Source organism: Pieris napi, chromosome 1 (assembly GCF_905475465.1).
Source record: "Pieris napi chromosome 1, ilPieNapi1.2, whole genome shotgun sequence".
Classification (NCBI taxonomy): Eukaryota; Metazoa; Arthropoda; class Insecta; order Lepidoptera; family Pieridae; genus Pieris; species Pieris napi.
Genome location: NC_062234.1, coordinates 4,795,340 through 4,867,428, shown reverse-complemented (window position 1 = coordinate 4,867,428; position 72,089 = coordinate 4,795,340). Strand labels below are relative to the sequence as shown.

The window sequence follows — 72,089 nt, the reverse complement described above, 5'->3', positions numbered from 1 at the left end:
ATAATACTTACTTGTTTTCATTCCTTAATGTAGTGAATTTTTTTATATACTGAAACAAAATAAAATATTATATATATCGTTTTCTAATCTAACAAATGCTACTGCTGTTGCGACATGAATCATGTCAGTGGAAATATTATTATCTTTAGAAATAATGAGAGCACTATACAAATACCTTGGTACATTATCACAAAAATATTAGAAAATATTCAGAGTAAATTCGGAGTAAAATAAAAACGGCTCGAAATTGACCCAATTATGAAATCACGGCATCGAAGAGAAATTTGTTTCTATATACGTAATAGTACAGCAATAGCTTTTTATAAATGTTTTAGGTATATTGAATATAAGCTTCATAAAAACAGTGTCATAGATTTTGTGTTAAAGAATAGAGCAGTCAAAACACACAAAACCGAAATCATGGTAATAATTAGTTCATTCTATTGTTAGAAAGAATGTTGCTACTGAAATATTTTGATTACGCCAAAGACGCATGGGATTAAAATCTTGTACAAGTTTTCCAAATGTCATCTCTGTTGGTGTTAAGGCGATTATAGTCGTTTCAAAACTTAGTACTCAAACTTTTACAGTCTATGATAGTAATATACGTAGTAAGTTGATACACAATAAGTAATTTTAAGCCCACATTATATTCTATAAAGCGATATATTGTCATCGCTTATTGCCGAGATTAAATTATGGTTCATTTGGATTTCAGATAATTTATTTAATATTAACCGCTTACGTTGTTACTGTATTTTGTTAAGATTTAATGCTATAAATAGAATATTTAAAAAAACGTAATACAATTTGTGTTTGAAAAAAAATTCTTCACATTTTGAGATTTTTATTTATAACATAAGTAACGGCTTTTGAGTGCAAATTTATTCAGGACACGTAGGAAGCCTTGCAATGGTTTAAAATAAAAAGTGATTTAATTCTCGGAGCGTCTCATTTTAAGGTGGCGTCTGTAAGTAAAGATTTTTGGGGTTTACTCCTTGTTCTTAAGAATCCATAGTATTGTCTTTGATTAACATAACCCTTATTACACATTTAAAGAAAAACGCTTTTTACCGGATTAAAGTTATGTATTATTATAAATTTACAACTATTTGACATAATTTTAAATTTATCCGACGTTTCGCGTGCTTTACAGCGTGCGTGGTCACGGTGACTGAAGACAAAAGATGTTGAATGTCAAAAAGTATCACAGTTGCAGAGAAAGTTGCATTATCTGTATTTATTTCCCCGGAGTTGGTATCGACTAAAAGATGGAGGGTTTTGGCAAAAATGGCTCACGGTGTCCTCATCCTCACGGTCTTCAGTCACCGTGACCACGCACGCTGTAAAGCACGCGAAACGTCGGATAAATTTAAAATTATGTCAAGTAGTTGTAAATTTATAATAATACATAACTTTAATCCGGTAAAAAGCGTTTTTCTTTAAATCTTAAGAATCCATTTTCATATATAAGGCGCCCGGTATGAGAAAAATTTGAGGAGTAAAATCTACTGATGAATGACCTCGTTCCGATTTTGGTGCGCACCTATATTATAAAAACGAACAATTAGATTTCAAAAAAAAGACACATTTATAAATTTGTAACACGCGAATCTATATGAACGAACTTCACCCTTGCGCCTGTCAATTTGTAAGCTACACAGCTTACAAATTTTTGCTGATGTTTTGACAATCGTACTTAAGGAGTAAATTCCAGTCGTATAGTCCTTTTCATGAAAGAAGTCCCCCAGACGCGGCGCTGCAATCGCATAACGTAATGTTGCCAGTTATGAGTAAAAAAATTACCTATTTTATTTACATTTAGCAGATGTAATTTATCAAATAATATTATTTTCTGCATACTTCGATGAAACAATATTTCTGTTATGTAAAAAGTATATGTTTATTTACTTATATTAGCGGTGTTCTACCTACTTACAGGGAAAAGATAAGAAAATAGGGTAAAGAAAAGCAATACAATTTTTTATTCAGAGTGTTATTGCATAATTGTTGGGTTACAATTTTTTTCGAAGTACACGCCGCTGTTATACCTTCGTTTGTAATTCTTGTTACAGTTTTCTCTGACACACCTGCAATTAAATTATGAACAATTAAAAACTTTAAGTTTATAATGCTTATGTAATATGTAATTTATGTTTTAATTTCAGTTACCTAGTTTCATCACGTTAAGTATTTGTTCAATTTTGTCGCAAAAACGAATTTATATCATAAAAGTCCCATCAATACAGCAAAAAAAAATTAAATGGCAACTCTAAAAAGTACCTGTTATGGCGGCAACTCTCTTCCGAACATTGTTTAGTGGTATTAAAACACCTTGATTCTTATGTTCCGCTTCACAGAACTCTTTCACCTTTAATATGATTTCTCGAGCCGAACATTTTACAACTTTTGGCATTGTAATCAATCTTCAAAATGCTCTAAGCTAGTTAAAAATTCACAAAAATCTACCACAACAAACGAACTTGATAACATCGACTAATGACAACATTGCCGACCTGTCAAATTTAGTTCCAAAAATCGCCGCGGGACTTCTTTCATGAAAAGCACTATACGTCGGAGCTGACACACACACTTTTTTTTAAATGCCCATCATTTAAGTCGACAGCCTTTTAAACGAAATTATTTTCAATTGGCTAAAATTATTTTTATAGAGTAAAATGATAACAGCTTATTGCTCATTAAAGTTAAACAGGCGACCATAGGCGACGATGATCAGTTCTTAATGAAACTCAAGCGTTTTTTTATTGAAGGCAAAGCGTGCACCGCCTATCAGAATGACTATGTCGAAGCATTACTATACGCTGCTATTTTTATACTATGCCACAGAGCTTAAAAATTAACAAGGTGAATGTCAAAGACCTTTACAAACGTTAATACTTATGGTTTATTCGATATAATTAACGATCATTCAATAGCCGATATCATAAAATTAATTACTATGAAATATAAGTTATTATTTATTAGAATGAAATGATAAGAAGTTGACCTAATCTAATCAATCTTTTCAGTAAACAATAATTTTATCTCACAATTTATGTACACAAGTAGATACATAAAAAGCTTATTGTAAAGTGGGACTTGCTCTTATTTGTCACAAGTTTTAAAACTAAAGATCTTGAGAAACTTTTCTTTGAAATGTTATTGTAACTGTCTATTTTTTAAATCTTATTACAAATGTGTTTATTGTATAATGTGAATAATTGTGTTTATAAGTAAAATTATTCGTTACAATTGTCAGATCCATTCCATCTCTTCCATTACAAACTTAACACGTTACAAATGTTATCGAAAGACATTTTTTATTTTTCAATTGCATCACCAACATATTTTTCTATCCTACTCTCTATATTCGTTTTGCAAGGTAATCACTAAACACCTTTATAGGGGAATATAAATCTTCATCTCTTGTATATATTTGCTCCATTTTACGTAAGAGTCAAGAGATATAGACAGCGTCGACGGCCTTACTTAAAATTAGGAATTATTAAAAATTAATTCTATCCTACGTACAAAGAATATTGATGAGAATATAACAAAAAACAATTATAATTGGCTTAAAAGCTAAGCTAAGGTTAATAATTAGAGATCGCTGTCGAGATTGAAATATAATAAGATAACAAACATCGGGCAATAATTAGCAGCTATTCTACGTACAAGATCTTTGGGAAGAAATATACACCAGGACTGTATTACGGGTTGCAGACCAAGAGCTAAGCTAAGTTAGTTTAGCTTAGCTCGCATAGCTGACGCAGTTTTCCATACTTGTGTGCAGACCGCAAACTATGCGAACTAAACTATGTGAGCTAACTAAAATATGCGAAGCTAAGTTAGTTGTGTATGCCGATGCGCAGCTACACGAGCTAAGCTAAGCCCCTCCCGCTTCCCCGCACACCATTTGCACATCCTTCGCCACACTGACTGAGCTTTGGCTTAGCTGTTGGTGTGCACGCTATTTATTTCTAGCTGAGCTTAGCCTAGCTTGCTTGGCATAGCTTAGTTTAGCCTTGGCATAGCTTAGTTTTCGGTCTGCAACCGGCTTATAAGTTTTCGATCCTTATTTTTCGGCTGATGGTAAGTGATACCGCCGGCCATGAACACTCTCAATGCCAAAGGGCTCGTGTCGTGAGTGTCGTATTCTGCCTCGAAGTCCGATGATGAAACAGGTATTATCCGAAAAATTCCTCTGATCACTCTCGGTAGTAATCGCGGTAGAAGATGCAGAGTGACCCCACATCTCTACGCACCAAGGGATATATGTCTCATATAATTTCAATATTCAACTTTTAACTGAAGGCTTTTAATAAATCTCGAACCGCCTTGACGACTAGACTACAACGAGTATGCCTTGATGGTTATACAAGCAACCAGATTCATATAGTGTATACATGGATCCATGCTCCTATCCTCTTTTTGATATATTTGAACGACCTAAGCAATCTTCTACTAATGAATGGAATCATATTTAGTTTTGCTGACGACACCGCTATAGTGTGATGGCTTTGATGTAATCTCTCATCTAAATGTAACTTTAACAAAGTTTATGTGCTTTCGTATTTCATAACGTTCTAGGCCAAAGACGACTTATCTATTAAACTTTATTCTTTTTTTTTTTTTTTTTTTTTTCTTGGGGAAATGAATTGCGCATACCCCACCGCGGTGCGACTGCTTAGTGCGGGAAGGTTATGTGGGACTCGCGAATGTGCATACCCACTAAAACCCCAAGGCGCCACCAACAATCGCCTTAGGCGGGGTGCGGTAACAGCAGAGCCTTATCCGCTTCCCGACATGCGATGCGGCGGTTGTGTCCGCCTCTCCCCGCCCATTGTTGATTTGTGAAGATACTTGACACAGCAAGTATCCTTCACAGATCGGGCCATACGCTTTTAGGAATAGCTAGGGGAGATCGGGTCCAGTGCTTGCAGGGATGGATCACCATCCCTTCTTTTGAACGCATGGACCCCTGCTTCCCCGCTTGGGCACTCTTTAGGTGGCGAGGATTTGACGGGCCTGCGGTTTCTTTCGCCGCCGCGGACGGGTTCCGGGACAAAGCTCCCTGGTTCTTCCCGCTTCTTCTTTGACTTTCATGACCGACTCGCAGAAATTATAGAAGATTTTCCACGAGCCGTCATTTCCTGCGCTCAATATGGCTTTCACTACGTTTGGCAGTATTGCGTCCTCGCCCTGGAGGGCATCTAACAAAGGTCTCCTTTCCGCTTCCCATGCTGGGCAGTCCCTAAGTGTATGCAGGGCGTCGTCCCGGCTGTCTCCGACACAGTGGTGACAGGTTGGTGACTCCTCACACCCTACTACTTTGTGCAGATAGCTACCAAAACATCCGTGTCCGGACAGCATCTGCACAAGTCGATAGCTGAGGTGACCCCAGCGCCTCTTTATCCAAAGTTGAAGCAAAGGTCTGAGGGCTTCGGTAGTATATTTACCGGCACTCGCATCCGCCAGCTCTCTTTCCCACTCTACTAACAATTCCTGGTCTTCTAAGGCTCGCCACGCGTTTAATTGTTCCAGTGTGGGGTTATCCCCTTTTTCCCGAGCTTCGGCCCTCCTCCAATATACTTCGCTAAAAGCAGCCGCATCGAGATGCCATGGCGCGGTACCGGCTATAACACACACTGCGTCGTAAGATACAGTGCGGTACGCCCTCGCAACCCTGGCAGCGACCACTCGCTGTGACTGCCTGAGTATTGTGCGATTGTACCCGGTCAGTTTGTCGGCCCATATGGGACACCCGTACAATGCTTTTGCCCGGATCGCATTTGCGTATAAGAGGCGACACCCCCCTACTCGGCCCGCCGAGGTTTGGCATTATGCGCGAGAGCATGTTTGCGGTGGCGGTGAGCTTAGGGGCAAGTGCCACGAAGTGTGGTCTGAAAGTCCACCGTGGGTCAAGAATCAGCCCAAGGTATTTGAGCGTAGTACCGACCCGGATAGCTACTCCGCCGACGATGATGTCTACGTCTTGAGGTGGAGCTTTTCTGTGGCCGTAGAAGCCTATAGCTTCTGATTTCTGAAGGGCGACAACAAGGCCGAGCTTCTTGATTTCAGAAACCACGCGAGCTACTCCAGCTGTCGCTCGGAGGCGCGCTTCCTTAAAATCTTCTCCAATAGCGACCACGAGGGTGTCGTCTGCATAGCATATAGTTGACACTCCAGGGACTAGTTTCGCTCGCAGCACCCTATCGTAACCTATGTTCCAAAGAAGGGGGCCATGAACCGAGCCTTGTGGGACGCCGCACTTGATGAGGTGACTCCCTATGCCATTTTGTTTCGGGAAGATAACACGGCGGCCGTTGAGGTACGATGCTACACATTTTCTTATATAGGCCGGTAAGCCGTGGTGGCGTAGGCCGTCCGCGATACAGTCCCATGGCAAGGAATTGAAAGCGTTCGCGATGTCTAACGATACCGCGAAAACCACTCTGCCCCGTGACACCTGCTCCTCGCAGACGCTTCGCAGGCGCGCAATTGCGTCGATCGTTGACCTATGTTTCCGGAAGCCGAATTGAGCCTCATGTATGTTTGGTCCTATAGTTTCCAAATGATTGTAAATCCGACCGGCAATAATACGCTCGAAGAGCTTACCGGCTTCATCTAGGAGAACTATAGGTCGATACGCTGATGGTGACTCTGTAGGTTTTCCACCTTTTTTTAGAAGAACTAGCAACCCAGTCTTCCATGTCGACGGAAAGAGGCCATTTCTAAGACATTTCGTGAGTAGGCCTCGAAAGCGCATGTCAAGACCAGCGTCGAGGGCCAGAGCTAACACTCGTCCGTGCATGCCATCGGGACCAGGTGCAGTTTTTTTAGTGGTCATGCGTGTTATTGCTGTCTTCAGCTCCGAAGGAGATACTTCAGACACTGTGACACTGTGTTCCGTGGTCGTCTCATGTGGGGAGCTCAGGGCGTCGCGTTCAGGAAAAAGTTCCGCAACCACTGTGCTGAGCAGTTCCGGCTCCATGTTTTTCGTGAGTGGCGGGGCCCACGAGCGCAGCTTGTTTGTGACAATCTGATACGGGCGTCCCCAGGGATCCCGCTCCAGGGTGTCAAGCAGTTCTTGCCATGCTTTCTTTTTTGCTTCGGCGATACCTATTCGCAGCGCCAGTTTTGCATCTCGGTATACGCTATATGCTTGTTTTTCCTCTTCTATGCGAATTGGTCGCCTTCTGCGAGTCCTGGTGTAGCCTCGACGAGCTGCTACACAAGCAATCCGCAACTGGGCGAGTTCTGCCGACCACCAGAATACACTGGTCCGGTGAGCTCCAGGGCGTCTTCTTTGCATTGCAGCATCCGCGATGCAAGTCATTGCGCCACGAAACCACTCTGCCTCTTCCTCTGGATCTACGGAGGCTGGGATCGGGCACCAGGCCGATCCGATCTATCTTGTCGTATTCGGCTGATCCTTATTTGATCAGCCGGGCACTCTCCCTTCGCCGCAATCGCCTCGCGCAATTCATCCGCTGTAATAGAGTCGTCCAGGCCAGAGATGCGGACATCGGCGCATCGGACGGGCCGTGCAATCTTGATTCCGCTGTCACTCAGTACTGTTTTGAGTCGGTTGGCTAAGGTATCGGCTTTTTCCCCACTGCCGGCTCCGGGGATCTGAATTATCGTGGCTCCTGTTGCCGCTCGGCGAAACTTAACGCCCTCAATTCCAGCCTCCTTCAGATCTATTTTAGCCCGTGCTTCTTTTAGGGCAGCGGCGTAGGTAACACCCTTAGCTTCAGCGTCTTTAGACAAAGTGAGCACAATTGCAGCGGTACGAGGTGCCTTTAGCTTGGGCAGTGTCCTGGGTGGGGGTTTTTCAGCCTTCGATGTTGCCGACTTTGGAGCTCTCACATTTTTTTGCGTCGCCGTTGCCGCCTTTTGCCTTTTTTTAGTAACCATCGTCCAATTTTCTTCATTGGTGGTGGTCAGTGAGGGCCAGGAGTGTGGCAATACAATGGCACTAGCGGGAGAGGAGACAGGTGTATTTCTTTCAAACATTTCCATTCTCGGCGCGTTTGCCAAACGGTTTTGCTCATTCTTTCCAACGGCAAGCGTCTGCACGGTTGCCTTTCCCCGTTTTGTTTTCGAAGCTGCAGCTGACATCGGTGATTTGGAAGGTGGTTTCGCCTTACCTTTTTTGCTCTTTTTACTCTCAGTCGGAAGGGGAAGGGCTGGCGTCTCCAAGTTGGGCCTTGACCCGTGATCCTTAAATTGAGCATTGATATGCTCACCTACCTGTCGGAGGATCCGAGCCTCCAGTTCGTCTACATTGACAGCTGGGTGGTCCTTCGGAGCTTGCAAGATCGACCTCAGCTCGCGCATCTCGCCTTGTAGTAAATTAAGTTGTGCACGGAGGCGTTCATTTTCTAGCTGCAGAGCTCGAGTTTCATCCGACAGCGTTTGCACGGCCAGATTATCAGCATCCGTTCTGATTGCTACAACTGCCTTTTTAAGAGCGGCTACAAAGGTACCTTTTAGGTTCATAGAACACCTGGCCACTTTTTCTACGGCAGCCAGGTTTTCTTCGATGCGTCTTCTGGCGTTTCCAACCGTACCTGTCTCAGTGGGTTTCTCGTTAAGAGCCACGAGTTCCGCCTCGGCTTCACTTTCTCTCTCTACTCTCCGGGCTCTTTGGTATCCCGCTTTCGTGCGTTCGTGCGAAAGAATAGGGGTGTCGCTGCAGCTACTCTCCTCGTCATCCTGTCTCGTTCTCTTTCGGGGTCGCCAGAAGCGCGACTTCTCCCCTGGGGTGCAAGGAGCCTCACCTAGTCCTCGAGGACTCTGTTGATTGTGTGTCGAGCTTATGCTTAACATGGAGCTTGTTGAGTCTGAGCTCATATTGTCAGCCATCGCGAAGGTCCAGGTTGCACTTCGCACCGGTGATGGACATGAAGTGCGCTGGACGATCTCATTGCTTTCCCTTATTGCGATCTCTCCTTGTGTAGAAGGTGTTGCAAAAGCGCCTGAGCACTCATCCAACCACCCGCTACGATCCGTAAGCTTGTTCATTATTTCCGTATTATTGCCAGGTCGTGAGTTTTTGGGATCTATCGCATGGTCGTGGTCCGCCCCCAGAATACGATGCAGACCGGATGCCATGACCACTTGGTCATGGGAGGGACTTGACCCTCCTGGGGTAGTCTTTACTTTTCCGTTACTTTCCATGCTTTGAGGTGCTTTTAATTTTAAGGAGGGGTAGCTCCCCTCTTTGGTGCCCTAGTGACCGGGTTTAAACCCCCCGGTCATGCATCCCATCGCCGGGAACCAAAACTTGGGATTCAGGTGACCTGTATACGGACAAAGTATACATAGAGATACACGTTGTAGTAATAATAAAAGCGCGGGTACGGCAGACCAATGTAGGCCGTGGAAGGGTCAGCCACGCATAGGACGCACAGTATGAATAATCGTTTGTCCTCCACCTTGGCTTCGCATGCAACGAAGCAGCACAAGAACATTATACAGACGGACGTAAAACACCACTCTCCGCCAGCCCATTCAAGGGAGGAGGAAACACAGATACAAATAACACCAATACAAGTACACACCGTTGCCGGATAAAGGGAAGCGGGAAATACAAATAACGAGCACGCACACAACGCTCCACAAACCAGCCTGTTGAGGAGCAGGGAGCACATTGAGACACGAACAAGACAAAACACAAAGCGCCGAAAAACGCCCGGACAGCTAAAGCGCCCTCTACCCGGCCGCATCTCGCGTGGTTCTTCTAATGAGAACCTGTCGGGAGCGGCTAATAACGTCGTGGTGGTCCCATTTGCTTTCCAGCAGCACATTCAGGCGTACGCCCCGTGCCGCCGGTACTGAGCCCTCCCGCCACGACAAGGCTGGACCCCGCGGAACTACATAGTTCCGCGGTGGGAGGGAAAAAAAAAACTTTATTCTTAAATCAACCGACATCTATATCTATGCTCGTCAAACGAATATGCAGAAATTAAATATCTAGGAGTTATTATCGATCAACACATCACATGGCATTAATATTTTCTGAACTAAATTAAATAAGTACCTACGGTCGTTTCACTTTCGGTACTATGATAACAAACACGGTATTAACTTGAATCCATGTGTAAGGTTGTATAGACTTTGTTACCTGTGATAAATTAACTTTATCATTGAAAACTACATTTACCGTAACATACTGTATTATGAATTCAAAGAATTTATTTTTAAGACAATAGATCAGTCTGAAGCAGAACACTTGCAATGAGATAATAAATCATTTTATGATTGCAATTCAAGGGTTGAATTGTCTCTGGGGAAGGTAGGTCACATGTAACGTCTTCTGTCATTTTAATGAGGTGGGGATCATTACCAATACAATTTTGCAGAATGACGCAACGAATTATATTGTGATAGGCGGCTAGGGTTACATTATTACGTTTAGCGCCGATTGTCAGTGTTATTGTCCTTAATTCTCCGAAAAATTTAACAAAAGGAAAAAAAGTAAACATCTTTATGAAAATTAAGAAACAGAAAAATGAATAAACAGAATGAGAAAATAAGAGAATAATTCTAATTGAATTTAAAACTATAAAGTTTTGTATACCAACTTCGTGGAATACGTAATATCTGCACGATCAGTGGAAATATTTCTTTGATTTCAAAATAAACCTTTTATTTCAATGCACTCGCTAAATATTTTAAAAGTTTTCAATAAAAATTCAAGAAAGCATTGCTATGTGTTCAATTGTTTAACAACAAACCGCAACTCAAAAGTAGTTGTTGATCTGCCCTGCGATTCTGTAACTCACTTTTCGAACTCACACAGCGGTTTTCGCATCGGCAGTCACTCTGAAATCAGTCATGAAGCAGTCATTTAATGATTTGGCATTCTAATAAACAATAAACTACATGATCCCACCTTTTCATGCGAAAACTGCTGTGTGAGTTCGAAAAGTGAGTTACAGAATGGCAGGGCTGATATCTAATTCACAACTTTTATGCAACGCCAATGAACGGCATTTCCACTTTATTACCATTTTCTGAGTCGTGTCGCCACCTCTCTGTTAGTCCGTATCAGACTTAATGAGCTAATGGCCCAGTAGGACAAGCTTTAGTTTTAATAATTATACAGACGCAATTTTAAGAGATCTTGATAAAGAATTCTGAAGAATTGTGATACTGCTTACAATATCATTGTATGTTATACTTTTTGCGACATTTGTACCTAAGCCAATTAAAAAAAATATGTTGCTTTTTTATCTTTCGATAAATCTTCTTTGATCTTATCGTTTTTGGTTAACTGTGAGCTGTGAAATAGTTTTGTAATATTAAAATATGTGTCACTATCAAATGAGTTTCAGGAACAAAAACATATACATACCATTAGAGAACGTATTATTAATTTTGTTTTCTATCTATTCCACTCATGTATTTACTCTTTTAATTCAGTTACATTATCGCTAAGTTGGTAACTAATTGAATACCTGTAATTCCATAGTTCAGTTCGCGGTGAGATAAAAACTAAGAGAAAATTTATAACATGGAATTGATCATGTTTGCCTTTAAAATTATTATGATAAATTACAATGCAGTGGTGCTACAACCCTATGTGGGTTCTGACCTTAGATTGCATCTGTTTCTTCAATGATTTTTAATTCATAGACAAGTAGGTAATTAGCCTTTTGTCTGATAGAAAGAACAGACAGAAAGTCCATTGGTGCACAGCACGGGTATCGAACCTACGACTTCAGGGATGAGAGACGCATGCTGAAGGCAATTGGCTTGGCAATACTACTTTAAAAGTAAAAAAAGTATTAATTAAATTTAGGTCCTCTTTAATTTTTGTACAAAATAAGGTCAATGCCTCATTATATGTAATTTATGACCCACATGGTCGTAAATTAAAGGAATTATTCAAAGTACGTAAAATATTTATATAGGCTTTTCTATTCGGTTTAAATAGCTTGACGTACAATGATTTTACGAGAGAAGACTTTTTCATAAATCAACGGACTTTTTCCGATTCAATTTTTCATTGAAATGGGTTTACGTTGGGGTTAGTTCACGTTGTGTGATGATTTTGAAAATATTTAATATAATTTTTATATTATTTATTTAAACTTGTTTAATTGTATTGTAAAAAAGAATTATACTTGAAGTTACACACTGTTTATCCAAAATTAGCAATTGCCCGTGCAACTACATTTTCTTAGACATCACAACAGCAAAGCCTTTCTTCATTTAAAGATCTTTGGGTATGATTGAAAGTAATTAATTGCTTCCGCATGTCGAAGTCAAATACGTTTTCTTTATATTAGGTCCTTACATATGAAATTGGCGTTTTGTATGGGAGGAACAAAAAGTCGAATATTTTTAAATATAATGTATTTAATTAATCAAAGTATGAACCATTGTTTTCTATGCACTTTTGCCATCTCATAGGTAGTTCATTGATCCCTTTACTAAAAAAAAACCAGTCGGACGGGAATCAATAAAATCTGTGAAGGCGATTTGGACTGCCTCATCAGAGTTAAATTTTTTCCCTTGCAAGAAGTTGTCCAAATTTCGAAAAAAATGGTAATCTGTTGGAGCAAGGTCCGGGGAGTACGGAGGATGTCTTAGACATTCCAATTGAAGCTCTTCTAATTTGGTAGCCGTCTGTTGTGCAGTGTGTGGTCTAGCGTTGTCGTGAAGTAGCAGTGGCGTGGAGCGATTGACCAGCCTAGGTTGTTTAGCCGCTAGCTTTTCCATCATGGTTTGCAATTGCTGACAATAGACATCAGCCGTAATAGTCTGGCCAGATTTGAGAAAACTGCAATACCGGCACTAGTCCACCAAACGCTTACAAGTAACTTTTTTGGGGTTAATTTTCGCTTGGGGCAGGATTTGGCTGGCTGGCCAGGATCCAACCATTGCGCTGAGCGCTTCCGATTATCGTAAAGAATCCATTTTTCATCACAGGTAATGATTCGGTTTAAAATACCTTCATTATTGTGCCGGTTCAGTAATGTAACGCAGCAGTCGACGCGCGTTTGCCGGTTTGCTTCAGTCAATTCGTGAGGTACCCATCTTTCAAGCTTTTTGATCTTCCCAATTTGCTTCAAGTGAATTAAAACAGTTTTATCACTAACACCGCAGCCTGCAGCTAACTCGGACGTGGTTTACGATGGATCCGCTTCCACAATAGCCTTCAATACTTCATTATCAACTTGGGTCTTAGGCCGTCCACGGGGCTTGTTCTGCAGGTCGAAATTTCCAGAACGAAAACGTTGGAACCAAAAACGAACTGTGTTTTCTTTTGCAACATGACCGCCATACACATCATTCACCCTTCGAGTCATTTCGCAGCACTAGTGCCACGGCGGAACTCGTAGTCGTAAATAATGCGATACTTTAAGTTTTCCATTTTGTAAAATGAGTGACGCAAACAGAAAAAAAACAGAAGAAAGAAACAAATGAATGACGGTCATCGAAGCACAAATACATGATTAAATAGCTGTACAAATTTTAATTTGGAATTCTTAACCAAAGAGGAGATATTTGAGGTCAAAGTGGCCAAAACGTAAAACGCCAATTTCATATGTAAGGACCTAATATAAAAAAATATCAGTGGCGCTACAACCTCTTTAGGTCTGGACCTCAGATTCCTGAATCTGTTTCATGATCATTTTTCAATCTAATAGGCAAGTAGGTGATCAGCCACCAGTGCCTGACACACGCCGTCGACTTTTTGGGCCTAAGACATGTCGGTTTCCTCACGATGTTTTCCTTCACTGTTTGAGAGAATGTTAAATGCGCACTTAGAAAAAAAGTTTATTGGTGCACGGCCGGGAATCGAACCTATGACCTCAGGAATGAGAGTCGCACGCTGAAACCACTAGGCCAACACTGCTTTCGTTTTCTATATACGGTCATATTTAGCTTTGTCTTGATGCTGAATCTTAGGGTAAGCAGTAAGATGGCGGAAAAGGACTTTGTTTTTACAGCGAAGAGATGGGAATAAGAACTACGTTCGACCTGTTTCTGCGAAGCAAACTCGAGCGTTTTCAATTATTCATTATTACTTCAATCAATTACCTTGAAGTAATAAAAACAGGAACAATCAATACACAAGAAGTTTTCTTAGCTTGGTGTAACAATTAGGTTATGTTTAAATTTAATACTTATAAAATGATTAACAAAATTACTGAACTGTGATAAAAATGGTGCTTGTACATTCCGGGAATACCATACAATTTTTAAATTTAAATAGGTGACCATAAACATGGGTGACCCGATAGAAACGTATATAGCGGGATTTTTGGCTACACTATGATTATAAAACTAAACATTTTTTTTATAAACTTCACATCATTCACTAAATGCAGTCTTCGGATACCTGTAAGTCATCTAATTTCTTCCTAAGTGGGTTACTAAAGTCGAGGAGATTAAAATCTCTATTAACTAGGATTAAAATATTTCATCTGCGAAACTCAGCGCTCGTAGCAATTTGTATTAAGCGGGGTGTATATAATTGTCGGTGAATTAATTTAATTCAAATACATAAGCTATTTTATTAAACTCGCCTCAAACTTTTGTTACAAATTACATTCGTAAGGTCAGCTCTGTATACAGAATCATATACTCCTAAACTATTTATAATTATTATATTTTCATTACTAATTAACTTAATACCAACACGTCGATAATATTTTAAAGAAGTAAAAATAACCACCCATTTTTTTGATAAGACCCAGTTGGCTATTTTAGAAAATATTACCATATTTATGGTGGTATGTCTACGAGTATATACATAACAAGAACTAATTTTAGTTCTGGTTTTTAATTAGCCTTAGTATCATTCATTAATATAGAAAGACTGGCAAAATTGAATTGTGGGAATTGGGCAGCTTAATTACTCAATAATTAATTTACAAAGATGTTTCACATGTGTACTTTTTACGCACGCACTTTTTTTTAAAACTATGCTTTGATATTCTGCAGCGTTTGTTGTGGTTAATTGTCAGGGCGGCATGAAACCCCCTTCACATCCGAATTAGTTGCTGCTTTTTGTGTAATAAATTTTTTCACGTTAAACTATAATACATTATTAAAATTTTCCATTTTCCTTTAAACGTTTATTCCCGGTGACTTTTTCTAGATTTAGATCAGTCTGCCGCGAGCTTTCCTGAAGGATGCACGTTTCGCGCCTCTCCATTTATTTATATGTGAACGTTTATAGTGAAAAATTAAATTTACAATATGCCCGTGAAATGACATAGACACTTAATTTATTTGAATAATTAATAAAGTCAAAATAAGTTTTTGAGTAAATAGTAAAGTTGGACGTAAACGAAGAAAATACCGAGGCGTGCAAGAAGCCATGCATATGCGCGTCTTTATTGTGCTGGTTGCTATGACAACCATGATTCTGGGTCTTATGAATAATAAAAAATACACAAGTGGACTAAATAGATCATGTAAGTTCTGTATTTTAGTATAAAAAAATAACAATATTTTTATCGTGTTTATGTTCTTATTTACTTGATTTACTAAGAATATTGGAGTCTTTGTAAATATTAAACATATTTTTATTATTAACTGCCGCTTTATAATATATCTACTATTGTTTATTCGCCAGTGTTAATAAAACATTTAACGGAAAAGTAAACGTTTTTTACATCAATTTACAGAGAAGTAAAACAAAAAGACAATTTTTCACATCGTACTCTATAAACTTGGGGTTGGTTCATTGTTAGGTTTTCGAAAATATAAAACCAACTTACACAAATGTAACAGCTTTTTGAAAGAAATAATGTTTTGATTTAATAATTAATTCGTTAAATGTTAAATAATAAATAAATAAATAGTTTATTTGCCAAGATAGTGGTACAATTAGATCGAAAAATCCGCACAATCAGCCATATATAAATAGGCATGCAAATGTCATATACATTTTTTGCACTGTCATATAATAATAACATTAACATAATGTCATAATATGAAGTTAAGTTATTTTATATTTGTTAAATTTATGGTCTAAATACTCGCTCACGCTATAAAAGCACCTTGACTTTAAAAACCTAATCACCTTCTCCTTGAAAACATTACATGGGAGCGATCAACAGTGCAAAATGTTCTAGTTTTCGAATCTGTTTTTGTATAAATGTAGTATAAAAGTTTATATTTAGAAACATTTTCTGAAATCTTTTCAAGGTTATAAAACTCTTGGGGCCGTAAATAAGCGTTAACAAGTATTGGAAATATACACGCAATTGCATTATTATAATGAACAAAAGTTAATGCTAATCAATCCTTAATTGTATGGACTCCTTTATACGAGGAGTCTTTCAGCCCACTCTATTTTTTATTATACCTGGCCAAGTCTATATAAGATTTTCCAGTTTTAAATTATTATATATTAATTTTAAGAAAATCATTACAAGAAATTCTCGACTCTCTCGATAGCTATTTTTGATTCATATGTTTAAACACCATTAGCAGGTACTAAGATTAAAGTCTTGGAGTTTATCCTTAGTTAGTAGGTTCTACTATGTATAATTATATTATTTTGATTTAATTATGATATTACGTGCTCTCATAACACTTATACATTATAACATCTGGTTTTGAAATGTAAACATATATAAAGCTTTATAACTAAATATAATGTAATTGGCATTAGGCTCACTTTACATAGTTAAATTCTTATATGAGTAGTACAAGATTTGTTAAATCAAGTTAACAATAAGAGGCGCCAGAAAATTTTATAAATATGTTGGTAAGTAAATATGAGTTGATTATACTGATCAACTCTTTCTTTTTTTCGTTTCAAGTTCTAATATATCTTATAGCAGGGAAAAAATAATAAAGTCTCTTAACATTTATAAGTCAATAAAAATATGTTTGTCACATTATATCTAAGCATTAAATAAGTTCTGAATGCTATGTATGCTATCTATGTCTCTGAAAGCTATGTATATATATTCATTAAATATATAATTTTCATATTTCGGTATACAAATTATGAAATCTTCAGGAGGTATCATTAGTTAGCATTAAAACAAATTAGGCATCAATAATAAAAACACACACTCCAATTAGATACTGGTATATTTAAATGTATTGAAACAAATTATTAAATGAGAGGGAATGGGAAAGGGGAGTTAGCCGTTACCATAGTAACGTGTGCGTCGCGTCGATCTGAGTAGCACCTTCTTACGTCTACTTGAACAGTCGAGACTTGAAGTGATTTCTTATTAACATTGACATTGACACTATTTACTTATTTTTAGAAAATTAATAATAACGATGTCAATTCGAAGATCTTTATATTATTTTAAAAAGACAAAATCTGATTACTCCTCAATTTTCTATTATTATAGTAAATAATTTATAAAAAAAAAATTAGACATATATATTTAATAATAAAACTTAGATATATAATTAAAATTAAAATATAATCGTTTGTAAATTCATCCGCTACGCTCGTTAGTAATTTTAAAGGACAAGAACTTGAAAAAATATGAACAAAGATATGTTCATATTATTGCCATTTTGTACAGGTACATATAACAAAGACATACATTGTTCATACTATGGCATGTACAATGTACATGAACTACATATATTAATTTCTATCCATTGTTTATTGCCAGTCGGTAGCAACTAATTTAGCCGCATGCCTACGCCTAAAGCGAAATAATCAAATTGCATGATAAAACATATAAATCTTATTAAAAAAAAATACTGAAAACTATTATAAATATATATGAATAATTATAACACTTAATTTACTAATTAAAACGAATAACTAATCCAAACAAGTACTCCGAACCAGTAGTTATTCGTGCTAATTAAAGGTTTGGGTTGGCGTTTGGTAGATAGGTGACACCAGGAGCTGATGCTTTCTTCGTTCAACGAATAATTATCGCAAAACAGCTAGGAAATGCATTAAAACCATACTGACACAGGGACCAAACTTTTTAAATTAGGTTTCTATTTGTAATTATTATTATTACTATGCAGGACAAGAATATTGTTAACGAATAATTAGTTAGTAAATTATGTCTTACTGCATTTAAATATTTAAATTTATAAAATTATTAATATTTAAAGATGCGCTACGCACAAGAAAGTTTGATAAAGTAAAGATTTGATGAACAATATTTATGCTTGAATAATAACTATTAAAGTTCTTTTCATATTTAATATTCTTATGGTAATGGAAACGTAAGGATTATATGGCGTTTCATTTACGCAAGTTTGCAAGTTGCGTCATTTTCACTTAAAATTGATGAATTCTAAAAAACTTAAAACTACTCTCTTTGATTTGATAGATAAATATATCCTTATACTTTTCATTTCTACGCTTTTCAAATTACGCAACTCATTGACAGAGAATTTTTGATCTACAAACACTTTAACGTCTGTTTCGTGTGGCTTTTATTTCATGGTAGAAAAATACAACGGACGTCAAAATGTCTCGGACGATCTTGTGTAAAAAAAGTATCCTTAAAGCGATCTATCGCTATATGTTATAATACTATGATAATCTATAATAAGCCAGTGCTTAGCACGCATAAAATGTAAACAATTTGATATAGTTTTTGTTTGGTGCAGCTTGTCAATACGTTATTATTATATACATGTTTATGATATATGTAATGGTAGTCCAGAGCCTAGACTATGTCACTTCCTATAGCGATACCGACAGCGACCCCGATTTCAATAATGAGTTCTTCTGAGATCCCAAGGTTGCGACATCGGCGCTACGAATATTGAGTGAACTGCTTTGAAATTCCAAACAAAACATCGCGGTGGGCACCCTTTTGAAAGTTACAGAGTACGGGACGGAGATCTAACATTTTGAAAAAAAAATGAATAAACAAACCGAAATTTATTCTTTCGTTATTTGAATATGTTACATACTGTTTACTGAAGTATAGTCCACCCATGTACCTAAAGCAACCCGACTAAATAATATAATTTTTCGCCTAAAATAGAAATATTTCCAATAAATTCTCACGTGTCAAACTAGTTATCATTTTAGAGTTAATTCGTTACGTTACATATCAAATAATCAATAAATACATTTATCCAGTTTTGTGTCTTTTGGGATTATGCCATCTCTTTTTATCTGCCTAAAATTCGATTTTATAGCACTAGCTAGTGAGTGGGTATTAAAAGGACAGGCACGTTGGATGAAATCTAATCAAAGTTTGAATATTTGATCGGCTCAGACTCTGGAAGTAAGATTATGTTAAAGGAAAGAACTTTCACGATTTCAGACTTGGGTACCAATGACATGACGTAGTTTAGATCAAAGAATCACAATCGCCCCCTTGTACGGATTAGTTTTATACTGTTAACAAACTTTAAGGAAATGAAGTCGTATTTTCTTAGAAAGTCTCACAATAACATTATCTTAGTCCTTCTATTATCATAAATCACATATATTATTAAAAGATGTCCCGAGTAAAAATCTTGGTGTAAAAATTTATTTCGTATCGGCAAATTTATTACGAGATTTAACTTGAATAAGGATGTCCTTATTTTATAAGGTGCGTTGTAGTTGTATAGTGTGATATATAGCATATATGTTGAGTCTGTCGTATGTTGGTCTAGTTTATCTAACCCGAGTGACTGGTGTTTTAAATTAACGTCATCAACGAAATTATTAATTAAAGTTCAATTAAATTATCAAAAGCTTATGAGATTTTAGTCCTATGCCAATATTACTAGGTAACCGATTTTAAAATGCAGAAAAAGGTATTAAATAACATTGTTTATTTAGAAAAAGGGTGCGTGTACATATGTACGCGCGTAAGAAGTTATACTTCTTTGGCATTATTAATAATACATACAGATAGTTAATCTCAATTGTATTGAAGTACTTAGGAAGGTTGATGAGCACAGTTTTTTTCACAAATATTTTCTAATATTAATTAGTATTGATTTAAATTGAATATTTAAATCACTTCCGATTATAATTCAGACGCACATATAAAATTCGCACTTGTATAATGAAAACAAAATGATAACACGTGTTTTAAATGTAGAAACTCAAAGCATGTGGATAAATATTATAAATATAAATACACAGTGAACAGAGGCGCCGTGCGTGCCAACATGTGCCACTAACAGAGGTTCCATTTCTAATTTGTTGGTAGCATTTTTTCCTCAACTTAATGAGCGATTTAGTGGGCAACTTCATTCTGTTAATTTTGTGTCACGGTGCGCGCGCATCGTAAAATTTCACTCTCATAAATTTTACATAACTCGCCTAAAGAAGTATAACTTCAATTAGTGGGCAACTTCATTCTGTTAATTTTGTGTCAGGGTGCGCGCGCATCTTAAAATTTCACTCTCATCAATTTTTCATAACGCGCCTAAAGAAGTATTACTTCAAAAATCTTGTAGGTATATCGGATATAAACGAGAATTTATATATTAATTTTATTTCCATAAATTATTGTACGTATATGTGATATCGTGTGGATAAATAAATAAAAAATTTAGATTAATGTTGGTAGTCAACAACATATATTAATTATTAATTATTATTTAACAGATTCAATTAAAACCTAACCACAGAAAAGGTATATCCGATATTTGGAAAGGCAAATCCAAATTGCTCTGCAAATTGGTACTCTATTCATATATATCGTTGGTTTATCTCTCGTTGTACCCAGATAACTTAATAGAGAAGGCTCTACGAAACTAGTCCAAAATTTTATTTCAGAGGTCAAGCCGCAGTTATTCTTAATTTATGTAATTGCTATATATAGATGTTTTAATTTTAAACAGATAGTCGTTTTGGCCTGTGGCTTAATCCTTTAAATAACTGTTTACCATCGACGACTTGTACCACAGATAAAATACCTACTGTAGAAATAATCTCCTGTATCCGTGTTCAACGAGTATGGTAGCAGTACATTTTACTTTGTAGATTTCTGGTTTACATATGTAAAATACATGTATTTTAGCGTAAAGAATAATTATGTAAGCAAAACATTACATCAGTACATTTAAAAATGAAAATTAAGTAAGGTTAAGAAGTCGAATATCTTAAACTTATTACGATGGTCTTCAAATTATTATCGTGTTTGGCAAGAAAAGAAAATATGTAAGTTTATTCATGTTACTAAACATAACAATCAAATATACAGTATTTATAATTTTCTTAACCTATGTAGTAAAATAATAATTAAAAATTAATAAAAATAAAATTAAAACAAATCTAAAAAGTTTGGTCCCTGTGTACCTTTAACGCTGGCAGCATTTCCTCGCTGTATTGCGATACTTATTCGTTGAGCGAGGAAAGCACCAGCTCTGGGGTCACCCCTACTAGCTACCAAGCCAACTCAACTCTTTAATTAAAAATTAATAATTATTAATTTAAATAAAAAAAATTTTCTTCTATCGACAGCTTGATGATATGATATTGGTATGGTCGAAAGTATTATTCTAAGGCACAGTTATGCTTCGGCGATTGTCGTTAAACCATCGAGCTATAGCGTATAGCTTCCCTATACGGAGAAGAAATATCAGACGTGAGCGTGCGGCGTCATACAATACCGTGAGAACGTCATGCTTTAAGATCGTATGTTACTCTATCCACATCCAATACCTGTCAACGTGTAAATTATAAAATAAAAAATACGTGTGGCACTCGGGGACTGCCGCGGTAAAGCATAGCATTTTTTATAAACTTATGCAATATAATTATATATTTATTTTTGCAGTATTTTTTTTTCTTTGATATTAATTCAATCTACCACTCTACCAGACTCAGACTAACCGATCACGCTAAACCGATGTGAGACGCAGTATGCGATCTGTCCCGCTCTAATACGTCATAGTGTGTTAGGTTTATTTCGTCACGGAATTTCTTGATTCGGTCGCCGCGATCAAAGCCCGCGATAAAATCTATGCAATAGCTTAAAAATTAAAATGGCCTTTATTCGAGTTTAGTAGTTTACATTATACATTACATCAAGTCTCTGTCATTATGTTCAACTACTTAGTACTCGACCTCCGACGGAGTGAAGCCCTCCTCCAAATTCTTCCACTTGTCTCGCATTCTCGCTACAATTTTCCAATCCTTTCCCTTTTATTGCATCTTCGTAGGTTCCTAGTGTGCCTCCTCTCTTTTTTCAACTTGAAATTATGTAATGGATATAAGTTGCATTTTGTCCTTTCTACTAATTTTACAAAATTAGATTTCGTAATTATTTATCATTGGTATTGTTAAGTGTTAAGTCTATCGTGATGTTCTGTTCCAAGGCTGAACATTTATTTATTTCACTCAGGGGTTATCTAACATTCTACTACATTCTGCTGAAAGAAAAAAAAGTTTGAAATCGGGCAATTCGTTTTTGAGTTTATTCGTTATAAACACTCAAAAATTTAAATCCTTCCCTTTAAATTATTAATATAGATGTCGCACTCTTTTAATAACAAAGTTTGTGAATTGTGTGTAATATATAAATGTGGTTTAGACAAACGTTTGAGTTTGCTATCATCAAAATCTCATGATATTTAAATAATGTTAAAAAATTTCTTTTATATAAGGTAGTTAAAATTTTTATGTCATTTAAGTTATCTTTATGTTTTAGTACCGTCAGCTCACGTAACGGCGATCCCGGGTGATACGGTATCTCTCCCATGTGACACTCAGCCCAGTGCTCAAGACAAGGTGGACATGGTTCTATGGTTCAGAGAGACTGATGGGGAACCTATTTACACGTAATTAACTATTTATCTTATCTAAATAATCTCTGATAAGTAAATGTCAGAGTAAAGGAAGCAAAAGGCAGCTTTTTAAATTTGCCATTAGAATCTTTTACCTTTTTTTGGCTTTTGAAGAAGCTAGTTATATTTAAATATAAAATACTCAAAAGCTTCTTTTAATTGAAGTCTCGTGTTATTAGGTCAGCGGATAACTTCACCACCTACCCGTTGATTACTTACAATACAGAAGTTGGTTTGCTAGTATCAAATTGTCAACAGTTATGATGTGCGCGGGCGCCTAATTAATCAGCCGAAGTTGTCATCATCATCCAGTGCAGTTGGTACACGTGCCTACTTCCACGCCACGGCCACTCCTGCTACTCTTTTATTGGAACGTGTGACTCCAGCGGATAGTGGAATTTACCGGTGTCGGGTAGACTTCCAAAACTCACCAACACGAAATTATAGAGTTAATTTGACAGTCATCGGTAAGTATTTCTGTAATAATCAATATAGTAACGTTATTGTAAGAAAAAAAAAATACTTAACTACATCCAAAATTTTATTAGATATGTAGTTACTAGTTAGTATATTATAGATAGTTAAGGAGAAATACAGAAATCGTGTTGTTTTAATAAAACATTCTCTTAGTATATACTACTTCTTGTATTATATTAATTAATAAATTTCGACTTAAATTAAGAAAACTCAAATTGTTACAATATTCACAGTGTTTTCGCCTATTACCAGACACCGTTATGTTATTTAATATTTATATCTGTTAGAATTACAATTTTCTTTTATTGCAACTTATCGTACTTCCATGAAAACGAAGCTTTAAGCATTTATAAAAAGGATATCGGCGATTGCCAGCCAATTTGGTCGAGTAGTCGAATTGAATATAGAAAGCTGGAATTAACTCGACAATATCGTTGTATATTCTGATTGTTTGAGATAAATTGAAATTAGACTATATTTCATAACTACTGAAACATTTAAAATAGTTTTGTTTGAATATAAAAAAACCCGTACAACTTATTTTTTGAATGACCAAACGTTGTTTTCCAATACGGGATTTTTGTTTAATATTTTTAAATATTCGGCGCGTTCGTCGGTTCGAGTTTCGGCTGAGACTCATTGCATAGCGCAGAAGAATTGCCCACAAAACTTATTGTTATCAAAATATAAGAATGAAAAAATATAAACGGACAGCTATCATTGTTGGTCAAAAGCGTTGTTTTAAATGAGAAAGATTTTAGGGGTCCATTTTCGAGCAAACATATACTTAACCAATAAAATATTAAATATATAAAACAAAATTAAAAAATATTTTATAAATAAAAACTCTAAATTAATTAAATTTAAACAGTCGTTTAATCAGTAACAAACTAAATGTCCTATTATTCTAAAAGCCTCCTAATAGGTATGTGATGTTTAATTTTTTTGAAGCAAAACTTCTTTATCAGCGTTGGAAAGAAATTTACAGTCACATTTTTCGGTTACGCCGTACGCGTCACAGTTTTTGGTTACGCGCATCTTTTTCTTGTCCCTACCACGGTTGATTCGAAGAGATTCGAAGCCATTAATAACAAAAATATATAATAACGATAACAATGATAGTAATAATTCTATTAAAATTAATGAAATTCTGTAATAATCTTAGTAGTAATAAGGTAAAATAAAAGAATTGTATTATTTGTATTCATGTCTATGATAATAAAAGCCTTTTGTTAAACTTTGTCTTATTTAACTTTATTCAACCAATTTCTGTAAAGTAGCATAGTGATCATTTTTCGAAAAATAAGGTCTTAAGAAGTTTAACTTCTTACGTCTGTACACTAGTACACGCATACATTTTTTTTTTACTACTGTACTTTGAAAAAGTATGGCATAAGTAATATTATCGTAGTATTTACGCAAACTTCTATTTCTGAAGGCTAAATTCTATTAAATGATCATTGGAAGTTTTTTAAAATACCGTCGATTTTCGTTTCTTAGCTCCACCGAATCGGCTGACTATAATTGATGCGAGAACGCGGGACTCAATGCGTTTGTTGGAACCATATAATGAAGGAGACACAATTGAGCTGTTGTGTGAAGTAAGTGGAGGTAAGAGCACCAATTAACCTAACTTTTACCTTCAGTAAAGTAGGTTAGCTTCAATATTCTATAAAAGAATTGTAGAGTAAGTATCATTTCTCAATAAGTGAAATATTAAATCAAAGTATTTAAAAAAATATTGTTTTTATATAAGGGAGCGTTCAAGTATTACGTAACGCAATTTTTGGAGATTATTGACCCCCCCCCATGTAACTCGCCGTAACGTTCTTCAGTACCCAAGTACAGTACTGTACCCAAGTATAGTAAAACGTTTTTTCACCACCTAGTGACTCTTTAGTTACTATTATGTGGTGTAAGTCGAAAAAAATATTAACAATAACGCGTAATTTTATCTCCGCCCCGCATCGTAACGTTTTACAAAAGGAAAATACGTTGATATGTGGCTTTAAAGAGAGTGTCCTTGGAGAGAGGAGTAGAGCGACAAAGGGTGTTTTTTTAGCGGAAAACGCGCAAAATTGTGTCTTCTAAATTGGACTAGATTTGGCCTACCCCAGTCCGAGACTCCACGTAGCAGAGTTTTGACTCCAGGCATATGTTTATTCTGGTACTTATACGACTTATGGTGTCATCCGCATAGCAATAATCAGTTTGCCAAATGAGTCAGTCAGTTTCGTCGTTTCAAAAACCTATTCAGTAAGAAAGTTAGCGATCTGTTTATGATATCACAAACTTCATGGACTATCAAATTCGGACACATCTAAGAATAGACGTTTTGTATTCCCGACGCCAAAACGTAGGACAGTGTTTGGCCAACGCTTCTTTGCATTTAGGGGCACCTTGCAATGTTAAGGCATCGATCTTACATTCCTGTTTCAATTGCGGATTTCAAAATTTACTTAGACTCCCCTACCTATCGACTTGATTTGGCAGTCACCAGTCAGAGTTTTATAAATAATGTGATAAATTTGCATTTATATCCGTCAAAGAAGTGTATTTAAAATTGGCAGTAAAACGTCGTAACAAAACATTATATCAAGTTGTAAGTTATGTTATATGTAAATGTAAGTTATGTTATTGAAATTACAACATGTGGTTGGTATGTTTTAAATAATGTGGGAGCAAAATGATATACGTTTTTTAAAATAATAAGTAAGTTTCTGCCACAGCAAGTTCAGAATGTTGATTTAATTGTGCAGTGTTGAAAGAACATCAAAATGCAGAAAGCATTTTGATATTCTACATAGCTACATAGTTGTTTTACATAGCTGTTGGTTGTTTATCAATGAAACTTATCAAAATATTTATATGAGTACAAATTAAGAGATTAAACGTAATACAAGACATGCTCGTGGAAGAAAATAAGCCTTAAAAGTAGATCTTGACATTTAACTAGCCCCTTGCGGAAGTTTCGTGTAAATTCGGAATGTAGTCTGTCACTGTTAATGGATGGATGGAATCGATTACCTTAGACAACCAAACAAACTCTTCAGGCTTATAATATTAATATAGATAGATATATTTTTACAATCGTAACGTAATATTATGTAAATCATGGATACTGAAAATATACCTAAGCAATTCGGTACTAAAGCTATGACTTAGTTATGTATGGATTGTTGAAACAAACAGTATATTTCTTAATACTGTTTGTTTGAACAATCCATACTCGCGTTAGTAAAATTAACTTATAACTTCAAGTTATAGCAACAAAATAACTTCAAATTAATAAATTTGAAGTTATTTTGTTGAAATACAACGGTTGCATGGGAAGCAATAAATTGTAATATCTCAGTTACTTGTGGTTAGCCAGTGAGTTTTACTACTAATCTAGATTTTTTCCAAGAGTAGAAAGTAGTACATTATGAACCTTTTGAATTTATCTATACCCTACTTACCAGGCTATGCCTAAGTAATAGGCTGACTTCTAATGTTTAATTTTATACAGCATTAGGCCTTTTATTTATTATTTTACTAATACTCAACAAAAAGGATTATACAAAAACGTACGTTAAAGTTTTATAGAAATTTGTTTATTGAAACGACCCGTTCAAATAGGTGTTAGTTTTTAATTTATTTATAATCCATTTTAAATTTTGAATAAATCGAATTTATATAAATAAATTTTATAAGATAATAAATTTATATGTCATATTTTCAATTAGTTCCATCTCGTGACTGACATAACCCCCGGTCAATTCTTTCCGATGACTTTTTCATGCTGTTCCTTTAAATCCACTTTACTGATTTCTGAACATTAAACAACTGCTTTAAATAAAATTTATTGTTGTCATCCCGGATTATATGTATGTATGTGCCCGTTTAAGATTTTTTATCTTTATGATAATTTTATAAATTTTTATTCAATAGGAAATCCACGGCCACGTCTCGTATGGTATTTAGAGAACACAATAATAGACGAGACGTTTGAACAAAGGGACAACGGAGTTACCAGCAATACATTAACATTCCCAAGACTGGGACGACAGCATCTTAATGCTAGGCTTATCTGTCAAGCCTCCAACACAAACTTAGCGCCACCGCTGCGCAAAGTTGTTATCCTGAACGTAAACTGTGAGTAGACAGTAATTATCTATATTTTTCACTAGTAGACTCGGCCAAGCGTTGCTGTGGCTAAGATTTTTGTTATATTACATAGTAGTAAACTATTCAAGAGAAACGGCAGGAGAACACCAATCCACCATGCTTTTTGGTGGTTATGCCATTAAATTGTAGCTAATGTGAAACGTTGGTATTTATTTTGATAAGGATCAATACCTAGGTACGAATAAAGAGCCTTTTCTAGCGGTAGTATTTTAATAAATTTTTTTTTATAAAATGACGCTTATTGTGACGTAACTATAAAAGATAGAGACATGCTGTCGCGAAATTTTTTATACATATGGTGCGTTCCACTAAGCGTTCACAACGCTCACGCTCACGACCGCTGATTTCCCCATTCCACTTGATTGTGAATGTTTTTTTTTTTTTTTTTTTTTTTTTTAATATATCACTTTTCTACTCCCCTGCCATTGTGTCCAGGGACCTTTGCACATCACACGTCTCGCGAAAGACGTCCCGGCTACATCTGTAATATTTTTGTTAACAATATTCATGGGCGAGCCGGGACGCAATTCCTCGCGAGACCCGTTCTTGGGGTTTTGTTTGCCGCCTTTATATATTCCACAATTTTTTCGCAGAACCGTTCCAGGCACGATCTGTGCTTTATTAACATGTCCTGTAGGCCGTTACGGTCTACAGTCATCTGCATTTGTTGCTCCAGGTCGTGCCTGGACGATGCGAAAATAGGGCAATGTATGAGCACATGTTCTACTGTTTGTTCTTCATCGCCGCAGTCAAATGCTGGGCTTGTCCTAATTTTAAACCTATGAAGGTAATGTGCAAAGGCTCCGTGCCCTGTAAGAATTTGCGCCATCTGGGGTGTGAAACGCTTCTCTTTTATTAATTTGTACGCAGTTCTAACATTTGCGATAAATAATTTTGTAGTTCCAGCTGTTTCACCCCCCAGGTAGCGTTCATTCCATACATCTAGAGTCTTTTGCCTTATCTGATGTTTTACATATGACAGGGGGTATGCGGCGTATTCAGGTTTTGACCTTAGTCTTTCCGCCGCTTCTTTTGCTAACGTGTCCGCCCTCTCGTTCCCTGGCGTACCAACGTGCGCCTTTACCCAGAAGAGGCTTATATGAGTTCCTCTTTTGCGGCACTCTTCCAGGCTCCGGCGGATCTCGGCTACCTGGGGATCGAGAGATCGTCCACTCACAATAGCATCTAATGCTGACCTAGAATCACTGTATATTTTAGCGTCACGCTTATTTTTATTTATGTGGCTAGTCGCGTTTCGTAGTGCCGTCAATTCAGCTTGAAAAACTGTGCAGTGGGGCGCCATCTTAATCATCTTGCTATTTATTTCCATTCCATCTTTCCATTCCGTCCAAGCGGCACCCACTCCTATACTTGTTTTGCTGCCGTCCGTATAGATTTGTGTGCCGCCGTGTCCTTCGATTTCTTCCGACTTGGTGAGCATCTTGTAGTCCAGTTTTGTTTGTTTCGCCGGGTGTGGGAGATCTACGTATTTCACTCTCCTCTCTAATTCTTCGCCCTCCAGTATTTCCGTGCTGACCCCCCTTCTTATCTCGTATAAGGCAGCGGCTTCTTGAATACGGAGGTCTAGTGGAAGTATCCCGGCCAGTAGGGTTGCTGCGTGTAATGATGTCGTCCTATAAGTTTTTGCTACTTTTTGGGCAAAGCCCCTTTGAAGATGATTTAGTTTTCTGCGTACACAGATTTTATTTGTCGCGGGAGCCCACACCGCGGCCGCATACATTACGATTGGTTCAATAACGGCAGTGTACGCGGTCGCGATAACTTGCTGGTTTAGTCCCCATTCGATCTTCGCGGCTTTGGCCAGCTGCTTATATATCTGGATGGCCTTCCGGCATACCCTCTCCACATGTCTGTTAAACGTGAGTCTAGCATCCACATCAACTCCGAGAATTCGAATGTGGTTATCCATCTGTATCGGTACATTATTCATATTTAGCCGTGGGGTATCATACTTCAGTTTGCGCGTCACCACCATGGCTTTGGTCTTGTGTGGCGCAAACTTCAGTTTGTTTAGGATACCCCATCTATGTATCCGGTTCAATGTTAGGTTGAGGTTCTGCTGGATCTCACTACCGGTCTCTCCTTCCGCTATCAAAACGACGTCATCCGCAAAAGCCTGGACGTACTCACCACCATTTCGCAAGTCCTGTAGGAGCGGGTCCAATATTAGATTCCACATTGTTGGTCCCCCTATTGAACCCTGAACGCAACCTTTGTTAGTTACTTTTTCAACCGTTTGTCCAGCGTAGGTTAATTTTATTTGTCTTTCGTGTAAGTAACTATCCATTACTTTCCTTAGTTTTAATGGGCATTGTTCTTCTGCCAGTCGGACTCTAATTTGCGGCCACCAAGCGCTGTCAAATGCGCCCTCTATATCGAGTGATACGATTGTTAGTATCTTCTTTTGTTTCAGCTTTGCGCGTATATGTGTGACTGCGTCATATAGGGCGTCTTCAGTGCTCCGCTGGGGCATGAATCCGTATTGGATTTTCGAGGTTTTCGGGACTAGATGCCACTTTAGCCGAGCGATTATCATTTTTTCGTATACTTTGCCTAGAAGAGGTAGTAAGCCTATGGGTCTGTAAGACTTCGGGTTTGTATAATCTGTCTTACCAGGTTTGCGCAAGACAATTATTGTAGCCTTTTTCCACAATTTGGGGAAGTACCCTAGCTCCAGGCATTTATTTAGGACGATGAGGAATAAGTTAGGCGCCGCGTTTATCGCGTGCCAACTTATGTCCGCCGTTATGCCATCTTCTCCGGGGGCCTTCCTCGGGTTGAAACTGAGAGCGGCGGTTTCGAGTTCAGTCATTGTAAAAGGGGGATCATAGACTAAGTTATGTCCCTCTTTATTTACTGTGTTTGCTCTTCTTCTTATCAATTTGTGGTCTTCAGTTTCATCCTCACTAGTGTCTTCCGGGAAGAAGGTTCTTGCCAAGGTCTCCGCTGACTCCCTTTCGCTAATGTATCTACCGTCCCTGCGAAGTGGTAAATCCTGGACTCTGGTCTCTGTCCCTCTTATCACTCTATATATACCTTCCCACATTGTCTCTCTTTCCTGTTTCTCGCAGAACTTTTTCCAACTCTCAGTTTGGGCTTGTTTGATCCGGTTTTCATACTCTTGTTTTAATGCAAGGTATTCACCTACAACCTCTTGCCTTCTGCGTGCTGCGGCACATCTTATCCTTCTCTTTCTAGTCTCAACCTGTTTCTTGAGCACCTGTAGTTCTTCGGTCCACCAAACCATTTTTGTTTTCTTCCCGGTTTTAATTTTTGGAATTGCTATTTCACTTGATTTAATTACTACATCTGTGAATTTTTCTACAATTTGTTCCAAGTCTTCAATTTTATCTATCTTTGTTACGACGTCCTCTGTTAACTGATAATTTTCTATATTTCCTAACATTTCTTCCTTGAATTTTACCCAATCAGCTTTTTTACTGTTGTAAATTTTTGTTTTACTCTTTCTCTGGATTCCTTGATGCATTTTTGCATTAATTTTGAATAATATGGCATTGTGATCCGAAGAAACCATTCCTATGTCTACTCTCCAATCTTCAATCTTTCCCAGTAGGTCACTCGTGCACACTGTTACGTCTAAGTGGCTGACTATTCTGGTTCCTCTCCTTATAACCTCAAATGTTGGTTGCTTCCCATCATTCAGTATGTGCAGGCCAAGCTCTGTTACCAGACTTCCGAAGGCTTGTCCTCTATTGTCTATTTTTGGGCTTCCCCACCACGGACTTTTGGCGTTTGCATCACCCCCTAGCACTATTCTACTATTGAGCTCATTCACCGTCGTTTCCAGGTGCTTTAGATAGGGTTCTATACAGGCTGGGTCTGGTTCCATGTAGAATGAGATTAGTGCAATGCCAGTTTGTGCCGTGGTCTTCAGTTTGATAGGCACTACGTTAGTTGTTGTTAGTGCGGGGTATTGGGTAATACCAATATCCTCGTCAAAAATTAACACTGCTGCCTTTATTACTTTACCCGCCGGAGGATTCTGGCACTGCACCACTCTCACTCCCCTATAGTCTTTCACCCTACCCAGGGCTCCAATGTATGGCTCCTGTACTAGAGCGACTGTTATTTTCCTCGATTGTGCTTCACAAATAAGTTCACTCATTGCGAGTCTTTTCCTTTGCAGGTTAATCTGCACTATTTTTATCGATTTTACCGTTGGCTGGCCCTTAGCAATAAGCTACTCTGCTTCTGGCCAGGCTATCCCACCTCTTCCTTACTGGACAATGAACGTCAAAGGCTCCGTGGTCTTGTCTCTCGAAACCCATCCTTTTGCAGTTTATACAGGTGGGTTTTTCAGCTGCTTTATATTTGAGGCACTTCTCCCGCATGTGGGTTCCTCCACAGTGGGCACAGGAACAGACCAGATCGTCCTCTTCTTTGCAGTGCTTTCGCCCATGGCCATAGCCCAGACATTTCATACACTGCACCAGAGGGGACTGATCTCCAACCCACACCCTTTGAAGGTCCACATGCACTTTTCCTGCGCTAGTCAACGCTTGCCATAATTTTGGTGAGACCTGAAGAATGACGTGACCCTCATATGGGTTCCTCGCTCTGCGACGGTATTTTTCTGTTATCCTCCAGTCTTCTTCTCTTATGTGTTCTACTATTTTCCTGTTTTGTGTTCGTATTGCCTGCTTTATATCCTCTTCTGTATTGTAATTCAGCAAATTCTTTAGGATGATTAGTGGGTCTTTGTTTTCGACTTCTTTTACTTCCAGGTGCTCATTTTCACTCACTAAGTTTTGCTTGAGTCTCTCCTTTTCTTCTAGATCTCTACATCCAATTATTACTTTTCCGTTTTTGATCTTTCTAATCCTATCCACTCTAATGCCTCCCTCTTTAACATTTGCGGCTTCCCTAATTCTATTTATTACTTGGTCTCCCGTTTCCTTTTCATTTCGTGGTGCTATTATCATGGAGTGCAGCTCTACACGTCTGTTTTCCATGATAACACCGTGTTTTGGGTTGGGTGGCCTATCTCTTCTTTGGCCGCTCGTTACCTTGGCATAGGTGCGTCTCCCCTCCAACACTTGTCTCATCATTGTTGTCTGTTCTTCTATTTTTTCTTCTAGTCTCTTTTCCTTTCCATTTTGCTCACTAATATTTTCTTGGAGTAGCTTGGTAATTTCTTCTAACTTTTTAGTCTCCTTCCCTAGTCTTATCAGCTGCTCCTCCATCCCGTTTGATTTCACCTGTCGTGTGTTATCTATTTTATCATTGTCTTTTCCTGTTTCTTCCTCGTTTCCTTTGTCATTCTTTTTCTCGTTTCCCTCCCTTGTCTGGGCCTCTGCTTCTTTAACTAGCTCACAGAGTCGCTTGATAGCAGTGGTCACAGCTATTTTAATTTCACCCTTTAAAGTAAGGGCAGCGTCTAGTTGAAGGAGGGCACTTTGTTGAACGGCTGTTGCCTCAGCAGCTTTGCTTCTATATGTTTTTGCGTTTGTGTAGGTTCTGACCTTCTTTTCCTCATTTGTTACCCCCTCCCACTGGTCAATGCTCTTCCTGTCATTAACTCAAATTTGTCATTAAGTCAGTTACTGTCGTTAACTCAAGTGGAATGGATTATGGAGCGTTTCGGGCGTTCATGTAAATATTACAAATGTCAAGTTTGAAAATAGTAGAATTTTAAGGAGGTTAGGTAATCCTAAACAATAAGTTTTAATATTTGTGACTTAAATTTATTTATGTTAAAAGTGAAGAATAATTGAATATTTTATAAATAATTTTGGTGAAGTTATCAAACAATTTAAGATTAAATATAACCGAAATGGCTTTGACGGCAGTTGGATATTTGCTTATGCATCGCAATAAAGCTCCAGAAACTAGTTCATCTAGCTCAGATGAAGAATGGGATGCAATTATAAAAAATTATAAATTGTAGCTTCTACTACAATTTCTCTATCAGAATCATATAATGTTATTTTTCTTGTCGCCATCTTTAAGCTTTGAATATCATATTTCAAAAACAATTTCAAAAATTGCGCCAAATTATTCTCAACGTTCACAACGACCCACCTCTTTAGATGGATCGTTGTGAGCGTTTCGTGAGCATTAGTCATGACGTCATGAGTGACGTTTTCGCCGTGACCACAACGACCGCGGTCGGTATGTGGAATGGCTAAAAGAGCATTTTGATCGTCGTGAGCGCTTAGTGGAACGCACCAATAATGATGTGTCCTGAAAAATTGTAATACATCATTTTGTTCTATCATTAATAGTTTTCGCAGCGCACGCGATTGAAGGAAGTTTTTTGTTTATTTTTTTACACCTTGGGTTAGATTATTCAAGTTTTAGTAAGCACCCCTAATTTTTTTGAAAATGAAACATAGCCTATATCATTCGGGAATAGTGTAGCTTGCCAACGGTGAAAGAATTTTTGAAATCGGTGCAGTAGTTTCGGAGCCTATTCATTTCAAAAAACGAAAAAACAAATATTTCCTCTTTATAACATTATATATATAGTATAGACAACTTTTTATTACTCTCAAGTTTTCGTTGAGCATTGTAAACCCCATTAATTTGTCATTTAGTTTTATTTGCACATTATATCATTATTATTATTAGGTATGTTCCAAAAAATGAAGGTAGTATGTTACTCGTTCATTAGAATACCATATTAGTTCGGCTCAATACATAACCAATCTATCTAGTTTATTCGTAAACTTCCATGTTTTTTTATTTGATACAAGGGAACCGGATGTTAAGTGATACCACTCACATTGCCAGAGGGCTCGCAAGTGCGTTGCGGCCTTTTAAGTATTATGTAGTGCGAGCCATTGGGAAAACTACAAATACAGTTAAAAATAATAATGAAACTGATTATTTTAGGGCAAAAATGCATTTTACCAAAAAATCATAAAATGTATTCTGAATCTAAAACTGTGGGTTAATGACTACTTTTTGTTTAAACATTTACCTCAACCTTTTCAATGACTCTTCAAAACTTGAACACTCAAACTTCGTGACTATGAGCTGTAAAGTTTTCTTTTATTCTAAATACTGAATTGAAATAATTAAAAATAATCAAACGTACAATTTAAGATGATCTGTCTGAAAATTCAGTTAAATCACCGTTTTTTTTCAATTCAGACGTAGAATCTACAATAAACACAAATCTTATAAAATTGTTATTTATATACATATAATTTAAATATGACCTTTTCTATTTCAAGTCGTTTCTCTCAACAGTGAGACCTCTAAGCGTGCAGATAGTGAAGAAACAAGAACAGCTATCTGCTGACCGCAGCTACCAGGTGGAATGCATCGTTACTGGGTCTCGTCCTCCACCCCAAATCACCTGGTGGATAGGTTCTAAGCCTCTAAGAAAGAATGTCAAAATCGTAAGTGGTTAATATTTATTTCATGTAGAATTTGGATTATTGTGTACTTAAGTAGCTATATTTTATGGATAAATATAGTTCTAACTATGTGCTTTGCAATAGATTAAGATATTTGCGTTCGCCATTTATTTTCAGATGTCAATTTTTTTAATAATAACTGTCGCCGCACACGGGCCACACGCCACAGCCACAAACGCCGCCACGAGAAGCTAGAAGCGGCTACAAAGGTAGCTGAAGCGCGCGACAGCCACTTGTGGCCGGTGGTCGACACTTACGGTCGGTGGCTGCTACTTTTTTTAACCCTTGCCTGCAGTATCATAATGGACTCTGACGAAGAAGGTTTAATTGCGCTACTTTTGATAAAAAGACGTCGTCGTAGAAGTCGAAACCGTAGTTATTGGATACACAGAAAGACATTAAATATCCCCTCACCACGACAGGTCGGTAATCGACAACCATTGAACTATACATGATGAAGCATTTGGCCTCAGTGAAAATATGATGAAGCCATATTCTGGAAAATATTTGAACTTAGACAAAAAAGTTTTCAATTATAGGTTAAGCCGTGCCAGACGTTGCATTGAGTGTACCTTCCGCGTACTAGCAAACAAATGGAGAATATTACATCGCCTATTAAACACTTCTGTTCATTACTCAGAAGACATTGTGAAATCTTGTTGCATTTTGCACAACTTTATTCGCAAAAGGTGAAATCATCCCTTCCATTTTCGTCACACTTTGAAAATAGTGGGACTCGAAAATATACAAAATACAGGCTGGCCAGTAACACGAGCGTCTACTGCAAGAGATACGTTAAAATATTATATTATGAATGAAGGAGCAATACCGTGGCAAGAAAATAGAAAATAAATATATATATATGGATAAATAGATATATAATATATATGGTTTTATATTATTTTATTAAACTTACCTTCAATGTTCTTTTCTTTGGCAGTTTCATTCGAAAAATTTCCCACAAACAATTAGCAGATTTCTACCCAGGCCTTCACCGTCGACTTCAGGTTAACTGAGGCAAGGGAGAGAGGGGCGCGGAATCGCGCGAGTGGCGTGTGGCGGCTTTTTGTGTCGGCGTTTAGTGGCCGCAACGATTTGTAGCGTGTGGCCGCCACCGGCGCCACCGTGTGCGGCGAGTCCATATAAAATGTATGAAAATTACAGGAAATATGCCAGTGGCGGCGTTTTGTGGTTGTGGCCGGTGGCCCATGTGCGGGGACCCTAAGTCTATATGTACGAGCCAAGGCTGTACATTTTACTCGCTCAGGCTTCCTTATTTTATAAGCTTAATTATTCCCTATGTAAGTACGTGCCAGGGCTCGTACATTCCGATCATCTACAACCGTGATGTTTTTATAAGTACGTGCCAGGGCTCGTACATTCCAATCATCCACGAGCGTGATGTTTTTATTATGTAAGTACGTGCTCTGGCTGTACAGTTTGATCATTTATAAGCATGACGATTTCCTACATCGTTGGAGTCACGCCCCGAGAGTATAGCCCGACGCAGGCACTCTCTTCGACTGTTACTATGCAGTCATTCGTAATTAACTAAATCGTTGGAGTTTCACCCCGGGAGCATAGCCAGACGTAGGCACTCTCTCTGTTTGTTAGATTGCACTTATTATATAGCAATTAACATAATAGTTATTATTCCGCTCATATTCTATTGTATAACGCGAGTGATAAATATAGAGTAAGTTCAATTTATTCTATTATTTCGAACCCCTGATGACCCAAGAACCGTACACTATATAATAAATTCTACTTTAAGTCTTAATATATAAGACAACGTCGGGTTTGTTGGAAAAGTGACAATAAATTAAAATAGAAAAAATTTTACTTGAAACTCGCATAAAGTCAAAACTATTGCCATAATATTAAAAAAAAAATAGAAAAAAAAATGTTGATTGATGGGTTTCGTAAGTGTTAAACAAACTTACCCTCGAATCAAACATCGTATTTAAAGGTTTCGAATCAAGATCAAAATTCGATAATAACGTATTTTAGATGTTGAAAATGTGGAATAGTGGCACTAATTAAAAAGGGATTGATCAAACTACTTAAATATTATATATAAGAATACAAATAATAATAAGTTCAGTTCAGCTAATCTGTAAAGGTCGATTTACATCAAACGAGCGAATGCTCATTCTATCCCCACTACATCAAATTCTTCTAGTGTAAACAGGCGTAGAGCATTCTTTCGTTGTTCTTAGTGCGTTCGCAAAGATTCTATAGAATATTCTAAGAATGCTCGTTCGCTTGATGTAAACGGCGCAAGAGCGCGCGAACAGTTGCTTAGAGCGTTCTAGCGTGTTCGGACGTGCTCGCGCCACTGAGCGGTCTTTTCAAAGCGTTCTTGTGTTCTAGCGATTGTTTACGTATCTTATCGATTAAATTATGGATTGGTCGATTTAGACATTTTAGTAAAATACATCAGGCTTCCATAGGAATCTCCAGTTGCCAAAAATCGCAAAGTCACTGCTAGTTTGTCATATGCAGGAATCGAGTCTCTAAAATTCGTACTTGATTTTCGAATTTTTTCGATGGTCAGAGATAGTAAATGATCAAAATCCTCCGGCGCCATTCTACAAAAGTTTTGGAATTGTCCACTTTCTTCTTGTTTTCGCATATCCGTCATTGTTTCACCTACATTATCCAGTGTCCTTCGATGCATTAAACTTGTAACCCACCAACGTCTCTTCCTTCTTTTAATTTTGAGTTTTCGCGACAAAATAATAAATGCAGCACTTGCAATAATGATATCGCTGTCAGAGTCAGACATAACGAAGCACTACCAGTACTAACCACAGAATTGACACGAATGAGCAAAGAACATTCGATCTAGCTTTTGTTTACACTAAAAGATTACGAAAGAATGCTCTTGTTCTAGCTCTAGCTCTATGTTCGTTTGATGTAAATCGATACCTCTAGCTTTCGTTTACACTAAAAGATTACGAAAGAATGCTCTTGTTCTAGCTCTAGCTCTATGTTCGTTTGATGTAAATCGACCTTAACACAACAGTCATTGGCTGTTAGGCGGTACGAAGTTCGCCGGGTCAGCTAGTATAGGCATAATGTTCATTCATGTGACTTGAATTTAAGTCTACTTTACAACATGAATTTCCCTTAATCTCCCAACTGTTAGCCGCAATTTTATTTTTTGCATTTCAACGAACTTTTGAAAACAGAACTTCCTTAATTAAGTGAAGGCGATCCAAAATCTGAACATCAAATTTATACCGATATAATAATGCATTATTAACATTACTAATGAGAAAGGTTAAGTTACTATACGTTACAATGTACAAACAAAGACATACGACATGGAGAGGAAGATGAGAATGTAAAACAAAAGACGAAACAACCCGTTTTGTTTGTTCGTGATTGGTCAACAACTACTGCGTATCAGCGCGACACCATTAAATTTTCCGTTTGATCACAATCGAACAAATCGGGCCAGCGCTTTCCACTCTTAACTAAAGGACTTTGAAAGGGATGGTCCACACCAATTAAAACCTTCTCCTCTATACAAAAAATCAAAAAGTCAAAAAAGGGTGGTCAAAAAGTCTTGGATCAAATGCAAATAGGGGATAGATGAGGTCATCAGCTGCAAAAAATTGTTCTACGGGAGGTCTCTAAGCTCAACCCCTGCAGAGTTATAATTTATTTTGCGTTTTTATGAAAAATTGACTTTTTTTACTAATTCTTATTAAAATTCGAAAATATCTACATCCTGTATCTTTTTCATAATATCCACTAGATTGGTACTGATGAGTTCTTGCGTTAGACATACTATTTATAGTTGTTTATTGAGTGTATTGAAGATAATATTAAGTTACACGATATAATTTTTTTTCAAATCATAACTTTTTGTTTACTTCGGTTCGGTTTTTTTCACAGTACCCCACTGTGAAAAAAAATTACTCTTCCGAAAAGTGACCCTGTATTACAAGTTTTGGTGCATTTAATAGGGATTCTGAAAAGGTATTACACATGGCCATGAGTCGCTCTAATATCTTACATAATCATCTCAACGTATAACTCATAATGTATTTAAAATTCCTTTTAATACAAATTTGCACGGCCATTTTGTGTGGCAGAATATGCGAACTTTAGATTGCACACCATAACATTTTTGTACCATATTCTTGCAAATAAATTATTATTACGTTGTAATTATCTGTGTGCCTTTATAGAAATCTCAGTGTTCGTGTTAAGCTACACTATTATATCGTTAAATAAGGCTCTGGTAATTTTATTATAATGCATGTTTTAAATTGCGAATTTACATAATTAAATTATTTAATTTAGTTTATGAATCTACAAATTAAACTACCTATCTAATATATAAAATTCTCGTGTCACAGTTTTCGTTGCCATACTCCTCCGAAACGGCTTGACCGATTTTAATGAAATGTTTTGTGCTTATCCGGTATCTATGAGAATCGGCCAACATCTATTTTTCATCCCCCTAAATTTTTAATTTTATTTTTTAGACAAAATTTTAATTTTTTTTATGATACAGCATTAAAAAATACATACAACCCCTAATTTTCACCCCTCTACGATCAACCCCTATTTTTATTATAAATGATATACATGGCAAAACGACGTTTGCCCGGTCAGCTAGTTATTTAATAAAATACATAAAAGCGAAGTAAAAATACAATTTATTTATTCTCTATAAAATATTACCTTTGAACAAAGATTGAAATCGTTTTTAAACGTAAATGCGAGCTGCATTTACATGGAATAAATATTTATATTTAATAGTAATGTCAAATGTACAGTTATTAATAAATTTTAAAATTTGCAAAAAGCGTGGAAATAACGTTAAATATTTCAAGTCTGTCAACGTTAAATATCTCAATATTACGGCCTGGCCACGGGGATCGGCGGTGCGAACTGCGATGCGGGAGGCGAGGCGACCATTCGCGCGGGGCCGTTTGCAGGCCACGGACCAGTCACGTTTGCCGCCGCGACCAGTAAGGAAGTTCGACAGCGAAATGTCTTTATCGAAATCATCTCGATATTGCTTGGAAAGTAATAGCTTTTGGTGCAAAATCTAATATTTGGAGAGATTGTGGAGAATTCCACAAGAAGTATGAGAAATTCAGAATATATCCAGAATTATTTTTTTGAGTATACCAGAATGAGTATTGAAACCTTCAATTATATTGAAGATGAATATTCATCCAGAATTGGAGAAAAAAGTTAATATAGAATTTTAAGTGCCGCTGAAAAATTGTTTTTGAGATTAAGGTATATTAAATTAATGCTGTGGATGGCCAGACTTCCAAATAGCTGGTCTAGCCAGTATTTCAGTAACAAAAAACTCTGTATTCATTTTTCGCCGCGACCGCGACTAAACTTATTTATTCCCTTCTCTATTCGCCGCGACTGCCGCTCGACTCCGTGGCTTGCACCGTACTGATTCATGCATTTGTTTCGCTCGCCCGTCGCGACGTCAGTCGCCCGCGCGATTCGCTCGGTACATTTTGCCGGTCGCATCGCTGGTCGCCGTTGCGCGTGGCTTGATTAGTACATTGCTATGAGTTTATTTCAGTCGCTAGACGCATCGCGGTTCGCACCGCGCGAATATTCGCGTCGGCGAATGTCCCGTGGCCAGGCTGTTAAGGATAAAATATTTACTTATATTCCGTTAAAATACTTGATTGACTAATTGCCCAATATTTTACTACCTCCATGTTTTTAGACATAGACATAGACATAACATTTATTACAAACGAAAACACACACACACACACACATAAGCACACAAATAACAATACTTAAACAAAAAATAAAATAAGACATCAAAAACAATAAAAATTAAAATTAAAAATTCCCTTTTGCCATTCGGTTCGCTTCCAGTGTGCAATGTGTGTGTACTGTGGTTGTAATTGGCCCTGGCTCAGCATTATGCTGAGGAGCAAAATTTTCCACAGCGCTGTTCATTTTGCCAGAGACCACAGCAGGTAGTTTCCGCCTCTAATAAAATAAAATAAATAATAATAATACTAAGTAGCAAAATAATAACAATAATATTAAAGTTAGAAGTGTAAGTAATGAAAATCTTGTGTAAGGGTGTATAATAAATAAAATAAAATTAAAAGTTAAAAATAAGAATAATTGTAAATAAGTAGATATATTTTTTGTTTTTGTTTTTTGGGTGGATAAAAACTAAAAACTAAATTTCGTGGGACTTTTGTTGAGTAAGTAGATGTGTCTTATGTAATTTTTCATGTTCATATTAATTTTGTATATTTAAATAAGACCATTAAAATATTGGTTTGAATTCCTTTATGTTTGCAGCTTTTACTTGCTAATCACTAATCGGATGTGACATTTCATATACACAGAAAAATTCGGATTTCTCTAATAAGAAAATTATATGAATTTTTACAGTTTACAAGGTCAAACTCGACGCGAAGTGTAGTGCAGCTTGTGCCAGAAGCACAAGATCATGACACAAATCTGATTTGCCGTGCTGAGAACCCTCGTCTCAGAGCTAGCAGCCTTGAGGACACGTGGAAATTAGCCGTTCAATGTAAGTATAGGTATTAAGGCTTTCTCAAGAGGTTTTGTTGTACTAAATATTTGTTCGACTCGGTTCGGTATATAGGTCTTGCCATAAATACTGAAACAAAGAAAAAAATATTGTTTCTATTGCAAATAACATTTATTACTTTTACAGTGTGTTAGTTTAATACATAAATATTAAACAATTTAAAATATATAAAGCTTATTCGATGTGGTCTCCATTGGCTACAGTCCTTTAAACGTTGAGGCCAGTTATCAATAGAAGCACGCAGTCTTTCCATGGGAAAATCTAAAGCCAATCGTACGGATTGTCTTAGGGACTCCAAATTATCATGGCGTTTAGAGCAAGCCGTACTCTCTAAATCTGACCATAAATCATTATCTAGCGGATTAAGATTGGGACTAGACGACGGCCAGTCTTCAGCTCTGATGAAGTCCGAAACGTTCGTTTCCAACCAAGACTGCGTAGACCGAGCTTTATGACCCGGCGCCGAGTCTTGCTGGAAGGATTCTTGGTTGTTGAACATGGTGTTGTTAAGGGGCTTTACTTCCTTCTCAAGAATGGTATCTTAATACACTTGTGCCGATGTTTTGATACCTTTTTCACAAAAGTATGGCTCAGTCACTCCTTCATAGCTAATACACCCACCAAACCATCACTGAAGTCGGATAATGCCCGCGTTGCACTCTGTACACTAATTGGGAATCTTTCTTAGAGCTTTGAGCATAAATACGGTCATTTGATTTGTTATAATGCTGCTCAATTTTTCTGTGACCTCCCTTTGCGTACCGCTTCAGTAGTTGTTTCGATTTTACCACCCTATTCTTTTTTAAGTTATCAGTTAAGAAATGACCAGTACGTCTCTTATAGGCTACAAGTCCTAAATCATCTATTAAAATATGCGGCATGGTTCTAGGGGCTATCTTCATCTCCCGAAATAAAATCTTTTGGTTTCGGACAGGATTTCTTCGAATTCTTTCCCTTAATGCTTTGACCACCTTTTTCGTACGAACACTACGTGGACGTCCAGATCATTTTCTGTCACAAACAGAGGAGTTCTCTATGTACATATTAATAGCCCGTTTCACAAATATTAGACTAATACCAAGCGTATGGAGAGTTTTAAAAATTGCATTTGACTCCATACCTCCTTTGTGTAATGCAATCACAGCGATTCGGTTCTCTTTATCACCCCACTCCATTTTAATATCGCAAAATATTGTACAATGTATTGGCGCCAAAATGAGAAAAAACAATGAACAATCATATAAAAATGACAGATTCCAAATTCAAATGTAATATTTTGTTTATTTTTAATTGTAACAGTATGAATTGAATCATAGTCGGGTATATTGATATAAATTGCCTATAACATTCCTTTTCATTCTCCCAAATTATTTTGAAATGGAGTCTGGATATAGCTATTCTTAAAATACGAATAAATTTATTAATATCCAATTATTTTGTAAATGCCATTATTTTCACAACTAGGGACAACTTTCAATTTATTTCTCTCCACCTTCCTCCAGATCTAATAAATAGTTAAAATTCTGAGAACCCAATAATTGCTACTTGTTATGGATTGACTGATCCCGCTTTGGTAAAGTTTAAAATGATTTGAAAGTCGGAACCTTCTGATGAGTACTAACAAAATAAAATTAATGTATAATATTAAAAATATTATATGAATGTACATAATTATTAACACAATTAATGTGATAAAATCACTTAAATATCATATTGTATTAAATTATTTGATTTTGATATGCTCCATGTTTCAAAGATAGCGTTTTTTTAAATCTGTCTAATAAAATAAATGCCATTAAATACATAACCTATAAAAAAACAAATCTCGCAGTTCTTCTACCGTAAAATGTTGTGAGATCCATGTAATAACAAAACGGTAAATTTATTCAGTCCCTACGTAAGGAGCTTTCTGTATTATGTATAAGTTATTACGTAATTAGCTAACTTAACAACATCTTATAGTGACCATACCAATATAACAAATCTTTATGTTTAAAATAAATACATTGACATGGTCTTCTAATTGTATCCACAATGAAGTTATAGGGGGTCGAAAATGGCCTCAAATCTTCGTGAAAAGGATAGTACGGCTGCTTTTCTGCTCGACTTGGCGGGCGCAATGCCTTTCCCCCAGATTCTGTGACAAGGGTTTCTTCGCGTCAATAGACAGCTCTATAATTGCAAACAAACTTGTTATAAAGCAGTAATGAAATTTGTATTTAGATTCTACAGTTAGCTGAGTTTCTATTACAATGATTGTAGGCAAAGCAATTGCCTCTCTTAAGTGTGGCAGGTGTATTAAGGATATGGGTGTAAAACAATCCTATGATTTTTTAAATATTTAATTTTATTGGAGTTTTTATGCATATACATTGAGGTATATTACGAATATTTATACGCTCTCTGCCCCGATGGACTTGAAGTAGTTAGCATTTGAAGTATTTTATTTAAAACTAGATCATAAAACTAAGAACAGAACTAGAATAAGAACTAAAACTAGATCTATAGTGAAAAACTTTATAATTTTTATATTTCGGATATTGAAGTGTTTTATTTTCGGTTTAATTGTGAGTTTAGGAAGTGTGATTATGATGGATTTACATATCAAATGCAAAGTTGATTATGAAAATACCACGTTCAAAAGTGTTTAAAGTATTATGCTTACTAATTTAAGCCAAATTGTGATCAAGTTTTTACCACCTTCAATGAGAATGCAAACCTACATAACGATGTATGCAATGATAGTTTACCGCGTTCATTAATACCATTTATTTAGTTACGTTTAGATGTATTAGATTGCTTTGAAGCCAATCTTTCAATATCTGATTCTGCTGCAACCGTGGCTAGTAAAACACTATAGATGTGTCGTCAGCAAAACTAAAAATATATCCATTTATCAGTAGATTATTGCTTAGGTCGTTCAAATATATAAAAAATAGAGTAGGAGCAAGTGCACTGCCTTGTGGTAATCCGAATGTCACATGTCTAACTGTTTGTATAACCATCAAAGCAGACTCATTGTAGTCTAGCTGTTAAGTAAGAAAAACCTACCCCACGAGTTCCATTTTGCATGATTTATTATTACATAAAAACACAAGAAAATTCCCAACAGATGTACCAATAGTCAGCCTCAAAATGAGCTCTAGCAAGAACTCGTTTCACATCGCGGAAGGAGATGATGTTTACTTGGAATGCAGTGCAAGAGCCAATCCGCGTCCTAGTAACTTCTTATGGTTCAAACAGGTCGGTATGTTATAATAATAGTTTTAGATTCGTAATCGTAAAAATTATATTGTTAATAGTGACACAAATTAATTTATAATGATTATTTTATCATAAAAAAATATAAAAAATCAGTGGCGCAACAACCTTTTTAGGTCTTGGCCTCAGATTTCTGAATCTGCATTATGATCATTTTTAAATTTAAAAGGCAAGTAGGTGATCAGCCTCCAGTGCCTGACACACGCCGTCGACTTTTTGGGTCTAAGACATGTCGGTTTCCTCACGATGTTTTCCTTCACCGTTCGAGCAAATGTTTAATGCGCACATAGAAAGAAAGTCCATTGGTGCACAGCCGGGGCTCGAACCTACGAACTCAGGTATGAGAGTCGCACGCTGAAGCCACTAGGCCGACACTGCTCTATTATATATATTATATTATTTTATCCTAGGTGGATATTTACTGTATTAAAACAAACTAAATCTATCTGTCGTAGATACAGTCTTATTTATAAAAATATATAATAAGACACGAACGCCAGATCCGCCATTTGTCACATGTATGATGTCTTATGATGGAACTGAATTATTTAATGTAAATGTTCATTATGTTCTTTAGGGTATGGAAATAACGCAAAACGTCAGCGCAGAGGTTTTAGTGAGCAAGCAAATCCTGGTGCTGCAAAATGTAACTCGCAACGACTCCGGAGAGTATAATTGTGCAGCACAGAACGATGAAGGAATAGCTACAAGCAACGCAGTTAATGTACAAGTTAGATGTAGGTATTTATAAAAATACAAACGTAATTAAGACTATTCACTCTAATAGTCCTAACGTATACATTTTTAAATTTACACGACAATTTACATTTACCTGAAAACTTTGAATGAGCGGGATGAACGTAAATTTAAAAAAAATCGAACGTAGTAGAAACTTGAATATATTTAATTAAGATTATTAAAAAAATATTTAATTTATCATCGACAAATTTTCTATGGAAGTTTCCATATAATTAGAACATATAACATTCAATATTTTATTTAAAACTAGATCATAAAACTAAGAACAGAACTAGAATAAGAACTAAAACTAGATCTATAGTGAAAAACTTTATAATTTTTATATTTCGGATATTGAAGTGTTTTATTTTCGGTTTAATTGTGAGTTTAGGAAGTGTGATTATGATGGATTTACATATCAAATACAAAGTTGATAATGAAAATACCACTTTCAAAAGTGTTAACAATATTATGCTAACTAATTTAAGCCAAATTGTGATCAAGTTTTTACCACCTTCAATGAGAATGTGCACCTACATAACAATGTATGCAATGATAGTTTACCGCGTTCATTAATACCATTTATTCATTAATAATGTGATCATATTGCAAATACGCATGTAATAGCGTATAATTATCAGCATCACAACATAACAACACGTAACAACATATTATTATTGACTCACAACATTGCAGTGGTTATAATTACCATAGCTAGGGAGCTGGCTAGCAATAATTATACGATAAGGAATATTAAGGAACACGCCTATCAACTTGGTAGCGCTGCGTTGGCAATTGATAGCCCCTTAAAAATGTATAAAGCACAGGTATACTATATCATATGCTCGTGTTTGCCTTTAAGGCTGATGCTTAAAAACCTTGTCAAAATGAATAAAAAATAAAAAAGGCAGACATAGACTCTGAACTTTCAAGTTATACATTTTTAAATATTATTATACACGCGAGCACGCATAGCCATTATATTCGCGGACTTAAACGAACTGCCTTGCGATTCGGTAACTCACTTTTCGAACTCGCACAGCGGTTTTCGCAGCGCCGGCCGCGCTCAAATCAGTCGTGAAGCAGTCATTTTACGATTTGGCATTCTGATAAGGAGGGAGCTTGTAGTTTATTGTTTATCAGAATGAAAGGCTGTACTGGTTAAAGTCAGTAAGTGAAAGGTCAGCCATTTTTTTTTTGTTTTCAGGAGTTTCTAATAAACCGAATGGACCCAATTTGCTCTTTTACGTCTACCTCCTGTGATAGTGCAGAGACCTGGATGTCTGCCTTATCGATTTTCTTCGTTATCTAAATAGTATTGACCATTAACCCCAGAGGCAGACACGAGCAAATGATTTAGTATCGATTTTTTTATAGATTTAAACGTTTACCCATGTAGCTTAAAAACGCTGCAACGTACGACCTTAATTGATTAAGAATATTTTGTATTAATAAAATACGAGCAAATCATATACTTAAATGCTCGCCAGCGCCCTAGCTAACACCAGATATTTTTTATTTTGTCTTTGTTTTGTTAATTGCACATATGACCAAATAACGTTGGTGCACAAATTGAAAAATTATCTCAATATGTAATTCACAATTACTTCTATTAGATCCACCAGCGTGTATCTCATCGGAGAAGAGCGAAGTACTCGTAGTGCTGGAGAAGGAGACTGTAGAGTTAATATGTGAAGTTAACTCTAGCCCGCCACCAAATCACTTTATGTGGTCGTTCAATAATTCCAAGGAATACATGGATATAGATCCAAAGTATGTTGCATTGTATTTAATAGTACAAAATTTAATAATGTATCGTGAACATTTTTTAATTAAATTAGGTAAACTTCTGCTATTTTACTGAAATTTCTAACGATTAGAAACCTGGAAAAAAACATTACATTCCAGAAAACGTCAAGATATAGGCAGCATAGTATATGTCAATAAGGCAGCAGATTTCCTTCCGCATTTGATTCTTTAATCACAATTTATCACTGCTCACTGCGAAGTGAATGCTTGCTAATAGAACGAAGAATCTAGTGTAAAGATGGCGTGTCTAAATAAGTATATTTTTTCAGATACTACAAATCAAGCGGATGTACATCAACTTTCCCGTACACACCAAGTTCAGAAGAGGATTTTGGTGTCGTCTCATGTTTGGCTTTTAACACCGCAGGCCTTCAAGACGAACCATGCAACTTTATACTGGTGGCTCCTAGTAAGTATGACCTTCTGATAAATGTTAGTATATTTGATTGACCTGAATATGGTCCATTTATTATCATTGGAACGCTCATAGTAGACAACGTTCATTTATTTTTGAGTCGTCTCGACCTAGTGGTTTCAGCGCACGATTCTCATCCCTGGGATCGTAGGTGCGATCACCGACTATGCACCAATGGACTATCTATGTGCCCATTTGACGTTCCCTCGTTCGGTGGAGGAAAACATCGTGGAAAAACCTGCATACCTTAATCCCAAAAAGTCGAACGGCGGATGTTAAACTCATCTACTAGTTTCGCCAAGTATTGTTGGAGACATAGTGTGGATAAGAACTCTGTATTTGGATCTTTGAGTATTTATTCCATGTCAAAGAATTTGTTCAGGAAAGCCTGTGCAATTTCTACAGAACCCTTATAAACAAATGGATATGCCTCTACGTTGTTAGATACCTCACAATGGAGTGTTCATATAAAGGAATAAATTTATTATCCCTAACTAGAGGTACTACAATGTCTTAGTAATTGTTTTCGAAGGCAGGTGTTGACGTGATTTTTAAATTAAGCACGGTAAATATAAACATTTTTTATTTCCTACGTTACCACTTATTTGCAGACATTAACTCTTATTGTGCTTTGTTCACATTTTAACAATTTTCAAACAACATGTACAGGTTTATAGTTTGACGCGTGTTTTTTGCGTGCATGGACCATCTTTGATGATCCAAATAATTTTTCATGTTTCAGTTTCATGAACGTTCAGAACTACGCCTCGCAGTATTCGCTATTTAATACGTGAACAATAAATAAGTTTTTTTCATATTTCGAGTACCGTATTTCGTATACCGTAGGATATAATTAAGAAACGTTTTATAAACATGCACAAAACTGAAATATCTACATCAATATCCACCTTAGTGATGATGCCAATGTTTGTTACGTAGTCATAATAGTTGTGAGAGATTTCTAGACGAAAATTCTGTAAAACTTTTTGAACGATAGTGAATTGTTCAAAAAATATATTTCAATAGTGATAGAGCTTTGAGGCGAGGTAGCTAGTTGTTAAACAAGTTGAGTTTGACTGAAACTTTTCCTAGTTTAATACGAAAATTCCAATACGGGCTGTTATTATGAAAATCACAGTTTGTTTTGTAGTTAATTATTGAAATAAAAAAGGGTGCGTGTACTTATGTACGCGCGTAAGAAGTTATACTTCTTTGGCATTATTAAAAATAGTTTTTGATTCCATGCAAATAATTATTTACAATTAAATAATCAAAGACTGGAAAAGGCGTCATTATAGTCAATAAAGTTCAGTTTACATTTGAAAAATTTAATAAATAAATATTTATTATTCTCTTACATTAAGTGTAACATAAATTCTATTATTATTCGAATGTTGTTTTTAAATTATGTCCAATGCCGTAGCATCTTCCGTGGGCAACTTCATTCTGTTAATTTTGTGTCACGGTGCGCGCGCATCGTAAAATTTAACTCTCATCAATCTTTCATAACGCGCATAAAGAAGTATAACTTCAAAAAATGTTCCAAATCTTAATTACCCTTCTTTTTTATCAGTTCTCTTAAATTTAATATTCGCAAACGCTAATTGCGTAATTTTGCGTGAATGTGAAGATGTTAACGTAAGCATGGTTTCATTTACTTAAATACTTTTCTAAATAAAAATGTATATATTAAGAAAGTATCTAAAATGAACCTCTTTGTAATGAAATGAAATGAAATGAAATGAAATGAAATGAAATAGTTTATTCTTGCAAGTAGGACTATATAAATCACTTTTACAATGTCATCCTAAACTAGATGAAGTCGACATTTCCTAACTGACTGCCCTGAGAAGAAATGTCGAAACAAACTCGGGGGTCTTAGTCTCTTTTATAGTCCAGATAATACAATAATAAATTAATAAATTGGTGTAAACAAATGCAGAGTATTTACTGGACTGGTCTTTGGAAGAAAGAACCAGATCGATCTGAGCAAGCCTGTGCCAGCAGACGGCTAGCATGCCCCGAATAGCTCATGCAGCTCAACCATTTTTAAGGGAGCTGCACAACCCGGTACACAACAATACCGCCAGTGGCACCATAAAAATATGTGGGGCAACAACTCACTCAGATCGCCAGCCCAAAATAACTATAGACTAAAATGTATCAAATTATAAATCAAGCAAAAGAGTTTATGATATACCCGCATAATGTTTACACTTACAATGGATACAAAATGTATTTTTAAGGTGTACCTTAAAGCAAGGAAAAAATAATGAAATTGAAAAATATAATCGAAATATAATCATTATTCACTTGGCATGTCAAAGTGTAAAATATTGTATGCAAAAGCACAAAACATGTCAGTATTGTAGAAAAAGAAAAAATGAATATGCACTAAGCACAAAACATGTCAGTAATATAGAAAAAAAAAAAAAATGTAAAAAAATGAATATGCACTAAGCACAAACATGTCAATAGAATAAAATAAAATGCATATGCAAAAGCACAAGACATGTCAGATTGTAAATATGTACAACATGCAAAAAAAAAAAAAAAAAGAAGTGAAAGACAGCTTACAAAAACACAAGCGATAGCTGTATAAGCGAGCAGCTCAATCCCAGGCGTTTCTATCATTTAAATAATCGGATATCCTGTAATATCCTTTAGTTAATAATTTTGATTTAATAAAAAATTTAAATTTCTTAAGGGGAAGTTTACGAACATCCATAGGAAGTTTATTGTAAAAGCGTATACATTGACCCATGAACGAGTTGCTTATTCTATGAAGGCGAGTAGCATGAACTGTTAAATTATTTTTGTTCCTAGTATTTCGGGAGTGAAGATCAGACAATTTGACAAAATCCGGTTCGTTTTTGTAAACATAAAGTAAATTTTCAAAAATATATTGTGAAGTTGAATATTGGTGGTAAAGGTGAATATTGTGAATTATTAAACATTTCACACACACCTTCACAAGGATCGTAAGAAATTATACTGCCTCGGCCGTGTCTACCCATTTGGCTGAAGTATGGCACTCCCACTAGTTTGACTGATTGCACTGGTGAATAACCTTTGTCACAGGTTATTTCACCAGTGGGCGATGAGGTCGTCACGTCTCAACGCCAAATAATGAAACTAGAACTATACCTAATCTTAATCTAATAAAGTTGAGAATTGTTTGTTTGCCGCAAGATCTTCTACACAATTCATAAGCTATCATGGAATTAATTAATTTTATTATTAAATTAACTTTCTATCTTTGATATTTGCATCATGTTATTCTGTTGTTTAGTGTATGTTATATTTTGACGAAGTTATTTTTATTTATTTAATTTTACTTCATTTGTACTGTAAGTTTCCTTTGTTCTATTTTTTTGACCAAATTTTTTTTAATATCCCTCAATAAGTTTATTCTGTTACATTCGCGAAGAACTTGAATGAGAAGTGCCTGAACTCCTAGGTTGGTTATTACAGACAGAATTTGGAAAATTCTACTGATTTTGTACCTTGGGAATGAACGATGACGGCAATGTTAATAATAGGTTGGGGAAAAATTTTCTTCGCATTTTTCAAGAAAATTCACAACATTTTTTAATATAGTTTATTTACATTTAAATAAAGTATGTAGGTACCATTTTATTCGATAACTTTTTGCCATCTTGTAGGTAGGGATATGATTCCATTGCTATAGAAATTTTGGGGCTTTTGATCAAAATACCGCGACAATTGGTTTTGGCAGTCCTCTCGTGATGTTAACCTGACACTGCCTAAAGAATTCTGAAAAGACCGAAACAGGTTAAAATCTGAAGGCAAGGTCAGGTCTATACGTCGGATGCATTAACACCTCCCAGTCAAGCTCTCTTAATTTTTGCTGAGTGGCTAAAGATGTGTGAGGTCTAGCGTTATCTTGATGAAAAACCACACCCCTTCTGTTGATTAATTCCGGCCGCTTTCTCTCAACTTCTTGCTTTAATCTCATCAGTGTTTTGCAGTAGAGTTCAGAATCGATGGTCAAAAAAAAAAAATTGGAAAAAAAATTGAAAAAGCTTAAACCAAATTTGTGCTACTCTCACAGACACTGCACTAGATCCATAAACATCGCAAAAAAAATTTGCGGCTTGCGTTGCATTTTTACCTTTTTTGTAGTAAAATTTTAAAATGTATCGAATTTCTTCATTAGATTCACTTATCTTGATTCATTTATCTTCTTTAAAATCTCAACTTTCAATGATAACAAAAACAGGCAAATACATACATATAGTATAGCCAAAGAGATTTTATTACAAGTTCATACATAGTATAATGCGAAAATACTTTTTCCCCAACCTAATAGTTTGTTTGTTTATAAATTCGTCCCTACTCAATTTCCACTGGAAAGTAGTGTAGTTTAAATTATATTTACTTTGTCGTTGTATTATTGCTCTACCCTTTTAGTAGTTTAATAGAAAAGTTTGATGATATTATCCCGCTTTTTTTTCTCTGCGGCGGCAGAGACAATAACCTACCTAGAGTACCTCAACAATGACTAGAACACGACTTAAATAGAACCCGATAGATTATTAAAAGTAGTAGTAAAACGTCAGCAATTCTAATGTAATAAATTAATTTGTCGTTTAATTTCGACTTTAGAGGCTTCCCCTTGCGTCGACCGTTTCATGGAACTTATCAAATCGAAGGCAAAAGGCAAATGAAATAAATCTCTTGTATAAACTTTTTTGAACTAACTTGACTTTGATGTTTTTAATTTATTAGCTCTGTGACATAATGAAAAATGTAGGCAGGAAAGTTAATTATTATTATTTTAATTTAAATTACAATAATGATAATGGAATCACTATTATTAGCGACTATCATATAGTCGTTAATTTGTAGATCTATCAGATAGATGTAGATATTACTATATTGGCATACAATAACCACTAGTACTAACGATTTGCCTTCGATGTTGTTTATTTATAAGCTCATTGGCATATAATGACAATGGCAGCTAACAGTAGCGCCATTGCTACGACATTTATAAAAGGTCATAGGTTGAAGAGTCATCGTACTAAGAGATATCCTCGTATAATTCTGTATATTTATTCTTCTGTTTATAAAATTAAAAAAAAATCGATAGAATTTAACTTAATAGTTTAGACGGGCAATTTGTGATTGCAGTTCACGTAACATAAGAAAATAATATGTATGATTCTCAATATTAGACGAATTATACTGTAAATCGCATCGTAAGTGCACTTTGGAGAATACTGCTTTCAAACTACCGAGGAATGATGACTGCTGTATAACTTCACATGCAAAGATTGACAGTGTGTAAATAGTTTTATTTTATATTTATTTATTGTATTGTTAGCGGACTAACGCCATTTTGTAGCAGAAACCTATATAAAGCATGGCAACACCGGCGTTGACTCACTTTTATTTCGAGACTTCGCGCGGAACGGACTTGTTACTAACCTAACCTCGGTAGATTTTAAAAGTCTAAAGTACCTACACGTTCTAATCTTTTGTGTTTACTAATAGTATATATAATCTGAAATAAAAAAGAAGTTTATAACAGTGTGGTTGAAACACAAACTGGACACTGGTCCTGGTGGACAAAAAAACAGACGTCGGACACATTTAAATAATTAACTTATATACTAAGGCCTAATAACATACACACCATAACACTCGTATGTCATTACGCTCCATAGATAGCCGATGCAAGAAATCTGTTTTCTACCAGAATTCTCATTCGACTTTATTGATGACATTTATTGACGATAATGTCTGATTAGAATAATTTCGTTGTTGTGCATAATTTGTAAGTTTGATTTATGTAATAATTTTTAATTTAAATTTAATATTATTTCTTGTTATATCAATAAGAAAGTTAGAATGTTACATTGACTACAGTCTTTAGGAATTACACACATATTAAAAAAAAAATTAATGTGTAAAGGTTACACACAGTTAATGACTACCTAGAAGACAAAAACGCGTGGAAATAGTTCTAGTTATATTGTTATAATTTGTTTTGTTATCTTTGAAGTGTTGTGAATATGTGTGTAATGGAGAATGTGGAACATTCACCATTAGACACATCTATCATATTCATCACAGAACAGATTTTTTTTTTACTTATGTAACTTTAATGACGTTGTGGTTTATGACATTTTCCTTAGAATAATTGTAATGTAGAGGGAGGGTAATACTTGCTGAGTTTCTTGCCCGTTCTTCTCAGAACAAGGCCTCCTGGTAGTTTTGCGAACGGATGGCGTAGTCTTGCTCTTTCGCGAATTTTGTAAACGATTTTGTCATTCATAAGAATTCCCTAAGACGCATCTAACCTGAATAAACGTATTTTGATTGATTTGATTGATTCATATAATAAATGTCGAAGTTTTGTTTTCTTTATTTACCTTATATTATATATTTATATTATATATATATATATATGTCTTGCAGCTGTACCAACGGCGCTACATAACTGTTCAGTGTTGAATCAGAGCGTTACAGCTTTGCAAGTGGAGTGTCAAGAAGGCTTTGATGGAGGTCTTATGCAGTTATTCCACATGGAGGTGCTGGAACTACCTTCTATGAATGTGAGTACATAGGTTTTCAGTTATTAAGAATTTAATAGCGAATATATTTGAAGCTTACATTAAAGTAGTGATAGTTGACATTAATTTTTATTTGTTAAACGATCATGAAGTTCATTTTTTTTAATTATTTTATTTGTATAGAGAAAAATGCATAACATATTTGACGTTACATTTTAGACGTGATTAATAACATTAACATGTTAATCTTATCCTATATATCATATCTTTTAAACAATTCCAAATATTATCAAAACTTGCCTTCTCATTTTTTGGTATATCATCTGATTACCAACATTTCGGCAACTAAATGATCTGATTTGCACTAACAGCCGTAGTGAATTTATTTAGTCAATTGGACGAGAGATTTTTATTAAGATTTACCGTTATAGAAGTTAATTCAATTATTGATATTCTACATACTAGACCAGTGCAGATAGCCTTTAAAAATAATAAAAAGTGAAAAAAATTACAGTAGGATGAAACCCATTAGAAAAGCAGGGGAATATGATCAAAATGAAAGGAAAAATAAATTACGGTCGATCTGAGGTCGGGAAGGGGAAGGGGGGGGGGAGGTTTAAGGGTAAAAAACGGTTTATCTCGATTTCCGGCAAAACTAAAAGTCCTATCGAAGAAAACTAAATGGCAAAGTTGTAGGTCATAAAAAGATCTACAACTTTTGTATTCACACATTTTTCACATAACCTCAAAATTTATGTGAAAAATTCAAAAAACCAACTTTTTGGTTTTTTATTTCTATCTTTTACAAAAATTTCTTTTTTTAAACGAAATTTGGTGAAAACTTACCTTATTATGTCCCAAATATACTGTAATTTATTTGACTAAAAATATTTATTTTTTCACCTTATTTTGAATTAATATCGAAAAAACACCCTAATTTTCAATCGAAAATTCTGACGTCAAAATTTCAGCTTTTTTCAAAGAGTTGGTGTGCTTTCAGTTCGTTGAAATCTCTACTTTCCTATGGTAAAAAAATATATATAGGTATATTACCATAGTAAATCTTCTCAGAAAATGCAAAAAATCGTATGCAGTAACGCCCAGACCCGTCATCCCCTTCCCTACTTCTCTATGAATCTTCTTTAAATTATAATTAATGTATATATATTATTATTAATCTACTATTATAGATTAATTTGAGCAGTGATGGCCTAGTGGTTTTAGCGTGCAACTCTCATCTCAGAGGTCGTAGGACTCCATCAATGAACTTTCTATGTGCACATTTAACATTCGTGAAGGAAAACACGAGGAAACCGGCATATTTTAGATCCAAAGTTGACACCGTGTGTCAGGCATAGATGGCCTTTAAGGCATTATTTTTAGAAGTTAATGATTACGAATTAGATACAGGAATCTGAGGCCTAAACCTAAAAAGGTTGTAGCGCCACTGGTTATTTTGTTAGAAATAAATGAATCGGTGATTTTGAGTTCAATCGTTTTTACGTACCATATTAAGTATGTAGATGAATTTTCTAACCGACTTAGGAAGCTAACTTCGAAAAATATCAAAATAGCTGCATTGTCTGAGGGCGTTTATTATCACTTCATATTGTGGTCTATAATTCCAAGTTCCGCTACCATAGTTAATATATTTCTGCATATGTTTCATTAACCATTGTTCTATAGGTACATATAGGCATGTATGTATGCGTCGGTTTTGTGAGGGTACAACCAGCCTTTGAATTTGCCGATCCCGAACTCAATAATGAGTTTCGCGTAATCCCAAGGTGCGACATCAGCGCCAAAGACAATTAAAATAAAAGATAGACTAGCAATGTTCATATAAAATAAATATACCGAAAATTCTGGCTATAGTGCCACTGATATTAAATACATGATATAATTAAATCTAAGGAAAAAATTAAAATACAATCATTGCAAATACGTGCTTAAACTTATTTCGTATCTTTACTAACATAAACAATTTAGTGTAAAAAAGATTTTATAAATATCATATTTCGTATACATATCATGCAATATTAATTAAGTACTGCTAAATAGCATTAAAACAAAGCAGCGTTTGTCGTTTTTAGCCATAATCAATACACACACTACTTGCCACTAGATTTATTAGAAGAAATTAAGAAAAAAACTAATTCTTGAATGAGAGGCAAGGGGAAAAGGGGAGGCGCAACCAACGCCGAGACGTGAAGTGTTTAAAAATATTTTTTTGCCCTGACATTATTGATTTATCTTATAAATAGTAATACCGATGGTAATATAAAAAGCAATGTGTTTTATATGGGTAATAAGAAAGTTTGGTAAACTATGATTTTTGGTCGAAATTTTTGTACCTTTCCATGTAACTCTTAAAGTACTTTCCATATTTAATATATGAAGAAGCAATGGAAACGTTTAGATAATAGAATGTATATACATATACGCATGGGTTTTTATAAAGATGCGTCACTTTTTAAAGTGAACTTGATAAAAACAACATTAACTGCTTTATTTGTTTTTATAGATAAATTATTTATTTTTAATTTTTCGTAATAATTTCTCAAACTAATCCTACCCTTTTTAACTGAGTGTTTTTGAGCTTCATTATATTTCACTGTTTGGGCAGCTTGTGACATCCATCGACAAAATTTGTAATTACCGCTAGCGTCACGGATTTTGCATAGCAACTATTTGTCCATTTACGTTAATTGTCTTTGGGATTGGTATCGCTGTCGCTGTAGGAAGTAACAGAGTAGCTACAATGTTTTCTTTACGAAGACGCTTCCATTGGCTTATGGTTGTGAGTTCAGAATCGCCGAACAACTATACTAACACTGTTCAATTGCCCATAATTACTTTGAGTTAACTTTTCTATTAGGTTCTGTCAAACGTTACCTCAAATATATCAGTTCTGGAGGTAACTGGACTCCCTGAGCGCGCACGAGCCCAGTATCTTCTCAATCTGTACGCATCGAATGCGAAGGGAAGAAGCGAGATCTCTACCTTGTATACTGTTATTTCACCTAATCGATATACAGGTAAGTTCTATATATGATGCATTTACATAAACTATAAACTTGTTTGAGAGCTGTTCAATCTTCAATACTATATCAATGACTCAATTTGTTTTTTTGTATTGCGTAATATATATTAATTACAAATTTTGTTTATACAGTATCCTAAAAAAATATCTACGCCTGATGTAAAAACTTTTTGGTAAAATAAATATATGAAGTCAAAAGTTGCGCAAACATGAAATAATATTTTTTCGATAGTACGATAAATATGTTGGTTTTTAAGTAACAGGTATAAATGTTACCTTTCTAAGTAAAAAAATATATGTAAACAGATGAGATCAGTCACAAATGTTAAGGCTCAAACCAATTTACAATTATTATTGTAGATAGTAGCTATTAGCAGTGTCAAATTTAAAAACCAGTCTAGTAACTTTGATTCATGAGCTTGATAAATAAATATGTAATGTAAAATAACAGTGGGAAAACGGGCAGGAGGCTCACCTGATGTTAAGTGATACCGCCGTCCATGGACACTCTCAATGCCAGAAGGCTCGCGAGTGCGTAGCCGGCCTTTTAAGAATTGGTACGCTATTTTCTTGAAGGACCCTAAGTCGAAAGACCCTAAGACCCTAAGAAACGCTGTAAGAACTACACTTGTTATCTTTCTTACTCCTAATCCGCCAAAGCGAATAGGGAGCGATGCTTAATTCCAAGAAAATGTTTTAAAACGAACGTTTAAAACTGATTCCAAAGAAGTTTTTAAAAGATTACCCATTAATAGGACAACAATTATTTTAAAATTCTTTTACCGGTATATAGAACTTACCAATATTTTTAACCGATGTAATTCTATTTAAGTCAAGAATATACTCATAATAAAGCTTTAAAAAATATTCATCAATTATATTATGCCAGTGTCGTAATTATAAGATCGATATCCATATAAAGAAGAAGTAGAAGACGTAACCCAAATAGCACTAAAATATAGCAATATTCCAAAGCAAGGACGTTGACCCTATATATCAGACAAATATTAAAATGTACATAAATTAATTAGTATTTATGAAAGTCTAAAATGAATGGATTTGAATTCTTGACTGTGATATGAAAATTATACATTATTAATGTTCCGGGAGTATAGAGCCTAATTCTTATCGTTGTTTTATTCTTGGCTGAAATGTATTGTTTGTTTTTACTGCGGTCTGCGATTAAGAATGTATAGAAAAGCTAATCAAGCTAATCTCTTGCTAAAAGATGTTACCGAGCCGAGGTGGGGTTTTTAATAATCATAGAAACACCCGGGTTCTATAAATAACACAACTAGTTATTCTAAATTGGGAACGAAAATAATAATAAATCAATGCTATAAATCGTATAAATGCCATGGTGTATAACTATAATATATATAATTGTATTAAAAAGTTAATTGCGCGTCTCCCAGCAGAAAATATGAATGGTAAAATTGTAACGTAATTAAATGTGTAATTTTACTATAATATGATTATATTGATGCAAGATGCCACTTGCATCTAGCATCAATATTAGCCCGGTCATTTTAGACATAAAAATAGTGATCAAATAAAGAAAATTCCGACAAAGCCAAATTTTCATAGAGACCTTAGGTTTACCACAAGGAATAAAGTGTCAAAAGTCCCCATCAGTCCCATGTGAGCTTAGGGACTTATTCGGGGTCAAAGGTCAAAATTTTAGGTTTTTTGGATTTTTATCGAAAACGGTAAGTTTTATCGAAAAGTACCTTACAGCAAAGTTGTAGATCTTAAAATTCTCTATAAAAATGATCCCCATGATTTTTTCTCTAAGACTCACTATTTCCCAGATATTGCGCTTGTAAGAATCATGTTCTACATAGTATGCACACATATGCCACGTATATACATATTTAGGTACTCAAGCAAGCAAAAATGCCTACTCGTGTCTCTTTTATGTATACATTATTAGTATAACCTGGGAAGGCGCAGCAACGGACAGAAATATATTCTTCTAAAAGTTTATCAGCTTATCCAAAATGCCAAAACTTTATTTTATTTTTACATGCGATGACCGGATGCGATACTACGTCAGAAATGTTTAGAAGAGGCAAAAATTCTGTATTAAAATTATTTAAAAAAAAAAATGATTTGATTGACTGCGCAAAAGTATTTACAGAAATTAATTCTTCACCTCAAATACTAATTACTAAAGGAATTCGGTTTCTTCTTGCGGTTTATGGAGCTCCAAAAAAAATTGATTGCATAGATACGTACAGATATTTAACATTTGTAAAAAATACACGAAACAAAAAGCAAGTACAGCTATCTTGTCTTCCTCCAACATCGGCATCTGCTAGTCAACATTTGTTTCGAGTATACTATCAAGTTCAGACATGGCAAGGCAATGAACTGAACCCTGAAGTCTGGGGTTGGAAATTGATAAATAATACTTTGGAACCGATTCGAACTTTACTGCCCCCTGCTCCAGAAAAACTTCTTAACACTATTTTTTGCAATTGCAAGAAAGGTTGTAGTGCCAAATGTGGCTGTAAAAAAGTAGGGTTGCAGTGTTCTCCAGCGTGTACCAATTGCCAAGGTGTCTCTTGCTCAAATGTTCAATTAAATAAAAGAGAGGAAGATTCATGTGATTTTGATGAAGAGACAACTGATTCATCTTCATTTGAACAATTTCTAAGCGCTTATCAACAGGAAGGAGAAGAAGAAGAACAAAAAGAAATTGAAGAAAACATGATTGTTGAAGTTGAATAATATGAAGAGTATGAGTCAGATTAAAGTAATAAAAAAAAGTTTGAACGACAGTTAAACTCAGTAACCCATATCAATAATCTTCATACTATTAAATAATTATTGTTCCTGAAAATAACGTCAGAAAGGTTCGTGGAATAGGCCTACCGGGATACCACGTTAAAAAAAAACGCGCCGAGTAAACTACCTCACAGGTGGTGAGGAAATGTGTGCATATTATGTAGAACGTGATTCTTACAAGCGCAATATCTGGGAAATAGTGGGTCTTAGAGAAAAAATCATAGAGACCATTTTTATAGAGAATTTTAAGATCTACAACTTTGCTGTAAGGTACTTTTCGATAAAACTTACCGTTTTCGATAAAAATCCAAAAAACCTAAAATTTTGACCTTTGACCCCGAATAAGTCCCTAAGCTCACATGGGACTGATGGGGACTTTTGACACTTTATTCCTTGTGGTAAACCTAAGGTCTCTACGAAGATTTGGCTTTGTCGGAATTTTCTTTATTTCAATTGTCTAAAATGACCGGGCTATATAGTCGGTTCAGAAGGTTCTAAGATATATTACACATTTTGTTTGTTTAATATGAAATCACCGAAATATATATTATACTTTTTAATCTAATACTTTAAAGAAAAATATTAATATATTACTAAGTCCTTTATTGGTAGCATAGAATGCTGTGTAAGCAGCGATACCGAGTTTTAGTTTACAGCGGAACGATAATTTGACGTCAGTGATATTTCTTTTTACAGAGTCACACACTCCGCTGTCCCTGTCACCAATGCTAGGGTACTTTGCCGTAGTTGGGGGTTTGTTAACTGCCTCAATATGTGCAGTGCTTGCGGCAGCTTACCACCGGTATAGGACCCGTAATAATCGAACCCCCAAGTGAGTTAATTTAATTTTAACTGACAAAAGACGTCACAATTGTTAGCAACTATTGCGCTTCGCTTACGAAACTATTTCGTTTAATTTTGGCAGGGACATTCTTATTTGATAAGTGATTAGACCAGTGCCGATAATTTTTGAAACGAAAAAAAATTACAGTAGGATGAAACCCATTAGAAAAGCAGGGGAATATGCTCAAAATGAAAGGAAAAATAAATTACGGTCGATCTGAGGTCGGGAAGGGGTGGGGGGGTAGTTTTAAGGGTAAAAAACGGTTTATCTCGATTTCCGGCAAAACTAAAAGTCCTATCGAAGAAAGTTAAATGGCAAAGTTGTAGGTAATAAAAAGACCTAAAACTTTTGTATTCACACATTTTTCACATAACCTCAAAATTGGTGTGAAAAATTCAAAAAACCAAGTTTTTGGTTTTTTATTTTTATCTTTTACAAAAATTTATTTTTTTAAACGAAATTTGGTGAAAACTTACCTTATTATGTCCCAAATATACTGTAATTTATTTGATTAAAAATATTTATTTTTTCACCTTATTTTGAATTAATATCGAAAAAACACCCTAATTTTCAATCGAAAATTCTGACGTCAAAATTTCAGCTTTTTTCAAAAAGTTGGAGTGCTTTCAGTTTGTTGAAATCTCTACTTTCCTATGGTATAAAAATATATATATATTACCATAGTAAATCTTCTCAGAAAATGCAAAACATCGTATGCAGTAACGCCCAGGCCCGTCATACCCTTCCCTACTTCTCTATGAATCTTCTTTAAATTATAATTAGATGCCTATTTATTACTATTTTAAGATAACTTATATACACCTGAGTGACCTAAAAAAAATTTTTAGCGTTTAGATGGGCTAAAATTTTCGTATTTCATAGAGAAGTAAGGAAGGGGATGACAGGTCTGGGCGTTACTGCATACGATTTTTTGCGTTTTCTGAGAAAATTTACTATGGTAATATATATATATTTTTTTACCATAGGAAAGTAGAGATTTCAACGAACTGAAAGCACTCCAACTTTTTGACAAAAGCTGAAATTTTGACGTCAGAATTTTCGATTGAAAATTAGGGTGTTTTTTGGATATTAATTCAAAATAAGGTGAAAAAATAAATATTTTTAATCAAATAAATTACAGTATATTTGGGACATAATAAGGTAAGTTTTCACCAAATTTCGTTTAAAAAAATAAATTTTTGTAAAAGATAAAAATAAAAAACCAAAAACTTGGTTTTTTGAATTTTTCACACCAATTTTGAGGTTATGTGAAAAATGTGTAAATACAAAAGTTTTAGATCTTTTTATTACCTACAACTTTGCGATTTAACTTTCTTCGATAGGACTTTTAGTTTTGCCGGAAATCGCGATAAACCGTTTTTTACCCTTAAAACTCCCCCCCCACCCCTTCCCGACCTCAGATCGACCGTAATTTATTTTTCCTTTCATTTTGAGCATATTCCCCTGCTTTTCTAATGGGTTTCATCCTACTGTAATTTTTTTCACTTTTTATTTATTTTGAAGGCTATCTGCACTGGTCTAGATAGTACTAATGTAAGTTTATAAGTTTGTTTTGTCATTGTGATATATTTTGGAACTTATGATTATTTCATAGTAATACCGTGGACTCGTTGTCAGAACGTGATGACACGTACACAGCATCCCCAAAGATCGAATATAGCAGTCAGTTCGAACTAAAACTTGGCCCGGACGACAATCCAGACTTTATACGATATGGTAAGTAATTGAACACTTCAAGTTTCAAACCAGAGAATCAACTTATCTTGCTATAAACTTATTACAACATTACATGTTTCATCGAAGTTGGCTCTATGAATATATTATCGATTGAATCCAAGTGCTGCCTTGCTTCTTTTAATTATACAAAGCTAGAGTAATGCAAAACTAATATTGCAATTCAGGAGACAAAATAGAAGAGATGAACACGTGTGCAGTGATTGACGCTATGAGAATATGTGGCAATCGACGCTTTAATGGCGTACCTAGCAACTATGTAAGTAAACAATTTTGTAAAAGTGCTTTCAATTGTATCTGTAGTGATAAAAAATTAATTATTAGTATATGTAACAAAATTTACCCAGTTTGACCGGGTACTCTAATTCTTAAACTCGTAAGTTTGATCCGCGTCTGAGTTCGTTCGTTCTTTGAGTTTGAAGACTGCTCTTACAGCACCTATTTGCCTACAATACACAATACTGAAACAGATAATAAAATCTGAGGCCCAGACCTAAATAGGTTGTAAGGCCACTGGTTGCTTTTTGTAATTGGAGTAACGTCTTGTCTTACAATATGCTTAGATATAACGAACTAATCATGGTATGACGTAACATCAAAGTTAAATATTAGGCTACAAAGTTTTTGTATATTTTTTTTGCCTTTCTTTTGATTATAGTTTTGTGTACAAATAGCAAAGCTAAGGAAGATTTTTGAGCGCAAAACACGAACAGACTTGCGATTCTGTAACTCACTTTTCGAACTCTCACAGCGGCGGTCGCGCTCAAAAAGCAAGTCATTTTACGATTTGGCATTCTGATAAATAATAAACTACAAGCTCCCTCCTTATCAGAATGCCAAATCGTAAAATGACTGCTTCACGACTGATTTGAGCGCGACTGCCGCTGCGAAAACCGCTGTGAGAGTTCGAAAAGTGAGTTACAGAATCGCAAGACTGAAATTAATTAAAGATAAAAATGGTTTCCAGACTATATCCGTAGTAGACTGTGGTGTAACAGCACGTAGCGCGGACATCGCAGCAAGTCATGGATCGAACGTACACGAGAGTTGTATTTAAACTTTCCAATCCTCTTATATTCTGTATATTTCCCGGCAAACAAGTTGGCGTAGCTCATTATATGCACAGAAGTCAGCTTTAGAACTTGACACCATTAAAGTACATGTACGCGAACCCTTGGAGATTCTTGCCAAGTTACATGTTCGATGCTAGTACTACATTTTTGAAATGTAGAAATAATGTGTGATCTATAAACTTAAATTGGATAAATACAATTTGACCAATTAATTAATCACCGTGCCAAATCGTTGTGCTATTTTTTTTAGAGAAAATAGTTGAAATTGAAATGTATATGTATTATGTAACGGAGATTAGAATTTTGTTACTTTACCTTAAAATGTAATGTTTAAAGTATTAACGTTTAAAAAACCTCAAAATTTTTATATTGTATTTCAATTGAAAGGCTGATTTACTATAGAAATGTTGTATAGTTATTTTTAAATTATAAAAACTCATGAAATAATAATTGCAAGATTCGTATAAAAATAAAATTTATGGTTGCTATTCGTCATAAAAAGGTAAATTATTAAAACTACAATAAATTGTTTTATTATGATTTTAAAAAATTTGGGTAATTTGTTATTAAAGTAAGTCGTAAAAATACAGGTTTCGTTTAGGTTTATGAATACGTAAAGAAAATTGTAATTAAATGTAAGGTTTTATATTAAACTTATTATTAAGACAAAATTGTTACATATTGTTGTATAAGGACTGCAAATTATACAATGAAGTTAAAATTGTCAATTTATTATTATTATTACATAGCACAAAACAACATGTAAGACAAAATTATTTGTTGTCAAAAGTAGTTTCTTACTTAACATTAACTTAAATTAAAGCTTTTTATCCAGAAATGTAAAATAAGGTACTAAAATTCGCAAAGAGTAGGAGATAAGATACTTCGTGACGATGCGTCAATAATACGTTTAATAGCTTGACACGGTACCGCGCGATCGACAATTATGGCGTTTTCTAGTATAACTGGCCAAGGGGTGGCAGCGGAATAGTTGTAACATTCCAAATACATATCAATTTTCGAAGCCGGCAGCTACAGCTTCGATTAACAACTAAGAATAAGAAAATAACAAGTAGCATGGACTTCAATCAAAGTGATTGATTTTAAACAATAAAATCGTGTGTATTATATCCAAAGTACATTGACTACACGTTTAATAAATTTTTAGTTCGGTATTCAGAGTCACTCAAATTTCATTTGTTTCATTGGGATATTGATATACTGACGCAAACCATTCCGTAACACTTTTACACAAGTAAAATACGCAGAGATTTAGCACATTCAGTTGGGATAAAATTCAGAATCGTTTACGAAAATCAATACTCTTTATCAATGTGTTTCTAGATATTGTATATAGAATAAATTGAACAACGAATAATTTTGTTCAATTTTCGGCCTATGTATATTTGGTCGTATATAGAAAGATACATTTTCGATGTTGTATATAATCATTGTTTTTGTTGATTTGAGTATTGTGTTGATTTTATAAAATATACTAAATGTTACGTTTAGAATGTACTTCATTACGGTGAATTGCTGAAGCCGTTTTTGAGACAATGAAAATGGGTTATATTAACTATAGTTCGTATTGCCATCAGTAAGTAAGCTTTTTAATCCATCCCTGCAAACAACTTAACCTAACTACTATTATTTATTTTTCTGTAAATGTGTCCTCTAAACTAAGTACGAACGATACATATTATTAAAATAAAGGAATAGTCATAGGATTAAATGTGGAGGAACATAATACCTGCTTTATTATTGCTGAAAAACTGAGGTTTTTATATTGACTATATACGTCGTGACAAAATATTGGTTGTGTTATGAATAAAAACCTATTTACATGATAGATTATAGGGAGAGTGATTTTAAAATTTTGCGTGTTGCTGTGTGTGCAATGTTGTTTCATTGCACACACACTGGATGCTTGTGAATGGTTATCATTAATAAAAATGTAATTTATGTGTATATACATTTGGGGGTGGAATCTTAGCGCAGGTCAGGATTACCCCATAACTATGCCCGTTTTACTTCTAACAACAGAGATGACAAATTTTAAAAATATACTAATGTACTAGTTTCATAACGTTAATATTCAGTTAGGTCAATCTTGTAGCTATCAACATATTTGATGAGAAGATGCAAAGGCATTGGAAATCACTTCAAGATGTAAAATTTAAAGCTGACATTTTTCTGTCGTAAGTTGACCTGTCGAGAACTTGAACGATAGAAACAAAATTATTGATAGGCTTAAAGCAAAGTACCTAGTAGCTCATAGCAATATGATGCTAAATCGTGCTACATACGATTTTTAAGGTGTCTTGTAGGACATGTAATCGTATTAAATGTCTTGATGAATGTGACCTCTATCATATTAAAGATACGGATGTATTTCTTTATCGTTAATTAACTTTCGAATTATTAAAGTTATTGTTGTAAATATAAATGTTTATAAATTATATCTAGTTTTAACATTGACTGATACTAATTATGTAGTAGCCAAATATTATGTAATGATGATAATTGTGAATGGTTTTTTAATAAAAGACAAATATCCGAGAATGTATTTAATTTGACCGCTCTACGCCCTTGACTTGCGAACTGGTAGTAAATGTAAATTTACAATTAATTTAACTTCTTTCTGACAATTCATAAGTGTACTTATTTACCTACATGAATAAAGATATTTTGAGTTTGAGTTTGACATCTTAAACTATAGTATAGAAATGTCCTTTATTGGAATCTATTCAACGCCTTCAGCCTAAAGACGCAATTATTTTAAAGTAATTGCCAATTTGCCAACTTTACATACACGTCTTGCTATCATTAAAAAACATAACAGCCCCGCTAAATAAAATTACGATCCACTGCTGCTATGTAAATCAATATTCTATAATCGTCTATGAAAAATGTTTATTTATTTAACTATTCATCTTCCTTTGTTATAATTAAACAAATATAACAATATAAAGTATTTACAATATTCTTAACATACACAGTAATAATGAAGATAATTAAAAATTGATTTAACACGTTTGGTCCTCTTCGTCTGTGGGATGTCTAAAAAATGAATGATTATATTTTTTACTATCTTTTCCTCAGATGTGTGTATGTGACAGTCCTTTCCGCTAAGTTATTGTCTATGTTTTTAAAAAAGTCGTTGTCTTTATTCAGGGATGCCCCGGCATCGGAGGCTATTTGAAGTAGGTCAGTGGAAAGGGACTGTTTTGGTCCGATATATATTCTTCAGTTATATTCCTGTTTCTTCATATTTTTTGCATCTTGTCCATCCCCGTTCTAGTGATGCCCATACGTTTCACCAATAATCTATGCGAAATAGTTCAGCGAGAACTAACGCAAACTATACCAAAATATTATACTTATACATTTTCTAACTGCCCTGCGATTCTGTAACTCACTTTTCGAACTCACACAGCGGTTTTCGCATCGGCGGTCGCTCTCAAATCAGTCGTGAGTTACAGAATCGCAGGGCTGTACTGTATTATATTACGCTTTTCAACTTTTCAGTAGTAATAGAATAAGCTGTGTATTACAACATTGTAATAAAAGCCATTCATGTATGCGAATGTATGCGTTAAATAAAAGCATTATTGTATATGGAACGTGTCCCGAGTCGACACGATTCCCATTGCGAAATATTACTTGGTAACTTTGTTACTCATATGAAATATTATTACTAATTTTTAGCTTTGGGAATATGCTTTGAGCTATTTTATTGATACAATTATAATATTACAATTAATATTTTGAATCGAAACTATTATTTTATCAAATTAAAATACAAAAACAGATGTATCATTACAGTAACAATAGCTAAAAATGAATAAAGATAAATGTATTTAAAAATGATGTGGGGAAAATTTTCTCCTAACAAGTGTTTTTAAAACCTACCCGTGAGAGTGTTTCGTACATTTAGAAGTGCCTGCAAACGGTTTTCAAAGCCACTCAGCCTTCAAATTCAATGTTGGCTTTACCAACCTGCAGTAATTGAGGGATTACAGTAAACAGGTCCCGCTTAATTGGGAATTAACCTTATTTCTTTACGCCCAGCCAGTATGAGAACGGACAATTGATTGAAAAACCGATAAAAAAAATATATAGATATTTAACGAAAATAACAATAAAATACACTTGGCAAGAGCCAATATGACTTTATTAAATTAATATTAAGGCAACCCAAAATAAAAGACTTTTCATTTATTTAAGTTCATCTAAAACTTTTTTGTTACTACATATTTACTATTATTTTATGTTTCATATAAAATTATTAAAAAGTGTGAAAGTCAAAGTCAAAATCCTTCATTGTGTTACATAAAATAATCATTTAGGTAACACAATGTACACTTATGAATGTCAATAAAGAAATACATATTAAATGCTAAATGTTTCCAATTTTACATTTACTGCTAGCTCTCAAATCAAGGCCGTAGAACGGACGAGAAGAACTGGCATTAAACTCTCCGCCACTCTTTTTAATCGCCAAGTTTTTGTTTTACACAATGTTTGTAAGGCAACCACACCATGGTCCACATGACATCTTAAGTAATTAATAATAAACATAAAAACAAAGATTTGTCTGATTTATGAAATAGGAGCACGCACTTACATTCTCGTGGGAACAACACGCAACTGTCATAGTAAAGGTAGATAAACTCTTCGCCCAACCACATCCCCAGAAAGGCTATACTGGACTGCCATAAACGCAAATGGCGTTGGTTTGGTTTTTGCAGGTAAAGTAATTGGGATGACGAAGCCTGCATCAAGATAGAACATGGCGAAGCACTGTTCCACTTATTGCCCCAACCCCTCTTTGTTAAAGAACGACCTTCTTTGATTTCATTCTATAGTAAAATTTGAAAAATCTTATGTCAATATATTATGTAACGATTACCACTACACGAGCCAATACTATTATAGAAGATAGTTTTACAAGGAAGTTTTCTCCTTAATTTGAAAACGTTGAGATGACACATAGTTGTGTCATTTTTTAACAGACTTTAAAACTTTATTTTTGTTTTGCTGTGTTAATTGACGCGCTAGGCCTGTTAACTGGTCGAATTAAAAATTTGTCATTAATTTTTGATTGAATTTCCGGTAACAGAAAATACGTTACAAAAGCGTTATCACAATTTCTTCTCGTAATTTTAATTAAATCTGAATCGATTTAAAATATTTTGGTCCTGATTATACACAAATAATTGGTTTTTGTCGATGTCAGAAACATACATGATTTACAGAAAATATTTTACTACAAATATGCCCACTGAAAGATTTCCGAACCAATTTGACTTAGGGTCCTTCAAGAAAAGAGCGTACCAATTTTTAAAAGGCCAGCAACGCACTTGCGAGCCCTCTGCAAGCGGTATCACTATATAAATATTTGACTAACGCAATTGTTACCTGCTGAATTCACTTTTATATATCCTAAAAAAGTTAGAAATGTCGCAACATTTTCCAACTTAATAGGTTAAAAAAATATACCCATTATTTTTAATGAGTAAGTTAATCGGTCACATTAACTAAATTACATATTCGTATACTATTAAAAGCAGTTAGCTCCATAAACTAGATCAGTCCTAAAAGACTCGTACTAAAAGTAAAAGTACTCAAAAAAGACAATAATTTGTCTGATGTAAAGACATCAACAAATTATTGTCGTTTTATTTCAAATAACGTTTTCACTGTTTAAAAAAGAATGATTAGAATTTTAACGAAATTTGACATAAAAATATCGCTTGCGGTAGGTACTACCGTAAACTCTCATCATATGCGGTATAATTGCTAAATAACAGGACTCCCTAAACTAAATATTACCATAATGTTAGTTGGATAGTAAGCTTCACATGACGATGTTTTGATGTGGCTTATGAAACCTGAATTATATGTTTTAATGTATATCAAAATTTGTAGCAAATAAGAAGACCATAGTGATTAAAACAATAACCATTACACGTTGAATGATATGTACTTACTCTAACTCCAGTCCCCAAGACCCATTGATAGTTCTAAGGACGGAGAATGGGCAATAGAGCGTGAATTTGCCTAAAAAGAAAGCAAAGTAGGTGGTACATGGTTTTTTAAAGGAAAAGCGTATTGATTTTAATAAACTTTGATGATCTACGTATAATGAAAAAGCGCCCTACACCTTCAGTTTTCGAACGAAGAATACCAAGGACATTAATCATTAATACTACACGAGTTTAAACATTTAACTTTAAATATATATTAAATTTACTAATAATGCACGTCTACATAGACCCGAGCTCTGTAACCTAATTTAATATTTAAGTATATAGAATCCGAGTAGCAGAATAATTGATTAATTTAATGTTCATCCCGTCGATACGGAAAACTATCCCCTCAAAATAAACTTACTTCAATAAAGTTTCGAATCGAAAAGGTACAAAATTCGCATTATGGTGGATTTAACAAATGTAGAATAATGTGAATAATGAAAAAGCATAATTTCAGACATACATATTGGTTGTCAAATATTAGTGCCAGCGTTCAAAAAATTATTCAATATAAATAAACTAAGAAAAATGTATAAAGATGCCTAAATTTAGACAAATCTATACACACTCTATCTAACGTTAAGTATTGCAATTCGGCGATAGTAGTGAACTAAAATTTTATTTTGTATTCATTGTATTTCTTTCAGAAAGTCATAAGTTAAGTTCAGATTATCTGTAACAGCACATTCATTGACTGTTAGGCAGTACGTATTTCGCCGGATCAACTAGTTTTAATTAAATGAAACATAAGCTAAAAGTTTATTAATCGATTACTATATATATTATTAATCATTCAATTCATCCGGAATGAATGAATAGGGTTTGTGAGCTTTATTGTAGTGAAAATTATTCAAAATTTAATTATAATAAACGTCTTACATTGCTCAGCATATTACAAAACTTAAGGAATAGCGTATTTAAAGTGTTTATATAAAGAGCAGTGTACGTGATATTCAATTGTTCATCTCCAATATTTTGCACTCTGTCGGAGGCTGCATTTAATTCAAAACAACAACTTCCATAAACAACGTAGTTCTTTCATTGCATACGAGATGGCGCTATAATTAATATAATTATTAAACATCAATATGTATTAGATATTTGTAAATTGATAAAGAAAGTAAGGACTGAAATGACGACGGAGATCTTAGATTTTTGTTTGCTATCTGAAGCAATGGTTAAAATCCAGTAGTTACCAGTTAGTTAGTGTTTAGTAGTAGTAGCTATGTATATATTTACCTACTAACAAATTCATAACTTGATACTTATTATTACTATTAATCACACTGTATTGTTTTCCTATAATAATTGTATAATTTTTTTTAATGACACATTAAGAGTATCCCGTTGTTTGATAAAATTATTTTTCTATTTGACGTAGGCTAATAGTTTTTATAGGCATATTAATTGTAATACTGTATGAAGACAGAAATTAACACTCCGACAAATTTATAATCATTTACCGCCCCGTCACTATCAGACACTCTCTCATTTCGTGTGAACTATTTAACTACTAATTCAGTGCTAATGTCGCCGACGAAGAGCTATTGGTTTCTAGTTTGGACAGCCAAAACTGTTTGTTGAATTGAATGCAACATTCAATAAATTATTGATATGAATGTGTGGTCTAGGTGCATTTAATCAGTCTAACCTATACAAATATTTTAAATGTATAGTTTGTGAGGTTGTAGGATGTAATCTCTTTCTACTAAACCAATATTAAACATTTGAATAATCGAACGAAAACGTTTTCGTACAGACGCTGTCTTTAGGACAAAAGATTTTTTTTAAGACAATTCACACCAAATGACCTAGTCCCATGCTAAGCTGGTGAAGCTTGTGTTAATGATTGTGATATATGATTGAGGTCTAGAGGAAAGTTGTAGAGCTTGATAATGCCTACAAAAAGTTTGCGACATCATATGTCTATCCTTTATATTAGTTGCAAGGTCTCCATTGCGTCTATGTGTCTGTTCGCGATTCGCAAAAATATATAACTTCACGTTTTACTAGTCACGGTTGCGTGTGCGAATATTTCTAAGCGATTCTAGTAGGTAACGACTGTATAGAAGCACGTTTTTAATATACATAATATATAAGTAAAATTTAATAATATACAGGATGGTCAAAAAGTCGTGGATCAACAAACGCAAATAGGGGATAGATGAGGTCATCAGCTGCAAAAAAATTGTTCTACGGGAGGTCTCTAAATTCAACCCCTGCAGAGTTATAATTTATCTTGCGTTTTATAAGAAAATTGCCTTTTTTTACTAATTCTTATTAAAAAAATTTACATCCTGTATCTTTTTATAATATCCACTAGATTGGTACTGATGAGTTCTTGCGTTAGACATACTATTTATTGAAGATAATATTAAGTTATATCGGTCATCAGGGCGAACCCCACTTTACCGGTTATTGTAGTGGCTATGCTAGGA

The 72,089-nt window shown here is 35.1% G+C and overlaps 1 protein-coding gene across 1 annotated transcript; it reads left to right on the top strand.

Moving 5' to 3' along the window:
• Window positions 1-15,115: 15,115 nt before the first annotated feature.
• On the top strand, window positions 15,116-66,143 carry LOC125049774 (synaptogenesis protein syg-2-like). The gene is made up of 17 exons (XM_047649226.1): window positions 15,116-15,443; window positions 22,584-22,713; window positions 22,978-23,186; window positions 24,697-24,807; window positions 27,127-27,330; window positions 34,600-34,751; window positions 41,184-41,325; window positions 44,459-44,589; window positions 45,185-45,344; window positions 46,962-47,118; window positions 47,424-47,563; window positions 54,017-54,153; window positions 56,990-57,149; window positions 60,641-60,776; window positions 62,404-62,525; window positions 62,711-62,802; window positions 63,511-66,143. The coding sequence occupies exons 1-17, from the start codon at window positions 15,347-15,349 to the stop codon at window positions 63,598-63,600; spliced, it is 2,370 nt and encodes a 789-aa protein (XP_047505182.1). The 5' UTR covers window positions 15,116-15,346; the 3' UTR covers window positions 63,601-66,143.
• The last annotated feature ends 5,946 nt before the right edge of the window (window positions 66,144-72,089 follow it).

Bases quoted from the DNA above. Each gene is read 5' to 3' on its own strand.
- LOC125049774 (XM_047649226.1), top strand. From the start codon at position 15,347: ATGCATATGCGCGTCTTTATTGTGCTGGTTGCTATGACAACCATGATT. The intron at 15,444-22,583 runs GTAAGTTCTGTA...TTTATGTTTTAG, and splicing joins AAGTGGACTAAATAGATCAT to TACCGTCAGCTCACGTAACG. The intron at 54,154-56,989 runs GTGAGTACATAG...CTTTTCTATTAG, and splicing joins TGGAACTACCTTCTATGAAT to GTTCTGTCAAACGTTACCTC.